The sequence below is a fragment of the Homo sapiens genome, chromosome 5 (assembly GCF_000001405.40).
Source record: "Homo sapiens chromosome 5, GRCh38.p14 Primary Assembly".
Taxonomy (NCBI): Eukaryota; Metazoa; Chordata; class Mammalia; order Primates; family Hominidae; genus Homo; species Homo sapiens.
The window spans coordinates 100,029,950-100,102,038 of record NC_000005.10 but is presented as its reverse complement, the minus strand read 5'-3'; the positions used below and the strand labels follow the sequence as shown (position 1 = coordinate 100,102,038).

At 37.6% G+C, this 72,089-nt stretch overlaps 12 pseudogenes; 11 read left to right on the top strand and 1 right to left on the bottom strand.

Moving 5' to 3' along the window:
* Nucleotides 35,622-35,800, top strand: GUSBP7 (GUSB pseudogene 7; annotated as a pseudogene).
* Nucleotides 46,994-48,353, top strand: MTCO1P22 (MT-CO1 pseudogene 22; annotated as a pseudogene).
* On the top strand, nt 48,500-49,182 carry MTCO2P22 (MT-CO2 pseudogene 22; annotated as a pseudogene).
* On the top strand, nt 49,282-49,487 carry MTATP8P3 (MT-ATP8 pseudogene 3; annotated as a pseudogene).
* On the top strand, nt 49,442-50,122 carry MTATP6P2 (MT-ATP6 pseudogene 2; annotated as a pseudogene).
* MTCO3P22 (MT-CO3 pseudogene 22) lies at nt 50,122-50,905 on the top strand (annotated as a pseudogene).
* On the top strand, nt 50,976-51,320 carry MTND3P19 (MT-ND3 pseudogene 19; annotated as a pseudogene).
* On the top strand, nt 51,389-51,680 carry MTND4LP5 (MT-ND4L pseudogene 5; annotated as a pseudogene).
* On the top strand, nt 51,677-53,051 carry MTND4P35 (MT-ND4 pseudogene 35; annotated as a pseudogene).
* MTND5P10 (MT-ND5 pseudogene 10) lies at nt 53,254-55,065 on the top strand (annotated as a pseudogene).
* Nucleotides 55,069-55,589, bottom strand: MTND6P22 (MT-ND6 pseudogene 22; annotated as a pseudogene).
* On the top strand, nt 55,665-56,111 carry MTCYBP22 (MT-CYB pseudogene 22; annotated as a pseudogene).

Genomic DNA, 72,089 nt, shown 5'->3' with positions numbered 1-72,089 from the left:
CACACAGACACACACACAAAGTGACATGATGGGAATTTGTATTAATGTTTAATTCGCTCTGCAAGTCCTGGAATTCTTTCACACAACTGCTCATTGCAGGCTGAATAAAATGCTCATTGATTCCTCTGAGATTTGGGGACATAGATTTTTCAGTCTACTAAGAACATTTTTTATTTCCCACAGTGTAAGTAATCTTCAGTAAAATGACTGTATCTTTAGGTAAAACATATTAAAACTGTCAACCGTTTTAAACATTTACTGCAGAATGAATTTCTGCCATTACCACTGAATACTGCTTCCTGAACACATGTCCACATAGTATTTCCTTAGAGACATCTTGTTGAAAGATGTCTGAATCTGATCTGTATTTAGGCTGACATTCCCATTATTCCAAATGGGAAAGTGTCAGCAATTACAGTTCATTCACTGAATGACAGGCACTGTTGATATTCATAGATTTTCCCTCTTAGTGTCTTTCTTGGTTCATCATTTAAAGTCTCTTTTTATTTTTTTTAACAGAATTTCGTCTCAAATCCAAGAAATTTCATTGTGTAATAAATTCCTGAGACCAACAAGAAACAGTATGATCTGAAAGGAAGGAGAGACTTACAAGGAAAGAAGAGCAGTAATTATTACTAGTTAGCAGGCCTGGCCCACAATGAAATCAGAAATAGCTGAAATTTATCTTTAGTCCATCTCTTCTCTTATATCAGCTTTCTGTCAATATACCTTTCCAGCCTCTTCAGCTCCTTATTTCCAGAGATGCAGAGACATTGGGCCACAGTTGCTGTTTACCTTTCCTGGGAGAGATTCACTTTTTATTCATCTGTTTCCTCACTTCTTAGAAAAATAATTATTGTTATATAATTTTACTGTATTCTGCCTTATTGGCTAATGTGAATTATCTCATGTAGGTTTATTAATTTGAAGAAATACATTTTACCATAGTGTGCTAATCTATCATGCTTTCTTGTCTGGCATGAGGAAGGTTCATCCATACCTTATCAGAAATTGAGGCCAGTGCATTCTTTCTTCATGCCATATCTTAATTCCTTTTTAGTGTTACTTGCTGTTTTGAACGAAACATCTAAACTTAGCTGGCAGCTACCATCTCCAGCAGCCACCAGACACCTGGACAAAGGAGCACCAGCAAGAGATTCACCTTCGTGGATCCACAGGTGGTCTCCCTCTCAGAGGCTGGATTGTGGGCATGGCTTCAATGATATAATGTGAAAGTATTAAAGTTTTAATACTTATAGACCCTGGACAGTCCAAGGCAGGCCTTGAAGCCACATATTCAGAAGTCAGGAAGAAAAAGAAAGGAACTCATGGGTCAACAATGTAGTGTGGTCCATAGCATTTTTCAAACAGGTTTCCTGCAAAGAGTTTTAATTAGTGGATTTAAAGCAAGGAGGTACAAGTTCCAGGAGGTGATGCAGTGACTGCTGCACAGTTCATGCAGGGTGTGAGGTCAACAGGTCGTCAAGTAAGCTGACTCTAGCTGTTCTGTAGTGACTGGTCATGAAGGAGATATTTTATAAGGCAGATATTTAGATGAACCACATTGAGGAGCTGGGGGTGGGTAATGTAGAACTGGAAATTGTGTCAAGGATAGTTGAGCCCTGCTTCTAGTATGAGAAAGTCCAACATATATTCAAAATGGCTGCTGAGGCAACATAAAATTATAAACATTCAATAAAGTGTCTTAATTCAGATCTATAACTATTCATTGTTTGTAGTGGTTTTGAAACATGTCTTCTTATTTATGGTATTTACATTTTCCAGGCTTTCAAGGACTTCCTGATTGACTTAAACATTCTATATGTTGCTTGCAACTTCTCAGTCCACCTTTGTAAAATTTGGTTGTGATTTTTAAGAAATATGGCTGGCTGTGTAGTCAACAGAATTACTTCCAGTGTAGTTACTAAACATACTAAAGTATTTTTCAAATCAACTTCATTGAGCCATGATTTACGTACAATAAAATGTATTTAAGTAAATTTAAGTGTACAGTTCAGTGAGTTTTGACAAATATATATATATGCCCCTGAAACCATATTACAATCAAGATATAGAACATTTTCATCACCCTGAAAAGTTATGTCCTCTATAATCATCCACTAACACCCTTGGCTCTAGTCAATCCCTGATGGATGAAATGTTGTCAAAATTATTTTTAATGTATGGCTGAAAAAAAATTTCACAGTCCAGAAACAATCAGAAATTGAAAAATCAGAGGAATAAACAAACACTGGAGCTTGTGTTGTCCTGATAAGTTGGTGAATCTTGGAGGCCCACAGCCCCAGTTTAATTGGGATATTTGCAAAAATTGAGCACATACTAGGTCATAAAGCAAGCCTCAACAAATTCCAAAAAGGAAAGATTATACAGACTGTATCCCCTGTATAGTAAGGTAATTAAGATGGAGATAAGTGACTTTACTTCTTAATAGCTCAAGGATGAAAGAAGAAATTATAACAACAATAAGGAACATACAATTAAACTATTTAAGAAACCCATATTTAAATAAATAAGATATAGCTAAATAATTTTAGAGAGGGAAAACTGTATATTTAAATGCTCATTTTTAAAAGGAAGAAAGCCTGAAAATGTGATCTGGGTTTTGAACTAAAAAATTCAAAAAAGGAACAATGTATTACATTGCGTGTACTCTGGCCCCAGGAAAGCAGGGGTGACCTTGAGACAGTTAATACTTTCATTCCTGAAGGGATAGCATGGCGTCCACCCCATCCCCAGGACTACCCTAAATTCCTCCATTATTTTTCATCTATTTTGTCTAAGCTTGGGGAAATCTTTTACAATGGCTTTCAAATCTAATAGAGATCATGGCTTAATATTAACCACAAGAGACTTCCTTTGAAGGAGCCTCATTTTAAAGGGACGGCTGAGCTTTGAGAATGTCTATTTGACCACAGTGGAAGAAAGAGAGCCAAAGAAAGAGTAGAAGCAGGGAGCAATAAAGATTTGTAAGATATCAGAAAGGAAATATAGGATAAAGATAGGTTCAAGTTGTAGTTTAGGGTAATCCAATTTCAACATAATACTAAGTTTTCTATATATTTTTATTTGACTTGTTAAAGGAATTCTTAAGCAAGCAATTTTTGAATTTGAATGCTTTTCTGCAGTCTTCCTCATACCAGTGAAAAGCATATGTAGATGATATGGTTTGCTGTGTCCCATTCAATTCTCATCTTGAATTGTAACTCTCGCAATTCCCACGTGTCATGGGAGGAACTCAGTGAGTGGGAGGTGATTGAATTTTGGGGGCGGGTCTTTCCTTTGCTGTTCTTATGATAGTGAATAAGTCTCATGAGATCTGATGGTTTAAAAAAAATGGGAATTTGACTGCACAAGCTCTCTCTTTGCCTGCCACCATCCACGTAAGATGTGACTTGCTCCTCCTTGATTTCTGCCATGATTGTGAGGCTTCCTCAGTTACCTGGAACTTTGAGTTCTCCATTAAACCTCTTTCCTTTGTAAATTGCCCAGTCTCGGGTATGTCTTTATCAGCAATGTGAAAATGGATTAATACAGTTAACCACTGAATGTTTGGGAATTTGTCCCCTTTATTGTTCTATGAATAACTTTTGTATTAAAAAATATTGTGCAAGGCGTTTGAGTACCATGGTGTGTGGCTTGGTATTTCTCCTACTGGGGTTGCCTCCACCTGACCTATTTTTTTCCAGCACCCAAGTTTGGATCTCTAGACCATGTAGAAGTTCTGTGAGAAACTTGATATTCGTTAAATGCCTTTGTGCTTAAACTCAGTAAAGTAGATTCTTATGTCTATAGGTAACATTCATAAATTGATATAGCACTATTCCAGTAACATAGAACTGGAAAAGTCAACCTAGAGTGCTGTGCAAGTTGTCTATTGGGTATGTCCCATATCTTGAACCGGTATATATCTTCCCTGAGAAATAATCACATACCATACAATTTACCCATTTAAAATATATAGTTCAATGGTTTTTATTATATTCACAGAGTTGTTCAGCCATCACCACAATATCATTTTGGAAAATTTTCGTTACTTTTAAAATAAGCCCCATACCAATTAGTAGTCCTTCTCTGTTCCTCCCTATTCTTCCCAGGCAATAATTAATCTACTTTCTATCTATAGATTTTCCTACTGTGAACATTTCATGTAAATGGAGTCATACAATATATGGTGTTTTTGTCACTTGTTTCTTTCACTTAGCATGATGTTCTCAAGGTTTATTCATATTGTAGCTTGTATGACTTCTTTGCTCCATTTTTCTTTTTTCCCCACTTCTTCCTTTCAAATATACTGTATTTATATCCATCACTCAGTAACAACTCCAATGCAAGAACAGGTGTGTAACCCCTGGGTCCAGGGCCCACTGGTGTGGCTGGAAGCTGTTGCTCCAGTGGAGCCATTGATGATGCCTGCTTGCTCATTCCATACATACGTCCCTCCCTAGACACTGGGAAGCTGGCTGCCTTGCACTGCCATTGGGTAAGCTCGACTGGAATGCTCTGGCCAGATGTACTGAAAAGGGGGCCATTGTGTCTCATTTATTCTTCTGGTAGAGGCTCTGATTTTGGCTAAATACAGATGTCATGAGAGCTAGAGAGGGCTTGGAAGGATGAGTGCGTGTTCTTGGAAGGTAGGTGAAGTGGGGTGTCTCTGGGACCAATACTGTGCCCCACCATATGCTCCAGGCCTGCTCTGGGATGGCTGAATCACACATGATGCTGGACTCTGTTTGTCATCACAGCTACCTTGTCACACAGAGGTAGGCAAATGAAGGATGGTAAAGCAGAAGTTCCACACATGTTCACATTCACCTGGTCGAGCTTGGATCATAATCTCTAAAGAAACAACCTTGAACACCATAATCCTAAGTGTTGACATAACAAAAGATCAAAATTCCTAAAGTTAAAATCCCTAAAGTCTAAAATCCCTAATGTCAAAAATCTGAATATCGCAATCACAGAATAGTGCATCATATTAGTCCAGCTCTTCTGTACTATCTCCATGCAATTGCTCCTAATCGACCCCTAATATAAAAGTGTATCCTGTAATATACTTTTTCATATATGACATTTTCTTTTCAGCTTTTTAAAATTTTTTTCCCACTATTTCAATTTGTCAGAATTATTTTTTAAAATTCACTATGCCATGTATTTTATCTTCATGTCATTTCCAGTACTGGAGATATAAATTGTGCAGAAATTTATTAATTCATTTTATGCAATTTTTTTTGCAAATTTGACTCCATAAAAGTGTATTGTCACAACACTGACTTTGTGTATAAGCATTGTACATGTATGTAGAAATATTGAAACTTCCTCAATAAATGAAGAGATATATTTTTATTTTTTGTACATCTGTATTTGTGAAAGATAAAATTTATTGACATCTCAGCTCTCTGGGTGACTGCATATGTGGTGGTGACCTGTCTCAGTTTTTGATCTATTTCCTCAAAAGGTTTTGATGGTTCATCATGATACTTCAGATGACCACAGTTAGAAGGCTGGTGCACACAATGACCAATAATGGTAGTAGGTTTTTATACATTTCCCTTTTTGACCTATTTATTTATGAATATGGCTTATCTGTTTATTGCTGTTTTACTCTTGAAACTGTCATTAGTATACCCATTTATGTTTACAGAAATATGTATGTTATTATTGCCTAATTTATGGTGTAAAGTGGCCTATGAAGTGTTCTATTGTTGCTTGATGTTTCTTAAATAACCCACCTTACAAAAAGGTAAATACATATATCATAATTTTTGAAATTATTTTTTCCAGAACTATGTTTTTTGGATTTGATCTTTTGAGATTTCAACATTCAAGATTATGGTGTCTGGGATTGTGTCTTTTCAAATTATGATCCACTCCCAGCCTGGATTATGAGGCAAATAATTTTTTTATTTGATTTTTCTTGTCCAAAGGCTTTTTTTCCATTTTGATAAAACTGCACAGAATATAAAGTTTACCATTTTTAAATGTGCAGTTCGGTGGTATTAAATATATTTATTATGCTGCACAGCTATCATCAACATCTATCCTGATAATTCTTTGACTTTGTAAAGCTGAAAATTCATACCCATTAAACAATAAATCTACATTTCCTTCTGCCCCAATACCTAGCAGCCACCATTCTACTTTATGTTTCTACAATTTTGACTGCTCTAAGTACCTCCTATAAGTAGAATCATGTGGTATTTGACTTTTTTGACTGACTTATTTCACTTTGCATAATGTCTTCAAGCTTCATCTATGTTGTAGCACATGTCAGAATTTTCTGTCCTCTTTAAGGCTGCAAAATATTCCATTATGTGAATATAACTTATTTTTCTAAGAATCAGTTAGTCAACGTTTGGGTTCATCCCACATTTTGGCTATCATGAATAATGCTGTCATGAACATTTATATACAATTGTTTGTGTGAGCATAAGTTTTCATTTGTTTTCATATATACTTAAGATCACACAGTAATATGTTTAACATTTTGGGGAACTACCAAACTGTTTCCAAAATAGATGCACCATTTTATTTTATATTACTACCAGCAATGTATAAAAGTTCCAATTTCTTCTCAACCTTGACAACGTGTATTATTCTCCTATTATCCATTTTATAATCATTCTATTGGGTATGAAGTGGTATCTCACTGGAGTTTTGAATTGAACTTCACAAATGATTAATGATGTTGAACATCTTTTCATGTTCTTATTGGATATTTTTATATCGATTTTGATAAATATGGCCTTTGCTCATTTTGAATTAGATGACTTTCCTTTTTGTTGTTGAGTTGCAAGAGTCACCATAAATTCTAGATACAAGTCCTTCATCAGATATAGGATTTATGAATATTTCCTATATTTTTACTTTCTTGATGATGCCCTTTGAATAAAAATGTTTTAATATTAATGAAGTCCAATTTATCTATATTTTCTTTTTGTTGTTTGTGCTTTTTAAAATTTTATTTATTTATTATTTCAATAGCTTTTGTAGAACAGGTGGTGTTTGGTTACATGGATAAGTTCTTTAGATGTGATTTCTGAGATTTTGGTGCACACATCACCTGAGCAGTGTATGCTGTACCCAATATGCAGTCTTTAATCCCTCACCCTCCTCCCACCCTTCCCCTCAATTCCCCAGAGTCCATTATATCATTTTTAATGCCTTTGCTTGCTCATATCTTAGCTCCCACTTATAAGTGAGAACATACTATGTTTGGTTTTCCATTCGCGCATTGCTTCACTTAGAATAATGGTCTCCACCTCTATCCGGGTTGCTGCAATGCCATTATTTCATTCCTTTGCATGACTGAGTAATATCCCAGCTGAATTCTATCAGACGTTCAAAGAAGAATTGGTACAAATCCTATGGAAACTATTCAAAAAAAAAAAAAAAACAGAGAAAGAAGGAATCCTCCCTAAATCATTCTATGAACCCAGTATTATCCTAATACCAAAGCCAGGAAAAGACATAATAATGCCACTGCCAACAAAGCTATAGACCAATATCCCTGATGAACACAGATGCAAAAATCCTCAACAAAATCCTAGCTAACTGAATCCAACAGCATATCACAAAGATAATACAACGTGATCAAGTGGGTTTTATACTAGGGATGCAGGATCGGTTTAACATATGCAAATAAACAAATGTGATACACCACATAATAAGAAGTAAAAAGAAAAATCATATGATCATCTCAATAGATGCAGAAAAAGCATTTGACAAATCCAGTATTCCTTTATGATTAAAACTCTCTGCAAAATTGGCATAGTAGGGACATACCTTAAGGTAATAAAAACCATCTATGACAAATGCACTGCTAACATTATACCGAACGGGGAAAAGTTAAAAGCATTTCCCCTGAGAACTGGAACAAAACAAGAATGCCCACTTTCACCACTTTCATTCAACCCTAGCACTGAAAGTTCTAGCCAGACCAATCAGAGAAATAAATATATTGATCAAGAGAAAGAAATAAAGGGCATCCAAATTGGTAAAGAGGAAGTCAAATTGTCTCTGTTCACTGATGACATGATTGTATACCTAGAAGACTCTAAAGGCTCATCCAAAAAGCAACTAGCTCTGATAAATGAATTCAGTAAAGTCCAGGATACAAAATCGATGTAGACAAATAAATAGCACCTATACACCAACAGTGACCAAGCTGAAAATCAAATCAAAGGCTCAATCCCTTTTACAACAGCTGCCAAAAATAACATAAAAAATACTTAGGATTAAACCTAACCAAGGATGTGAAAGAGCCCTCCAAGGGAAACTACAAAACACTGCTGAAATGAATCTAGATGACATAAACAAATAGAAACACATCCCATGCTCATGGATGGGTAGAATCAATATTGTGAAAATGACCGTAATGCCAAAAGCAATGTACAAATTTAATGCAATTCCCATCAAAATACCACCATAATTCTTCACAGAACTAGAGAAAATATTCTAAAATTCATATGGAACAATAAAAGACCCTGCATAGCCAAAGCTAAGGCTAAGCAAAACAAAATCAGCAATAATAATAATAATAATAATCCCATCAAAAAGTGAGTTAAGGACACGAATAGAGAATTCTCAAAAGAAGACATACAAATGGCCAACAAACATATGAAAAAATGCTCAACATCGCTAATAATCAGGGAAATACAAATCAAAACCACAATGCGACACCACCTTACTCCTGCAAGAATAGCCATAATTAAAAATAAAAAATAATAGATGTTGGGATGGATGTGGTAAAAAGGGAACACTTTTACACTGCTGATGGGAATATAATCTAGTACAACCACTCTGAAGAACAGTATGGAGATTCCTTAAAGAACTAAAAGTAGACCTACCATTTGATCCAGCAATCCCACTACTGGTTATCTACCCAGAGGAAAAGAAGTCATTCTATGATAAAGACACTTGCACATGCATGTTTATAGCAGCACAATTCGCAATTGCAAAAATATGGAACCAGCATAAATGCCCATCAACTGAGTGGATAGACAACTAAATGCAACTTGAGATCCTGGATGACATTCTGCATTGAGGGTGGGGAAAGGCCTAAGGAGAGCCAGACTTTAGGCAATTGGGACAACTAGTTGTTTGAATAATTAATTAGACATGGCTGAAAGAATAATCTCGGAGGTGGTGCTGAGCATAGAATTTAATAACTCCCTTGTAGAACATTGTATTTCTCCAGTGTAACATTTCTCAAATGATAGTGACATGTCTGTATCTTTTACTAGAATGTAAGCTCCGTGAACACAGTGAGTTGTCACATCTATCTGGTTCACCACTCTGTCAAAGTGCTCAATGCATTGCCAATAAATGTGGTTTAAAACATAAAAAAAAAGAAAATATTGCTTGTGCTTTTGATGTCATAGTTAAGAAACCACTGCCAAACCAAGGTTACAAAAGTTTATTTCTATGCTTTTTACTAAGAGTTTTATAGGCTTAGCTCTTCCATTTTGTGTTAATTTTTGTGAATAGTATGAGATAGGAGTCTGAATTTATTTTTTTTTAATGTCCGTATATAGTTGTTCCAGCTTCATTGGCTGAAAACTCACCACTGAATTGTTTTGCCACACACATAAAAAGCCATTTGACCACAAATGTATGACTTTATTTCTGAACTCTTAATACGGTTAATTAATTGATATGTCTACCCTTCATCCAGTACCACTCTGTCTTTATTACAAGAGATTTTTAGTAAGTTTTTAATGAAGGAAATGTTAGCTGTTTCACTTTGTCCTTTCAAAATGTTATCTTTGTCTTTGGGTTTTAACGTTCTGATCATGATATATCTGTGCGTAGATTATTTGTATTTATCCTACTTGGAGTTCATTAAATTTTAGGATATACAGATCGTTTTCCATCACATTTGGAAAGTTTTCTGCCATTAATTTTTCCAATATGTGGCCGGGTGCAGTGGCTCATGCCTGTAATCCCAGCACTTTGAGAGGCCGAGTTGGGTGGATCATGAAGTCAAGAGTTTGAGACCAGCCTGACCAACATGGTGAAACCCTGTCTCTACTAAAAATAGAAAAATTAGCTGGGCTTGGTGGCGTGCACCTGTAATCCCAGCTACTCAGGAGGGTAAGGAAGGAGAATTGCTTGAATCCCAGAGGCGGAGGTTGCAGTGAGCCGAGATTTCGCCACGGCACTCCAGCCTGGGCGACAGAGCGAGACTGTCTCAAAAAAAAAAAAAATTCCAATATGTTTCCTATTCCAATATGTCTTTCTCTCCTCTTCTGGTGCTTCTAGAATGTTGTTGCATTAACTGATACTCTTATTTCTCTGAGATTTTGTTTACTTTTCTTTATTTTTTTTCCTTGTCCTGAGATTGTCATTCTCTATCCACCTGTCTTCAAGGGTGTTGATTTCATTTTCTTCTACAAGGCTATATCTACTATGGATTCCCTTTAGAAATTTTCCATATTGAGCATTTTAATTTTCACCTCCAGAACTTCTATTTGGTTTTTAAAAATGTTTTATCTCTTTATTGATATCTCTAATTTAATGAGACATTGCTGTTATACTATCCCTTACTTAATCATGATTTTCTTTAATTTTTTAATATTAGCATTTCTATTTATATTAGATGCTTTGAAGTTTTGTTTTTATTTTGGTCTGTATCTCGGCCCTGTCAAAATGTTTCTATTGGCCACTTTTCTTTTTAGTTTTCTGTGTATGGGACATATTTTCCCACTTCTTTGCATGGTGTTTTAGTTTGCTCTTCTGTAACAGAATACCATGGATTGGGTGGGTAAAACAATAAATAATAATTTACCACAGTTCTGGAGGCTGGAATGACCAAAATCAAGGTGCCAGCAGATTCAGTAGTTGGTGAGCACATTCTCTTCGTATACTCACATGGCTGAGGGCAAAGAGAAAAAGGATGAGCTCTTACAGTGTTCTGATAAGAGGAAATGAATGTGCTTCATCTTCATAACCTAACTACCTCTCAAAGGCCCCACCTCCTAATACCATCATATTGGAAGGGCACAAACATTCTGTCCATAACACATATTTCATAATTGTGTGCTGGAAACTGGATACTTTAGACAATATATTGTATCAACTCTGGATACTTATCCCTTCAAAAGCATGTTATTGTTTGGTTGTTTACTTGTTTGTTTACTGATTTGAATGGAGGATTTGGGTGAAGTTTATTTACCCCACAGTATGCAGCTTCTGATGTCATACCTTATATTGTGCAGCGTGGGTTTGTATTAAGTCCCTGACTACCAGTGAGAGGACTGGTAATTTAGCCAGGATGTCTCTTTGACCTTTGCTTTCTCAGTTGATTAACTGGCTCATCTGCCTCTTATTATCTTATATGGTTTGGCTGTGTTCCCAACGCAATCTCATCTTGAATTGTAGCTCCCACATTTCCCACCTGTTGTGGGAGGGACCCAGTGGGAGGTAATTGAATCATGGGGGCAGGTCTTTCCTGTGCTGTTCTCATGATAGTGAATAAGTCTCATGAGATCTGATGGTTTTATAAAGGGGAGTTTCCCTGCACAAGTTGTCTTCTCTTGTCTGCTGACACGTAAGGTGTGCATTTCGCCTTCAGCCATGATTGTGAGGCCTCCCAGCCACGTGGAACTGTGAGTCCATTAAACTTTTTTTAATTTATAAATTACCCAGCCTCTGGTATGTTTTTATCAGCAGCGTGAAAACAGACTAACACATGATCGGACACTCAGCCTCCATTGTTGACCTCCACCAAATTCTAGCTGATTGTTGTATTGTTTTTGACCAACGGGGCATGTATTATAAAACAGTCTGATCCAATTAATGTTGGGCCGCTTTGCACGAGTAGATATTTTAGGCTTAGTCTGACCTTATACTTTAGGAGGGCCCTTCTTAGCTGTTTCTTTCCCTGTTTCTCTCTTATAAACATAATCTTGTAGCTGGTCTCCTACTTTTGTCTCCTTTTAGTTGTTCACAATCAAAATCTCCAGTGTTTTTGACAATACCCTTAGACATAAAATTCTACACTGCCTTCCAAATATAGTTGGTCTCCTTAGGAAAAGCTGAGGTGACTCTATTCTGGTGGCCTGCTTCTTAGCTAGGAAGACTCTAAATAAGAACCTAAACTAAGGACTCTGATTCAGAGGTGATGATCTTGAGCCCTTTTGGCAAGGTGGTTTCTGCTGGATCTTGGTGGAGTCTCCGGAATTTTCAAAGATCTTCACTCCACACCAAGATCACTGGGAAAATTTGTTAATCAACAAAAATTAAGCTTATTAAACTTACCACAGCAAGAGAGAACATGAACTACTTAGCAGAGCCTTATTTGTGTTTCAAATCATTGAAAGGAGAAAGGGTTATTAAAAGAAATAAGACTTTTATTTTGGTATTTTAGGTGGATTTTACAAGATAAGAAACTTGAAATTAAACAGAATTATGATATAGCTTTGGATTGGTGGGTTCCTCAAATCGATGGTCTTAAAATGAGTCTTGATAGTGTTCTTAGTTTTGACATGTAGAATCATTTATTTGGGTTGCAAACTCATTTTCTGTGAGGAAATAATTTCCTAGGGCCAACTGCTAGGTTATTTTTTGTTTGGTGTCAGAATTGTTTAACTAGGAATAGAAAAATGTGCATGGTTTCATTTTTTATGTAGGGACAGGTAATTATATTGTCTTCATTTCTCACCATCTATATACATCCTATTTTTGAGAAGGAATGTGGAGGAAATAATATTAAGGAAAAAAAACAGGACAAATAAGCTACTTATTGAACATTTATAACTCAATTACATTTGGTGTTTGAACTTTCTATGCATAATAAAAATATTTAAATTAACATTGGTAAAACAAGGCTAAACTTTTAACCTTTTCTGCTGAAATTACTTATATAAAAATTTAAGGCCAAAATATTTTAAGTTTTATCTGTCCTCAGGTTTATTTGAAATGTGGTTCTTTATTTAAAATTCTTTCATATATTTGTCTAAGTTTCTTCTTTGGTCCTAATAATTTGGTTTAACTGTGATATTTTTATCTCTGTCTTCATTTTTCAATATTATTCTTGTTAATGGGCTGCAAACAAAATGCACATAGAGCCAATTAGGGTCAGATACATTTAAACTAATTAATAAGACTTGCATTTTCTCCCATTTTGTAGGTTGCCTGTTCACTCTGATGGTAGTTTCTTTTGCTGTGCAGAAGCTCTTGAGTTTAATTAGAACCCATTTGTCAATTTTGGCTTTTGTTGCCATTGCTTTTGGTGCTTTAGACATGAAGTCCTTGCCCATGCCTATGTCCTGAATGGTATTGCCTAGGTTTTCTTCTAGGGTTTCTATGGTTTTAGGTCTAACGTTTAAGTCTTTAAGCCATCTTGAATTGATTTTTGTATAAGGTGTAAGGAAGGGATCCAGTTTCAGCTTTCTACATATGGCTAGCCAGTTTTCCCGGCACCATTTATTAAATAGGGAATCCTTTCCCCATTGCTTGTTTTTCTCAGATTTGTCAAGATCAGATAGTTGTAACCTACTCATCTGACAAGGGGCTAATATCTAGAATCTACAATGAACTCAAACAAATTTACAAGAAAAAAACAACCGCATCAAAAAGTGGGTGAAGGACATGAACAGACACTTCTCAAAAGAAGACATTTATGCAGCCAAAAAACACATGAAAAAATGCTCACCATCACTGGCCATCAGAGAAATGCAAATTAAAACCACAATGAGATACCATCTCACACCAGTTAGAATGGCGATCATTCAAAAGTCAGGAAACCACAGGTGCTGGAGAGGATGTGGAGAAATTGGAACACTTTTACACTGTTGATGGGACTGTAAACTAGTTCAACCATTGTGGAAGTCAGGGTGGCAATTCCTCAGGGATCTAGAACTAGAAATACCATTTGACCCAGCCATCCCATTACTGGGTATATACCCAAAGGACTATAAATCATGCTGCTATAAAGACACATGCACACTTATGTTTATTGCGGCATTATTCACAATAGCAAAGACTTGGAACCAACCCAAATGTCCAACAATGATAGACTGGATTAAGAAAATGTGGCACATATACACCATGGAATACTATGCAGCCATAAAAAATGATGAGTTCATGTCCTTTGTAGGGACATGGATGAAATTGGAAATCATCATTCTCAGTAAACTATCACAAGAACAAAAAACCAAACACCGCATATTCTCACTCATAGGTGGGAATTGAACAATGAGATCACATGGACACAGGAAGGGGAACATCACACTCTGGGGCCTGTTGTGGGGTGGGGGGAGGGGGGAGGGATAGCATTGGGAGATATACCTAATGCTAGGTGACGAGTTAATGGGTGCAGCGCACCAGCATGGCACATGTATACATATGTAACTAACCTGCACATTGTGCACATGTACCCTAAAACTTTAAGTATAATAATAACAATAAAAAAGACTTGCATTATAATGACTAAGTAAATATTGTTCAATTCAGAGCCAAAGGATGTGCTACTACATATATAGACACATATATATATAGATAGATAGATAGATGGATGGATGGATAGATAGATAGATAGATAGATAGATAGATAGATAGATAGATAGATAGATATAGATGTATTTTGTCACAGTTGCCATCATCCCATCACCAGGAGGTACTTATTGCTTATATTTTTCTTATCTGCCTTTTTATGACATGCCTAAACTGTGTCAATGTCTCAAGCTTATCTATTGATCTACGGAATCCAAGAGATGCAAAAGCATTTATATCCACCTGGCCCTCTTACCCTGTTACCCTCTTCATCTGTTCTCATCATTGAGTCTAATGATTTCTTTAGGCCTTCTGCATAGATGTTGTTCTCTAATTGTACTTTCCTTACTTTTCTGAGTCCAAATTTTGTTTGCTTCAGTCTTCTTGGAATAATCTCATATTTTGCAAAGCAATCCTCAGGTTACTTCTTAGCATATGGTATTCAAGGGGTAAAATTTCTGGATGTTTTTATATCCAAAGTTGCCTTTATTCTGCACTTCACTTGACAATTTTGTTGGGCAAAATTTGTAGTTGAAATCTTTTATTTGTAGTTGAAAACCTCAGTATATTTTCTTCCAGCAATCAGTTTGATGTTAACCTGATTCACATTACTTTTTTTTTTACAGAAATTTCAGAATCCTTGACTTTATCCACAGTGTTCTGAAATTTCATGACAAGTGTGTTCACATATATTATCTTCTTCAGCATGAACGGCAGTTTAAAGAAGCTTGTCACTCTTAAATCCAGCATATTGGTGTAAATGATTGTATAATCAAGCTTTCTGCCTTTGAAACTGTTGGACATTTGGAATCAATTAGGTACTTTATATTTTCGACTTATCTTTTATTCTACATTTTTGGGTATTTTCTTCATTTTAGTTTCTAATCTTTCTATTGCATTTTATTTTTTTCAGTTATATTTTTAATTTCCAAGAGATATTTCTCCCTCTCTGAACATTGCTATTTCATGGTATCTCTTATTCTTATATTATCATTTATCTGAGGCTACTAAATTAAATTTAGTTCTAAATATTTGGATTACCTCTACTCTAACATCAAATTGTGTATTTTATTATCTAGAATTTTTCTCTTTCCTCCTGCAATTTCTGAAACAATTTGGATAACCCTTGGTTTCCCTCTCATATTTAAGAATAAAACAAAATAAATTCTTAGGAGCTCTGAGGGTATGGGTCAAGCACACCTAGTTTTAAGTTCTACTTTAAGAAATAGTCAAGGATCTTTTAGAATTATGTTCTCCAAACTTTAATTTAAAATACCAGACCTCTTATTAGATTGGACCAAAGATTTCTTCTCTTCACACTGTACACCACACCAGGTAAATTGTCCCTGATTTTTAAACATTGTATTTAGTTGTGATTATCTAATTTCTGTGTAGTGATCATTTTGTAGAAAGGGCAGGGAAGATATGTAGAGAAGTTCGACTTTTTCAATGTAACCTTTTAATTAATACCTGCCCTTCTCCTTCCTGCCCTCCATTGAATGTACATTAATTGTATTCCTGTGTCTTGGGGTATAAGCTAAGCTAAATAACTGAACCCATTGCTTTAGCTCCATTTTGTGGGGCATATCCATCACAATTAACACTATTTCCTTAGTTTTTCATCTTTGAGAAATGTGTTGACTCTCTTGCCTGGTGATAGCATGGCAAGAATTTTCTTCCCATTTTCCTTGTGCTTCTGGCTTATCCTTTTTCCCCTCAAGTTTCTTTAATGTCATTCTGTTGGGTTTTTAGTAGAACAGGAAATAAACTCAGAAGTTGAGCTAGACATTCTAATCTTATTATGCTTTAACAATAGTGTAGGCACCCCACTATTTAATCACATTCAAAAACTCTTTTCACCTACTATGTAAGCAATAGTTAGAGAGTATATTGCTATTGTTGAGAGCAATTAGATGGATGACCGTGTGCTGTCCGTGGCAGTGTACATTGATATTATTATTATGAAAACAAATTTGGCTATATGGATCAAGACACTTAAAGATTTAATGTCTGGTAATTGTAACAATCTGTCCTAAGCAACTATCTAGAGACTTGTATGAAGAACTCTGAACAGAGCTGTTCATAGCAGTTTAAAATAATAAGTTTTAATTAACCAAACTGTCAAAAAGTTAGGAAGTTATTATACAAAAATATAGTAACAACTGTGGAAAGAAATTTTAGGCAACGAACAAAAATCAAGACATGTTTAAATGATGACAATATAATATTAGAGGAGAAAGCAGGATAAAACTGTGTATTCAATAAAATTGAATTGTAAGTCATTACCCTTTTTTTTAGTCAAAACAGTCAAATATTGCCATTTTAAATAAAAATATAAATGTATTTTAAATAAGTATAATTATATGACTTTAAAATTTCATAAGTCAAAATGGATTATATAAATATAAATTAAATTGGATAGAATGATTACAGGGAGAAAATACTAACAGGTGTTATCTTGAGGTGATATAATTTCGGTTGATTTTTATTTTTCAAATTATCTATAGAGAATGCACTGTATTTGTAATCAGAGTAAAAACTACTAGTTTCTATCCATGTTTTGGAGTTCACACTGTGAACAACTTGTAAACTTCAAAATATCTTGGCTATTAAATACTTATCCAGAATGAGTGACACAGATGTAGGAAAACATATTCTAGTGTTATTCATTGCAGTGTTTCTTTAATATGCATGAACTGTATCATTCTACTCTCAGGGTATTTATACCATTAGAACAGTGTATATAGAACAAGTGCACTGCTTTAAGATAGGATTTGATATTATGGATTCACGAAGAGCTGTGTTCCTGCTCTACTCCATCCCATTGAGGCACTTTGTTGGCTTCATATCTATTTGGCTTACTTTTTGCTGCTGTAGGCATTTTTCATCTTCTGCATAGAAAGCACCTTTTCTCTGTTAAAGTTCAGTGCCTTTCAGAAAGATAGTGGCTTAGAAGGGAGGTTGCAAAAGCAAGATAAGAGACTTTTAAAATTAATACAGTAACAGACAAGTCTGAACTGAATCATTTTCTGATATGCTTGCTGAGGAAAAAGTTCAATTGATGGAATTTTAAAAATTCATTCATTGTGCAAAAAGCTGCACTCATCATTTTCAGTTGAAATTGGCCTAAATGTTTATAGTTCTGTTTTTTATTTGATTGGGAGATGTATATAAACCCATTATATTTTCTTCATTGAAGTGTATTTTTAAACATGGTTAAGATATTTTAGCACTCTGAGAAAACTTATTTTGTAATAAATTCCTATTAAATTTTCAGGCCTTCCTGAGTGTAACAGTTTAATGACACTACACATGTTGTAGATTGTATAGCACACATCTTGTCAGTCAGTTGTAAAAAATAATTTTATGCACTAATATGATAGATTATGTAATTTTAATATAAAATTAATAATTGTTTAATGACTGCACCGTTTTTTCTGGCCTTTAAAATTAACTTTTACTTTGTACAACTAAATACATTTGTGTATATTCATATATCTGCTAATTTTAAACTTAAATTATGTCAAGTTTTCCTGTATATAGCCTGAAGACTGTGGTAGATCTTTTGAGTTAGCATAAAATTTTTCAAAAATCTCTTTAAAAAAATGCCTTACAATGTCACACTTCTCTGAATTCAGGATGATAAGATTCAAACTGATACAAAGAAAGTAAGCCCTGTTTGGATATAAAATAATTGCCTAATGTGAAATACACATGATTCAAACCAAAAAAGACTGAAGGCAAGAATTCTTATTTTTTTTAAAAAAAAAAAAGCTTACTTTGCTTTGAAAGTCTCAATTTCTAGTCATATAGGTTTAGAATACTTGAGCAATAACTTTAAACATAGTATGAAAAATGAAAATATGTACAGAGGGTTTCATATGCTATGGGCAACTCACCACTCTCCTTAACTAGTCACTGCAAGTATTACCCCTAAGATATGTTGGGCAAGATGTCATTATTTGTCAAGTGTGTCTCCAGGAACTGCTTCTCTAGATAAAATGTTTTATTTACAGTATTAAATCTTTATCTTTCATAATTCTCTCCAGTATCTAGACAATATTAAAAATGATTGTATGTCAAATAGTATGTATGAAAAGCAGAATAAAAAGTTAACTCATTAGATTAAGGTGGCATAATTATGGATATCTTTAAACTTAAATATTATAGTAATATATTTTAAGACATAAAAATAAACAGTCTAGCTGATTATATTATTAAACACAACTTGATCAATGAGTTGTTTAAAATGCCTAATTATGGGAATTTCTATCCTGGAAAAGAAATTATAGTAACCAGATATATTAATCATGTTCATACTTAGATTGAAGTTAAAAATAGCTTTCTCATAGGAGAAAAAATTGAATGTCTGTGTAATATCACTAAACAAAGCATCCTTTCCATGCCAGCTGTGGGAGGTGTTACTTTTTACTTCTTTTTGGAGCCAGTATATGTAGTCTGCACAAAGGCCCATCACCTAGAGGAAAAATTTTTTTTTTCTCAATAAGCTACCAATTTTCTTGCTAATGCTTATTATTTTTACTTTTTTGTCAGAGTTATTGATAACTACATTTTGCTGGTAATAAGTTAATGGTCTAAATAACTATGCTAACTACAATTATATTTGAGGTGATTATATTAACTATTATTTATTATTTTTTTACGTTGTGACCCAATTGGTGATACTATAAAACTGGAAGATACTCAAGAAATTTTAAGTGCAATTACTATATCGTATAAGTGGAGAAACTTTCTATTCAGAAATGTATAAAAAAATGTCAAGTTATCAGGCAAAATAGCATCAGAATTGAGAGAGATATGATGAATTATGAATTATTGTTTGATTTTTTTCATTGCACTCTAACATCATTTTTCTTTGACTTGTAGTGGAACAAAGTAATTTTTTTCTAATCCTTTGGTTTAGCTGTTGAGAAAATTAAACTACATTTTTATTTATTTATTTATTTTTTGGTGACAGGGGTCTTGCCCTGTCGCACAGGCCGGAGTGCAGTGGAGTGATCAGATTTCACTGCATCCTCCACCTCCTTGGCCAAGGGATCATCCTGTCTCAGCCTCCAGAGGAGCTGGGACTAGAGGTGCATGCAATCATGCAAGGCTAATTTTTAAAAATTTTGGGGGAGAGAGAGAGTCTCACTATGTTGCCCAGGTCGGTCTTGAACTCCTGGGCTCAAGTCATACTCCCACCTCAGTCTCCCAAGGTGCTGGGATTATACCGAGAGTCACTGCACCAGCTAAAGTACAGTTTGAATCAACTTTGTAATGATATAAAACTGTAGAATCTGTGCATCTGCATTCGAACTTTCTTTTTTATTTATTCCAAGTCTACCTATATTTACATTTGAAATGATCTTATATTTATTTTTTATGTTTCTGTACTACCTTATTTAAAATTCTTGGGACCAGATGAGTTTCAGAATTTAAATTACTTTTATGTTTATTTTAGGAAGGAAATTGGAACATATTTTAAATATTCACAACAACTCATAGTCAACTACATTCATATTTCTGCTGCAAAATGTATAAATACTCTAAGTGGAATAAATAAATACCAACATTAAATTTACATGAGTTCTAGTCAGGTTTTGTAGTCAGATCAATGACAGACTGTTTATCTTCAGAAATTTTTGATTTTAAAATTTTTATAGGGATTGTGTAGATGTGGTTGTTTTTCTGAAAAGTTTATATTTAAAGTGAGTAACTAATTTAAAAAAAGGAGAAGTAAATGTACTAGAAGATCAGAATTTTCAAAATAATATAATGGCCAATCCTTGTGCTAAAAAAATTGCCGGGGTAAAGCAAATATTTCTTTTTAATTTCCCTTTCCTAATAGACCATTATTAGTTCCAAGTAGTTAGAAGAAAAGGCTTCAAATTCAAATGCTTGCTTTCTGGGGTAAGTCAGGTAACATAAAGATGTGAAGTGGTCAGATGATTTGTTGAATTAGAGAATGGTAGAGAATTGAAACTGAAAAGAGGATGCTTGTCTAAAGACATTCAGTCTCTCCCTCTCTTTCCTCTCTTCCTTCTCTCTGTCTCCATCTCATAGTACACACACACACACACACACACACACACACACACACACACACACACACAGAGTGAGAGAGAGTGCCGGATGTGATATCTAAGTCAGAAATACATATACATTGTAAGGAAAGATGGAACAGAATTTATTATGAAAAGCTTTATTTCACCTTAAGTGATTTTTCATGTTTAGCTTCTTTGTTGTTGTCATTTACTTTTACTTCCCTAAACAATTTACCTAACCTATCACTGAATTATTCATTTTCTTAGTCAATCAGTCTTTCAACAAATAGTATTACATTTCCACTCTATTGAACAAATGTAAAACTCTGGAAAAATACAAATGAATGAGGCAGTTCATACCTTAAAGATGAGCTAGCCAAGATACAATTAATAATCAGAGGTGAGAGCAAGGTGCTGCAGGAATGCAAAAGATGTGTACTCAACTTAGTCTAAGGATGTCAGAGAAGCACTTGCAGAAGTGATGAAACTATGGTTGGAAGGAGAAAAAAAGTTAATCAAGCAATGAATAGGGCGAGTGTTTTCCAAGCAGAGAGAACACGAGGAAAAAATGCACTGAGTATGAAGGAAGAGGTGTATTTGAGTAACTGAGGGGAATTCCTTATAAAAACAGCCTGAGGGTAAGAAAAAATTATCTCTAGTTTCAAACAATCAGGGCAAAATACAGCTACCTCAATTGTTCAGAATGTTTGAATCTTTGTCACTTCCACATTTTATCCGTCCCCCAGCAGTGACAAAATTCAATACAATTTGAATGTAAATGATACTATTTATGTGTCTGCTCTAGTTATTTTCATTTGTTAGAACATTCTTTGAAATCCCTACACTCTGAGACCACAAACAAACAAACAAAACCTCCTCTGATTATATTTGATAAATGCATGCCAAGGAGAAACAAAAGAAATGCAATAATATATAAAAAGGGAAAACTATAGCAAGAAAAAAAGTGGCTTTAGTTCTTTCTTAAACATAATTTCAGAGTAACTTTACTTCATATTTAAAAGAGAAAATGCAATTTTTATTACAATTGGGATCCAGTGTTATTTTATCATATCAGTGTTTTAATTTTAATATAAACCTCATTGCACTTTAAAACACCAAAATAAAAGTCTAAGATATGCCTTAAAATGTTCATTTTATTGCTATTTGAAGCTGCTGCACAGTAGCAAAATGAAAGAAATTGAATTAAACGAAATTATATATTGCCCTCATTTATTAAAAAATCCCTACAAATGGGGGAAAAATATCTGTTTCAATTGCACCCAAAGTTATGATATGAAAACTATAACAGAGCAACAATATCTTGGAAAATTCATCAGGAGAAACTTCACACTGACCTGGGTAAGACTGCTAATTTAATTTTATCGTTTCAAGTGAAAGTGACTTGAAACCAAGGGAGACTAATTTGAACAGTAAGCTTGATAGCAAATGCCTCAGTACATTATGCAGATAATAACAGCTCCCATGTGGATAATAGAAGTTAGCAAGAGTACTGAAAATTACACTTTTTTTCTTGCCATAGTGAAAATGAACAGATATTGAATCTTATCTCCTTATCCACATACTAAAATAGAAATTGCTTTCCAGGTTTTACTAATTTTACTGACAGGATATTATGTGAAGGATTTTTTCTCTTATGCATTTATTTTGATTTAATTTAAAAGTACACCCAGAAGCAATATTTGAAAGTTATAAAAAATCAGAAAAGGAAAATTCTAGTCATGTACACATCTATGATTTCATATGGCTTTATCAGCAGCATTCATTATGATATCCAAAAATAAAGTCTGAAGATTTCTCTTCCAAATGAGTCTATATTAAGCAAAAGATATTCTGCTGCCTCTTTGAGAAACCGAATGTATCTGAAACTAATGTGAACGGCTAAACCACACACACAAACCTTACACTGTCAAATACCATAAATGCCATTATGAATAAGTTTGAGATGTTTAATATTTGCATGAGTTTAAATTAGTTGAGTAAATTATACTTCAAATAAAAGTAAGACTTTCATGTCTACAATATAGAGTTTTAAAAGAAATCAGCCACTGGGAGAGATTATATAGCTACATACTGTGGGAGCCTGAAAGACAGTTCAATAGCACAAACCTTCTAAGAGCACTTCAGTAAAATGAACACGAGACTCACTCAAGTCTTGTGACTCTGAGTCAGTTTGTTCAAATCAGTCTCTTAATGATGTCTGATGTACTCTTAGGAGAGTTATCATTATGTTTATTTTTTATATCTCTAAGTTTATAAGATTTTGTGCTCTTTTTCTCCTTTTAGTGAATATTTAGTGAATATACTTACTATGGCATAATAGTCAACTGAACCCTTCCCACTGAATGTGATGATAAAGTCTAAAGCTTTTTGAAAGGAGAGAGGGTGATACACATTAGTTCTTTTAATATAAATGTTAAAACTGAAAATTTGTGCTCATTCCCAAGTTGGAACAAGACAGTTTTCTTTTTGAGACAAAGTCTTGCTCTGTCACTCAGGCTGGAGTGCAGTGGTGCCATCTCGGCTCACTGCAGCCTCCACCTCCCAGGGGTAAGTGATTCTCCTGCCTCAGCCTCCCGAGTAGCTGGGATTACTGGCACTCGCCACAACACCGGGTAATTTTTGTATTTTTAGTAGAGATGGGTTTTTGCCATGTTGGCCAGGCTGGTCTTGAACTCCTGACCTCAGGTGATCCGCCTACCTCAGCCTCCCAAAGTGTTGGGATTATAGGCGTGAGCCACTGCGCCCAGCCTCTGAGCTCTGTTTTCTATCTTTCTAATTACCTCCTTCATATCCTTTTGGTAAATGACGAATCATATATACAGTCAGCAGCAGAGATCCTGATACTTCAGTGAATGGTAGCACTGAAAGCCTCATTTTGTAATTTTGCTTTTTAATTTGTCATCTTTCTTCTTAGTTAGGAGAACAGTCAAGTTTGCAATTTATTCTGTTCTTCCTTGATAGAAAGGAATTTATCTCATATTTGTCAGACTGCATGTTTGTTTTACATAAGATTTTACAATTTTTAGTTCTCCTTTCTTTTAAACACATATTTAGTAGAGTTTGTATTTTGTGCCAGGTTCAGTGCTGGGCACAGACAAGGTCTCTGTCCATATGGTGCTAATACTCTTGAGGGAAGGATAGGTACAGAATAGAGGAACCACAGATGAAGTTGTAATTTTATATTGTGTTGTAGTGAGATGAACACTGGTGGGGTTAGCCTTATTAGGAGGAGAAATAACTTTTAAATTGTAACAGGAGGGAAGAAGGATAGCGTAATGAATGTAGAGGCAAGTGAGTTTGTAGGTGGTGGTAGCAGAAGCCACTTCCAGATTTTTAAAACTACTGTTCATTTATTTTTGTTTTTGATTGTTTTTTAAGACATTATTGTTCGGGCATAAAAAATGACTTTGTTTTCACTTGTATATTTTCCTTGACATCTTTAGAGTTCACGTCTAATTTTAATATAAGTATTATTATTTATGTATGATTCCCTTATATTATGAAATCGGTATTTGCAAGTGCTAATTGAAATGAATACGTTATTTTGTCAGTATCTGACTTATTTAATTATATTAATTACATTTCAAGTCTATTTATTAGGAGAATTGATTTATAGAAACTTCCTTTATGTAAAACGTTGACTCTGGCCAGGCGCCGTGGCTCACACTTCTAATCCCAGCTTTGCGAGTCTGAGGCAGGCAAATCACCCGAGATGAGGAGTTTGAGACCAGCCTGGTCAACAAGTGAAACCCCTTCTCTACTAAAAAATACAAAAATTAGCTGGGCGTGGTGCTACGTGCCTGTCATCCCAGCTACTTAGGAGGCTGAGGCAGGAGAATCGCTTGATCCCAGCAGGCAGAAGTTGCAGTGAGCCGAGATTGCACCACTGCACTCCAGCCTGGATGACAGAGTGAGACTCTGTCTCAAAGAAAACAAAACAAAAAAAACCTTTGATTCTTTTACTGTGTCCAATGTATGGTAATTGCATTAAATATTCCTACTGCAGTTCTTTTCTTCTTAGAGGGCAGTAGATCTAGGCACTTTCTGCTTCGAGAGAAAGCTACATATATCTTAGGAACAAGGAGTTACACATTGGATATTGACGTGTGAATTGGACCTAGGAAAGTTCACAGGGAAAGCAATTGTTTTTTTTTTTTTTTTTTTTTTGAGACAGGGTTTCGCCTTGTTGCCCAGTTGGAGTGCAGAGCCGCCATCTCAGCTCATTGCAACCTCTGCCTCCCGAGTTCAAGCAATTCTCCTGCCTCAGCCTCTCAAATAGCTGGGATTACAGGCATGCGCCACCATGCCTGGCTAATTTTGTATTTTTAGTAGAGATGGGGTTTCTCCATGTTGGTCAGGCTGATCTCGAACTCCCAACCTCAGGTGATCCGCCCGCCTTAGCCTCCCAAAGCGCTGGGATTACAGGCATGAGCTAGGGTGCCTGGCCTGCAAATTTTTTTTTTTTTAAGACAGAGTCTCGCTCTGTCACCCAGGGTGGAATGCAGTGGCACGATCTTGGCTCACTGCAACCTCCGCCTCCCAAGTTCAAGCGATTTTTGTGCCTCAGCACTACAGGTGCATGCCTCCACGCTCAGTTAATTTTTGTATTTTTAGTAAAGATGGGGTTTCTCCATGTTGGCCGGGCTGGTCTCAAACTCCTGACCTCAAGTGATCTCCCTGCCTTGGCCTCCCAAAGTGCTGGGATTACAGGCATAAGCCACCGTGCCCAGCCGAAAGCAAATATTTTATGGAGCCAATATAAGTACTATTATTATGTGATTAGTCACTTAAAAATTCAGCTTTAAAAATAATTGTTTAAGGTGAATATAGCGAGCCATTTGACCATAAGGGACAGATAATTCTGCTTTGTTCTACTTTGTTAAATAGATTTCTTAAAGCTCCCTTGGTGTTACTCATTTTGGTAATTTCAGATTCATATGGTTTTCATTCAGTTATGATTAAACTATCTTAAAAGTTTTCCTTAGATTGTATATTGAAAATGCTGAATTATTGTAATTATTTGTAAGATTTTTACTTGTACACTAAAGCAACTTAGTTTATCTTACGGAATTGCAGTGATAGCTATTCTGAGTACATAGTTGATGATTTGGGACAAAATTGTCAAATAGATTTAAAGTATTTTTCTTTATTGCAAAAGAATTAATATAGTAACAAAGTCTAAGAATATAGAAGGCACCATCCATTCCCGCTTTTCAGAAGTAACAATAGTTGGTGGTTTGTGCTTCCAAGGCCTATAACATAGGGGGTGGGATTAAAGAACAGAAATGGGGGTTATAATTGACCATATGTCATTTTGCTCCAGTCATTTTATTTTATTTTTTTAAAACCAGGTGTCTGCTTTGGGTCTGGATCCCTCAGGTGCCCGTTTGGTGACAGGAGGATATGACTCTGATGTTAAGTTTTGGGATTTTGCTGGAATGGATGCTTCTTTTAAGGCATTTCAATCCCTTCAGCCCTGTGAGTGGTATGCATTCACTTACTTAATATCTTCATATTTGACTTAGTATCTTCACATTGGAAGACAGTGCTATTGGCTTTGGAATCCCATCTACAAGGATTTGTATCAAAATACATTATGTTTATATGACTGTATACTGCCTTCATAATTTAAATGAAGTAAAATGAGCCTTACATTTCTTTTGTTTCATAAACTTATATTTTAGGCTGGGCGCGGTGGCTCACACTTGTAATTCCAGAACTTTAGAAAGCCGAGGCAGGCGGATCACCTGAGGCCTGGAGTTTGAGACCAGAATGGACAACATGGCAAAAGCCCGTCTCTACTAAAATTACAAAAATTAGCTGGGCGTGGTGGCGCATGACTGTAATCCAGCTACTCGGGAGGCTGAGGCAGGAGAATTGCTTTAGCCTGAGAGGTGGAGGTTGCAGTGAGCTGAGATTGTGCCACTGCACTCCAGCCCAGCAACAGAGAGAGACTCCGTCTCAAAAAACATTGCAAAAGGCTGGGCACAGTGGCTCATGCCTGTAATCCTAGCACTTTGGGAGGCCAAGGTGGGCGGATCACCTGAGGTCAGGAGTTCAAGACCAGCCTGTCTAACATGGTGAAACTCCATCTCTACTAAAAATATAAAAACAAGCCAGGCATGGTGGCTCATGCCTGTAATCCCAGCTACTTCGGAGGCTGAGGCAGGAGAATCGCTTGAACCCGGGAGGCGGAGGCTGCAGTGAGCCAAGATTGCGCCACTGCACTCCATCCTGGGCGACAGAGCAAGACTCCATCTCAAAACAAAAAAATTAAAAAAACAAAAAAATAGTTTGTTTTAAAACATTCCAATTAATCCCGAGAAATGAGAAATTAACATATGGTAAGCCATTAACCAGGTACCAGTCCATTTTGTACTGTTTAGGTATGGTCGGCTAGCATTATGTTAGAAAGGGCCTTCCATGTTGCTACAATGAGCCAGCCTTTCTCTTTTTTTTTTTTTTTTTTTTTTTTTTTTTGAGACAGGCTCTGGCTCTGTTGCCCAGGCTGGAGTGCAGTGGCGAGATCTTGGCTCACTGCAACCTCTGCTTCCTGGGCTCAAGACATCCTCCCACCTCAGCCTCTCAAATAGCTGGGACTATATGGGTGTGCACCACCATGCCTGGATAATTTTTGTATTTTTTTGGTAGAGATGGGGTTTCACCATGTAGTCCAGGGTGGTCTCAAACTCCTGATCTCAAGTAATCCACCTGCCTCGTCTTCCCAAAGTGCTGGGATTACAGGCATGAGCCACCGCGCCTGGCCCATAAGCCACTCTCTTTTCTGTTTTTGACCATATCTGATCTTTTGGCATATTGCTTTCTTATGGTATCGTTTAACTCAGCGGTCCCCAATCTTTTTTGAACCAGTGCCTGGTTTTGTGGAAGACAATTTTTCCATGGACTAGGGGTAGCGTGGAGGTCGGGGTGGTGGGATGGTTTCCGGATGAAACTGTTCTATCTCAGATCATCAGGCATTAGATTCTAATATGGATTGTGCAACCTAGAGATCCCTCGCATGTGCATTTCACAGTAGGGTTCGTACTCCTACGAGAATTGAATGCCATTGTTGATCTGACAGGAGCCGGAGCTCAGGTGATAATGCTTGCTCACTCTCCCAACATCTGCTGTGCACCTGGTTCCTAACAGGCCATAGACTGATACCAGTCCATGGCCTGGGCTTTGGGGACTCCTGACTTAACTTGTTTCTTTATCTCCTCTCCAATATTTCCTGTGGAATATCAAAGGCTTTATCAGAATTATATTGTATTACTTCAGATGGCAAGTATTGTCTAGTTGTTTCACTGTTAGTGACTAGAAATTAAGGTAAATCCCTGGATTAAGGTAGTGACGTCTGATTCCTTCATTGTAAAGTTAATATTTTATACTTGAGATAGGCAAGAACTTCGTAGAGAGATAGTTTGGTACTATGTAACTATCCAGATACTCATCATTCTTTCACTTAATGAGCTTAGTGTCCATTGATGATTTCTTCCTGAATCGGTTATGTCACCGAGGGCTACAAATTGGTGATTTTCCTATTCTGTTATTTCATCTGCCTTTATTTCCTGGCATCTTCTTAAAGAAAAACTTTTCCATCGATGTTCATTAGGGATATTGGTCTAAAATTCTCTTTTTTTGTGTGTCTCTGCCAAAATCCTCAATAAAATACTGGCAAACCAAATGCAGCAGCACATCAAAAAGTTTATCCACCATGATCAAGTGGGGTTCATCCCTGGGATGCAAGGCTGGCTCAACATACGCAAATCAGTAAATGTAATCCAGCATATAAACAGAACCAAAGACAAAAACCACTTGATTATCTCAGTAGATGCAGAAAAGGCCTTTGACAAAATTCAACAGCCCTTCATGCTAAAAACTCTCAATAAATTAGGTATTGATGGGACGTATCTCAAAATAATAAGAGCTATTTATGAGAAACCCACAGCCAATATCATACTGAATGGGCAATAACTGGAAGCATTCCCTTTGAAAACTGGCACAAGACAGGGATGCCCTCTCTCACCACTCCTATTCAACATAGTGTTGGAAGTTCTGGCCAGGCAATCAGGCAGAAGAAAGAAATAGAGGATATTCAATTAGAAAAAGAGGAATTCAAATTGTCCCTGTTTGCAGATGACATGATTGTATATTTAGAAGACCCCATTGTCTCAGCCCCAAAACTCTTTAAGCTGATAAGCAACTTCAGCAAAGTCTCAGGATACAAAATCATTGTGCAAAAATCACAAGCATTCTTATACACCAATAACAGACAAACAGAGAGCCAAATCATGAGTGAACTCCCATTCACAGTTGCTACAAAGAGAATAAAATACCTAGGAATGCAACTTACAAGGTATGTGAAGGACCTCTTCAAGGAGAACTACAAACCACTGCTCAACGAAATGAAAAAGGACACAAAGAAATGGAAGAACATTCCATGCTCATGGATAGGAAGAATCAATATCATGAAAATGGCCATACTGCCCAAGGTAGTTTATAGATTCAATGCCATCCCCATCAAACTACCAATGACTTTCTTCACAGAATTGGAAAAAACTACTTTAAAGTTCATATGGAACCAAAAAAGAGCCCACATCACCAAGACGATCCTAAGCCAAAAGAACAAAGCTGGAGGCATCACGCTACCTGACTTCAAACTATACTACAAGGCTACGGTAACCAAAACAGCGTGGTACTGGTACCAAAACAGAGATATAGACCAATGGAACAGAATAGAGGCCTCAGAAATAATACCACACATCTACAACCATCTGATCTTTGACAAACCTGACAAAAACAAGAAATGGGGAAAGGATTCCCTATTTAATAAATGATGCTGGGAAAACTGGCTAGCCATATGTAGAAAGCTGAAACCGGATCCTTTTCTTATACCTTATACAAAAATTAATTCAAGAGGGATCAAAGATTTAAATGTTAGACCTAAAACCATAAAAACCCTAGAAGAAAACCTAAGCAATACCATTCAGGACATAGGCACGGGCGAGGACTTCATGTCTAAAACACCAAAAGCAATGGCAACAAAAGCCAAAATTGACAAATGGGATCTAATTAAACTCAAGAGCTTCAGCACAGCAAAAGAAACTATCATCAGAGTGAACAGGCAACCTACAGAATGGGAGGAAATTTTTGCAACCTACCCATCTGACAAAGGGCTAATATCCAAAACCTACAAAGAACTCAAACAAATTTACAAGAAAAAAAACCCCATGAAAAAGTGGGTGAAGGATATGAACAGACGCTCCTCAAAAGAAGACATTTATGCAGCCAACAGACACATGAAAAAATGCTCATCATCACTGGCCATCAGAGAAATGCAAATCAAAACCACAATGAGATACCATCTCACACCAGTTAGAATGAAGATCATTAAAAAGTCAGGAAACAACAAGTGCTGGAGAGGATGTGGAGAAATAGGAACACTTTTACACTGTTGGTGGGACTGTAAACTAGTTCAACCATTGTGGAAGTCAGTGTGGCGATTCTTCAAGGATCTAGAACTAGAAATACCATTTGATCCAGCCATCCCATTACTGGTTATATACCCAAAGGATTATAAATCATGCTGCTATAAAGACACATGCACACATATGTTTATTGTGGCACTATTTGCAATAACAAGGACTTGGAACCAACCAAAATGTCCATCAATGATAGACTGGATTAAGAAAATGTGGCACATATACACCATGGAATACTATGCAGCCATAAAAAACGATGAGTTCATGTCGTTTGTAGGGACATGGATGAAGCTGAAAACCATCATTATCAGCAAACTATCGCAACAACAGAAAACCAAACACCGCATGTTCTCACTCATAGGTGGGAATTGAACAATGAGATCACATGGTCACAGGAAGTGGAACATGACACACCGGGGCCTGTCGTGGGGTGGGGGGAGGGGGGAGGGATAGCATTAGGAGATATACCTAATGTAAATGACGAGTTAATGGGTGCAGCACACCAACATGGCACAGGTATACACATATGTAACAAACCTGCACGTTGTGCACATGTACCCTAGAACTTAAAGTATAATTAAAAAAGAAAAAAAGAAAAACTTTTCCTCATTAACTGATGTTATTTGGTTACCCTGAAATATAGTTACTACTGAAGAGGCAGGATAAAAGCTTAGTTATCTTTCTTTAATTGCCCATTTTTAGCTTAAGGGCTGGTGGTGATAAATGAGTTGTTTCTGTTATTGGTGATGATTTCTTTTTCTTTTTTGAGTATCAGTCTTTACGATTTTTAAATTTTCATGTTTCAGTCAATTGCAGTCATTATTCTTTTTGATGTTTAAATTGTCCTAGATTTGTCTAGTAGGAGTCCTTGATTGCTGTATAATTTTGACATGACCTTATTAGTCTTTAAAACTTTCTTGGTTTCTGGCACAATATGATGTAGGCTTCCTGTTACATTCCTTTCCAAGTCCTGGAATCAGTACTTCGCCGAGTAGCCCGTCTTTCTTTTTGTGGGAATGGTATTTAGAGACCAAATCTGGTTGCTAGGCATGCTCATTGATATTGGGATGTCATTGCTTTTGACCTTTTGATGGAAAGAGGTAGAAAATATAGATGCGTATGTATTCATGCATATATGTGTCTATGTTTAAATTACAAGGTCACTTTGATATTTCTATTTCAATTTCAAAATATTTAGTAAACTTTTAAATTTCAGAATATTTTTAAATTTATAGATAAGCTACAAAGATAGTACAGAGTTTATGCATACACTTCACCCAGTTTTTCTTTTTTTTTTTTTTTTTTTTTTTTTTGAGACGGAGTCTCGCTCTGTCGCCCAGGCCGGACTGCGGACTGCAATGGCGCAATCTCGGCTCACTGCAAGCTCCGCTTCCCGGGTTCACGCCATTCTCCTGCCTCAGCCTCCCGAGTAGCTGGGACTACAGGCGCCCGCCACCGCGCCCAGCTAATTTTTTGTATTTTTAGTAGAGACGGGGTTTCACCTTGTTAGCCAGAATGGTCTCGATCTCCTGACCTCAAGATCCACCCGCCTCGGCCTCCCAAAGTGCTGGGATTACCGTCGTGAGCCACCGCGCCCGGCCAGTTTTTCTTATGATTAACATCTTATGGTCCATTTGTCACAATTAAGAAACTAACATTAGTCAGTTACTATTAATTAATCTCCAAACTTTATTTGGATTTCACGCCTGGCTAATTTTTTGTATTTTTAGTAGAGACAGGGTTTCACCACGTTGGCCAGGCTGGTCTCGAACTCCAGACCTCAAATGATCTGCCCGCCTTGGCTTCCCAAAGTGCTGGGATTACAGGCGTTAGCCACTGTGCCTGGCCAACAATATATATTAAATAAGCACACATACAACAAAAGTAGGTGTTGGTAAGCTTACAAAAATATGACCAGTAGCTTGCTGAAACCTAACTTTTTATTTGTTCATGGAACTTTCTAGACCGTAACTACACTGAATAATGAGAATCTGCTGTAATCTTTTTAGGTGCTGTAGATGAGCCATTGGATTAAATTATTACAGTATGTTTCAGACTGCTCTATGTTGAACCCTAGTGAAATGCCTCTCAAACCCTCATAAGGATCACAATCTCATGTCCTTTTTTTTGTTATTAAATGCCCAGTATGTGTTAGCGATTTAAACAAAATTCAAATATAATTTTTTTTTTTTTGAGACAGAGTCTCGCTCTGTCACCTAAGCTGGAGAGTGCAGTGGCATGATCTCGGCTCACTACAACCTCTGCCTCCCGGGTTCAAGCAATTCTCCTGCCTCAGCATCCTGAGTAGCTGGGATTACAGGTGCCCGCCACCACGCTGGGCTAATTTTTGTATTTTTAGTAGAGACGGGGTTTCGCCAGGTTGTCCAGGCTGGTCTGGAACTCCTGACCTCATGTGACCTGCCTGCCTTGGCCTCCTAAAGTGCTGGGATTATAGGCGTGAGCCACCATGCCCGGTGTTGACTTTTTAATAATAACCATTCTGACTGGTGTGAGATGGTATACCATTGTGGTTTTGATTTGCATTTCTCTAATGATCAGTGATATTGAGCTTTTTTTCATATGCTGGTTGGCCGCATGTGTGTCTTCTTTTGAAGTGTCTGTTTATGTCCTTTGCCCACTTTCTAATGAGATTTGTCTTTTCTTGTAAATTTGTTTAAGTTCCTTATCAGTGTTGGACATTAGATCTTTGTCACGTGCATTGTTGCAAAAATTTTCTCCCATTCTGTAGGTTGTCTGTTCACTCTGTTGATAGTTTCTTTTGCTGTGCAGAAGCTTCAAGAAGAAAGGAATCCGATTGGTTCTGTGTCTGTCTCTTTTGGTATTCTCAGACTTATGTAGTCATCCATATAGAAAGATGATTAGGAAAATAGGACAAGAATAGCAGAAATCTACATAAAAATGTAGGAAATTAAAATTAGTTACCAGCACACAAAAAACTACTATATGTTATAATTACATACTATAACTCACCCCTCCTTGCCAAATATTCTCTCTCTTTTGACTTCAAAATCATGGCTTATATGTACTTTCTGTATTTCCCAGATGCAAATATAATTAATTGACTTTATGTAGGAAATGTTACTGATATCTTAATTGTAGTCATTGGCTTGAGTGACGAGTTTTGGTAATTCAACTACTATTACTTGAAAGTAGTAGATTTCATAGGATACTGTTATAAAATCTTTTTAACCTCTTTTCTGATTTCAGGAGTAATTAGTAATTGTGGTTTACTGGAAAATTCAATGAATAGGGTGTTAAAGGAAGCAATTCATTAATAATATATCTAATCTATTGGGAGACTGAGGCGGTTGGATCACCTGAGTTCAGGAGTTCGAGACCAGCCTGGCCAACATGGCAAAACTCCGTCTCTACTAAAAATACAAAAATTCGCCGGTCATGGTGGTGCATTCCTGTATTCCCAGGTACTCGGAAGGCTGAGGCAGGAGAATCACCTGAACTCCAGAGGTGGAGGTTGCAGTGAGTCAGGATCGCAGCACTACACTCCAGCCTGGGTGACAGAGTGAGACTCCATCTCAAAAAAAAAAAATAATAATTAAATTAAAAAAAAGCGGGCCGGGCGCATTGGTTCAGGGCCGGGCACGGTGGCTCAAGCCTGTAATCCCAGCACTTTGGGAGGCTGAGGCAGGCGGATCACAAGGTCAGGAGATCAAGACCATCCTGGCTAATGTGGAGAAACCCCGTCTCTACTAAAAATACAAAAATTAGCTGGATGTGGTGGCAGGTGCCTGTAATCCCAGCTATTACAGAGGCTGAGGCAGGAGAATCACTTGAACCTGGGAGGCAGAGGTTTCAGTGAGTCCAGATCATGCCACTGCACTCCAGCCTGGGCGACAGAGCGAGATTCTATCTCAAAAAAAAAAAAAAAAAAAGCAACAGAAGCAAATGAGAGTGCCTGGAAGTGGTCATTGTGGGGCATTCCCATTTGTGTGACCCAGGTCATGTCCCTCCCTAAGCCCTGGTCTCTCTTGCCTCCTGCAGGGCTGGTGAATTACCAGATCTCCGTCAAGTGCAGTAACCAGTTCAAGTTGGAAGTGTGTCTTTTGAATGCAGAAAACAAGGTCGTGGACAACCAGGCTGGGACCCAGGGCCAGCTGAAGGTGCTGGGTGCCAACCTCTGGTGGCCATACCTGATGCACGAACACCCCGCCTACCTGTACTCGTGGGAGGTAATGGTGGTTTGGGACTTGCTTAAGGGAGGTCTTTTGCCCCCATCTGGTAGCCCTGGCTTCAGCAGGATCCCAGGACAGGTGAATGGGCAGGTGTGGTCCTCTGAGCTTTCTGATGTTTCCCACCCTTGGTGGGAGGCCCAGATTTTTTATTTATTTATTTACTTATATTTATTTATTTATTTATTTATTTTTTGTGATGGTCTCACTCTGTCACCCAGGCTGGAATGCAATGGCCTGATCACAGCTCACTGCAGCTTTGAGCTGCAATCCTCCTACCTTGGCCTCCTGAGTAGCTGGGACTACAGGCACATGCCACCATGCCTGGCTAATTAAAAAAATTTTTTTTGTAGGCCGGGCATGGTGGCTCACGCCTGTAATCCCAGCACTTCGGGAGGCCGATGCGGGCGGATCACTTTAGGCCAGGAGTTGGAGACCAGCCTGGCCAACATGGTGAAACCCCGTCTCTACTAAAATAGGAAAATTTGCAGGGCATGATGGTGCACGTCTGTAATCCCAGCTACTCGGGAGGCTGAGGCAGGGTAATTGCTTGAACCTAGGAGGCAGGGGCTGTGGTGAATTGAGATCATGCCACTGCACTCTATCCTGGGTGACAGAGTGAGACTGTCTCCAAAAACAATCCTTTTTATAGAGTTGGGGTCTTACTCTGTTGTCCAGGCTGGTCTTGAACTCCTGAACTCAAGTGATCCTCCTGCCTTAGCCTCCCAAAGTGTAGGGATTCCAGGCATGAGCCATCTCGTCTGGTCAAGGAGAAGGCCCGATTTTGAAGGGCAGGTCCCAGGGTCAGCCAGTGAAGGGCAGAGCCTCTGATTGCTGCTTCTCTGCAGGCCCAGAGGTGACTGCTGGGGTACATGCACGAGGGGTCTTCCTGCTGTAGGGCAGGCCAGATGGGGCTCAGGCTGTCGGGGCGCTCACACCTGGCACTTTGGCTGTCGTAGGTGTGGCTGACTGCACAGAAGTCACTGGGGCCTTTGACTTCTACACACTCCCTGTGGGGCTCCGCACTGTGGCCGTCACCGAGAGCCAGTTCCTCATCAGCGGGAAACCTTTCTATTTCCACGGCGTCAAGCATGAGGATGCGGACGTGCGTTGGGGCTCCTGGGTCGTCGTGGGGGCTGCTTCTGGTCACCTTCCACTTTAGCCTTCCCTGTGTCCTGCAGTTGAGGGCAGCTCAAGGCAATGAGGCAAATGGCTCCAAACCACCCCATGGTGGAGCCGGTGCTTGGGCTGGAGAGGGGACCTCATGGGGTGGTTCTCCAGGGTCCTGGCTCTCAGAGGAAGTGCCGCTTCGACAGGGACAGGGGTCACTCGGCTCTGCTGTCCCCTAGATCCAAGGGAAGGGCTTCGACTGTCCGCTGCTGGTGAAGGACTTCAACCTGCTTTGCTGGCTTGGCGCCAACACCTTCTGCACCAGCCACTATCCCTACACGGAGGAGATGCTGCAGATATGTTACCGGTATGGGATTGTGGTCATCGATGAGTGTCCTGCTGTGGGCCTGATGCTGCCATGAGTCCCTGCTGCGCACCCGCTCTGCCTGGCCAGCCCTCGGGCCACACTGTGACCCTCTGTCCCTTCCCTTCTGGCCCGCTGGCAACTCTTCAACAACGTGTCTATGCATCACCATATGTGGGTGGTGGAGGAACCGGTGCTCAGAGACAAGAACCACCCCGCCATGGTGATGTGGTCCGTGGCCAACGAGCCTGCGTCCTTCCTGGAATCTGCCGGCTACTCCTTCAAGTGAGTGCCCGCTGCCTGCCCTGGGCTGGATCAGGCAGGAGACCCTGGCAGATGGCAGACTGTGGTGGACGTGTGCTATTGGAGATCAGCATCCTGTCCCAGCCCAATGGGAGGGCCGTCCATACCCAGACGGTTCAGGGAACTAAATATCTACCCACCCAAATTGTGGTTTTCTTTTTCTATTTTTTTGAGATGGAGTTTCGCTCTGTCGCTCAGGCTGGAGTGCAGTGGCACGATCTCGGCTCATTACAACCTCAGCCTCCTGGGTTCAAGTGATTCTTCTGCCTCAGCCTCCTGAGTAGCTGGGATTACAGGCACAAATGAGCCACTGCGCTTGGCCTGTTTTTTTTTTGAAACAGGGTCTCACTCTGGTTGCCCAGGCTGGAGTACAGTGGCATGATCTCAGTTCACTGCAGCCTCGACTTCCCAGGCTCAGGTCATCTTTCTGCCTCAGCCTCCCAAGTAGCTGGGATTATAGATGTGTGCCACCACGCCCAGCTAACTTTTGCTTTTTTTTTTTTTTTTTTTTTGACGAAGTCTTGCTCTGTTGCCCACACTGGAGTGCAGTGGTGCGATCTCGGCTCACTGCAACCTTCACTTCCCAGGTTCAAGCGATTCTCCTGCCTCAGCCTCCTAAGTAGGTGGGACTACAGGTGCGTGCCACCATGCCTGGCTAATTTTTGTATTTCTAGTAGAGACAGGGTTTCACCATGTTGGCCAGGATGGTCTCCATCTCTTGACCTTGTGAGCCACCCACCTCGATCTCCCAAAGTTCTGGGATTACAGGCGTGAGCCACCGTGCCCGGCCAACTTTTGCATTTTTTGTAGAGACAGGGTTTCACCATGTTGGCCAGGCTGGTCTTAGATTCCTGACCTCAGGTGATCCGCCTGTCTCGGCTTCCCAGAGTGCTGAGATGATAGGCGTGAGCCACTCTGCCCGGCTCATTTTTGTATTTTTTAGTAGAGACGGGGTTTTACCATGCTGGCCAGGCTGGCCTTGAACTCCTGGCCTCCGGTGATCTGCCTGCCTCATCCTCCCAAAGTGCTGGGATTACAGTTGTGAGCCACCAGTCCTGCCCAACTTTTCTTCCTTACAATTGTGCAGTTCTAACTCGGCATTCAGAGGTGGAGTTTTCATTTGCGGTAGAGGCAGCAGAGGTTGTAGAAATGCTCCTTGAGGCAGATGCCACACCCCAATTTCATGGAGTGCTTTGGGCTGAGCCGAGTCTGCAGCAGGCAGAAGGCTCTGAGATGTTGTCCCAGCCTGGGCAAAGGACAATTCAGAGCTCGGGGGAATAGGGGTGTGCTCAGCACGACTGGGTGGACAGGCCCTTTGTTGTGAATAGTACAGGCTTCCAGGAACAGGTGCCTGAGGCTTCCAGACAGGCTTCTTTGGGAGGTGGCCAGAGGAGATGCCTGTTTCCGGGGCAGGAAATGGAGGGAGTGCCCAGGCTGGAGAGGTTCAGCCAGGCTGTCACAAGGCTCTGAAGCTTCCCATCTGAGAGCCTGGCTGTTGGAGAGTGTGGGTTTGGAACTTGAGGCTAGGAGGTTCTGTTCTGTCCTGTGCCAGCCACAGCCTTCGGATGGGCAGAGCAATGATGGGGGGAAGATGTAAAAGAAAGGAACTGAGGAAAGAAGAAGAAAACCAGATTCAACAACAGTCTAGGCCGGATGCAGTGGCTCACGCCTGTAATCCCAGCAGTTTGGGAGGCTGAGGTGGGTGGATCACCTGAGGTTAGGAGTTTGAGACCAGCCTGGTCAACAGGTAGTGAATCCGTCTCTACTAAAAATACAAAAATTAGCTGGGCATGGTGGTGGACGTCTGTAATCCCAGCTACTAGGTAGGCTGAGGCAGGAGAATCGCCTCAGGTGAACCGGGAGGCAGAGATTGCAGTGAGCTGAGATAATGCCACTGCATTCCAGCCTGGGCTACAGAATGAGACTCTGTATCTCAAAAAAACAACAACAAAAAACAAAACAAAACAGTCTGTTCTGTGGAGGCCTTGGGCAGATGCTGGGAGCTCTGAGCATGGACTGGTCCCTCTGTTGGGAGCCTCTTCCCTTCATCCTGCCTGGTTAACTTGACTCAGCGTAAAGGCCATTTCTTCTAAGAGCCTGTCCCTGACTCTCCAATCCGGGATGTGTCTGTTGTCTCATAGAGTGCCCAATTCCTGCCACCACTTGTCATTTCCATTTGCAACATTTCTTTCATTGTTTGTATTTCAGAGTCAGGGTCTCACTCTGTTGCCCAGGCTGGAGTGCAGTGGTGCAATCACAGCTCGTTGCCATCTCGACCTCCTGGGCTTAAGCGATCCTCCACTCAGCCTCCCAAATAGCTGGGACCACAGACGTGTGCTGCCTTGCCAGGGTAAATTTTAATATTTTTTTTCCCCACGAGTCAGAGTCTTGCTCTGTTGCCCAGGCTGGAGAGCAGTGTTGCGATCTTGGCTCACTGCATCCTCTAACTCCTGGGTTCAAACAGTTCTCCTGCCTCACCCTCCCGAGTAGCTGGGATTACAGGCTCACACCACCATGCCCAGCTAGTTTTCTTCTTTATTTTTTGTTGAGATGGGGTTTCACCATGTTGGCCAGGCTGGTCTCGAACTCTTGACGTCGTGATCCACCTGCCTCGGCCTCGCAAAGTGCTCACAGGCTTGAGCCACCATGCCCAGCCCTAATTTTTAAATTTGTTGTAGAAACAAGGTCTTGCTATGTTGCCCAGGCTGGTCTGAAGCGCCTGGTCTCAAGTAAGCCTCCCAAAGTGCTGGGGTTCTAGGCGTGAGCCACCTCGCCTGGCACTTGCACTGTTTTCCTGTGCATGCATCTCCACTCCCACTGCCCAGGACCTGTGGACTTAGATTTGAGTCATTACTGAGCACCTAGCACCCAGCCCCGTGCCTACTTCCCACCTCGCACTACCTGTTTGCTTGATGCATTAATAAATATTCCACCTGAATCCACAGCCCATTCACTCCTGTGTTCAAGAGCTATTTCAGGAAGTGAACCTCATTTTCGGCAGTGTTCAGTCCAGTGACCTCAGCTGTGTGTACCCGGCAGGGTGGCTACGCCTCTGGGGGAGTTGGATTCAGGGGTGGGGGAGAAAGAGTGTTGTTAGAGAGCTCGGTCTAGGACTAGAGGAACGTGCCCTTATGTAAAACACATCTCAAGTTAGGGAAGAAAGCAGCGGCTCTGTGCTTTGTGTTTTTTTTTTTTTCTTTTCTTTCTTTCTTTTTTTTTTTTTTTTTTTGTTTGTTTGTTTGTTTTGGGGCAGGGTCTTGCTCTGTGGCCCAGGCTGGAGTGCAGTAGCCTGATTTCGGCTCACTGCAACCTTCACCTCCCGGATTCAAGCAATTCTTGTGCCTCAGCCTCCCGAGTAGCTGGAGTTACAGATGCGTGCCACTATGCCTGGCTAATTTTTGTATATTTAGTAGAAATGGGGTTTTGCCATGTTGGCCAGGCTGTTCTTGAACTCCTGACCTCAGTGATCTACCTGCCTCAGCCTCCTGAAGTGCTGGGATTACAGATGTGAGCCATCGTGCCTGGCCCCCAGTTGTGTTCTGACAGGGGAAGATGGGACAGAGAGGATGGGAGGGTGTCTGAGCCTTTCCCAGACTGACGGAACCTGTGTCTTCTCTCTTTTGTGGACAGGATGGTGATTGCTCACACCAAAGCCTTGGACCCCTCCCAGCCTGTGACCTTTGTGACCAACTCCACCTACGCAGCAGACAAGGGGGTGAGCCTGGGGGTCCCCACCCCATTTCTCCCTGCCTTTGCCTGGGCTTGTCCTGAAGCCTGCTCATGGGAACAGCTGGAAAGAGCCATGTGCTGCCAGTCTGAGCTTTTTATTTTGTTTTACTTAGAAAGATAGAGACAGGGTCTTGCCATGTTGCCCAGGCTGGTCTCGAACTCCTGGGCTCAAGTGATCCTCCTGCCTCGGCCTTCCAAAGGGCTGGGGTTACAGGCATGTGCCACCGCACTCAGCCGCAGCCAGTCTGTTTTCAAAGATGGTCTTTGGGTTAATGACAATTCTCTCTCTGCTTACTCTCCAGGCAGTGTGGCTTTCTGAATCCAAGGAGGCTGGGCATAGGGAGATGGGATTTGTTTTGCTCAGTTTGGACTCAGCATTTTTTGTACTCGATTTAATAGACTCATAAAATGTCAAAGGTTTAAGTGAGCTTAGAGTTCGTCTGGCCCAAACCTGGCTGATCAGAATCTCCAGGGGAAGTTTTTTTTGAAATGCCAGATCTCTGCATTCTGAGATCCTGATTTAGTAACTCCAGGGTTGGAACCTGAGGTTTTTTTTTTTTTTTTTTTTTTTTTTTTTTGCGAAGGCAGGGTCTTACTCTGTTGCTCTGGCTGGAGTGCAGTGGTGTGATCACAGCTCACTGCAGCCTTGAATTCCTGGGCCTAAGCAACCCTCTTGCCTCAGTCTTCCAAGTAGCTGGGACTCCAGGTGTACACCACTGTGCCCGGCTAATTTTAAATGTTTTTGTAGAGATTGGATCTCACTATGTTGCCCAGGCCAGTCTCAAACTCTTGAGCTCAAGTGATCCTCCTGCCTTAGCCTCCTAAAGTGCTGGGATTACAGGCATGAGCCACCGTGCCTGGCTGATACTAGCATTCTTTTTTTTTTTTTTTTTAAAGATAGAGCCTTGCTCTGTTGCCCAGGCTGGAGTGCAGTGGCACAGTCTCAGCTCACTGCAACCTCCGCCTCCCAGGTTCAAGCAATTCTCCTGCCTCAGCCTCCCAAGTAGCTGGGATAACAGGCACATGCCACCATGCCTGCGCTTGGTCGTGGGAGGCAGAGGTTGCACTATTGTGCCACTCCATTCTAGCCTGGGCAACAGAGCGAGACTCTGTCTTCCAAACAAAGCGAAAAAAGATTATCTGCGAGAATGACTGCATTGGCTCCTTGGGTGGGAGCGCTTCTCCAGGGCAAGGTGAGGGGATGCCCAGTGCTGGAAGTGCTGCCTGGAGAGGAGTCAGTTCCAGTGGTGGGGGCCCTGGGTTTTGGCTGAGGACTACGTGTTGGCAGCTGCTCTGCCTCTCACAGCCCTTCCCAGCTGCACAGGTCGTGAGCGTCAGTGTGCAATCACAGGCCTGCCTCCTTTGGGCCACTTTGTGACCATGATTTTTGCTTGTGGGGCAGGGTAATTTCAGGATCTAAATTGGTGCAGTTGGATGTTCTCAGCCCCGAGAGGCAGCTCTTCCCGTTCTAGGCTTTTTGTTTTGTTTTGTAGAAATGGAGTCCTATGATGTTGCCCAGGCTGGTCTCAAACTCCTGGGCTCAAGTGATCTTATTTGTGCATTATAAGATTTTCTAAAATGCTCAAAAAAATGCAGTGCTCATCACAAAATCAGAAATAAGTTCAGGGACAACATATAATCTTCAGATCAAACAGGACTTTCCTCAACTAAGAAAATTGGAGTGTAATACTAAACGCTAAATGATTTTGATGTTTTAAATATTATTTCTTAAAAACTAACATTTCTTTTTCCGATTAACGTAAAAAGAAGTTTAAACTATCAAAGCACAAGTACCCAGATGTCTATTTAATGCACATAAAGACTTTTTGTACATAAAAAGAACGCATGGGATGATTTATACTGGCTTTTAAACTTTATATATAATAATAATTGAGAAAAACTGTTTATTTGGCATCATGATGTCAGAGACAGTGAAAACAAACAAACAAAAAAAATCAGATCTCTGAACAATTTAACTTGTGGAAATTTCTTCTTCCTTAAATATAGTTATAACGAGTCTTTTCAGAGTCATTCAGTAATGATCATTCAATATGATCATTATTACTGTATTTTAATGTTGTGTTAGTTTTCGTCATGATCAAACAGACTGATGGTCAGTTAATACCCAGGATGATAGTAACGTTGAGAACCTTCTTATTTCACCGTGAACTCACCCAAAATGCAAATAAAATGGGTCACAGAGAAATACCTAACCTGAGAAATGTTTGCACTTTAAAGACATATGTAGCTTATGAAGGTGATGATTTTACTCGCACATTTTTTCCTAACAGGCACTGCTTTCACAGCTTTGAGCATCTTAAAGGACTTTCTTTACATTCTGAACTTCTGGGAATCCTTAGTTATTTGTATTGCAAATAACTCCATTTTTAACAAGTCACAAAAGAGCCATTAATATGCAATATTATAGTATCCCCTGACAGGTTTAAACCCCCAAACAGACCTCAACTGTAAATAATTTTATATACATTATTTTGGTTTTCTTCCCCTCATCTTCACATTTCATCTTTTTTACTGACACTTTTATCTTAGATTTGGAGTCCAGCCTTCCAGACCTGATCTTATACACCAGCCTCGCTTTACATCATGCTGCAAAATCCTCAGGTAATTAACATCATTTTTTCAATGATTTGACCCTCTCTGATATTTCTCAGACATACTTCCAATGATCCTGAAATAATGTCTCCTCTCTGACCAGTTATACAAGATTAAAATACTAAAATTATTTTCTGTGGAAATCTCAGAAGCCTATTTCATTTTTTAAATAAACTGCCTATTTCTTTAAGAAAACATGTTTAGAAAACTTCTATCTGAGACGTTAAGACAGCCTGCTTTAGGTGTATCAGGTTTTGAAAGTTAGAAAATTTGATGTGTCCTCTGTGTAAGAAAACAAAAAGGCAAAATTGCAATTGTCACATTAAGTCCAAACATTACTATATAAATCAAAATGAATAGCCAATTTTATAAAATTACAAATTTTGAACACCAGAAATATTTTTAAAATCATATTTTCACCATTTAACTTTCTCACCAACCTCTATAATACATTTTCTTACATTTTGTTTGTATTTTTTCTGATTACCATGTCATATGATGACAATTGTATAATAGCATTGTCTCTACAAAAATACAAAATGTAATTCAGTCTTTCTTCTAGCATGGTTGATGAAGACCTTTATTATTAGTTAATGTTTAGAAAGGTTTCTTTCAGCTTCAATCTTGTTATTGGAAATGCTATGCAAATTCTAGGATTGTTTCTAAATTTGTCAAAATCTCTTTTTAGTTTCTTTTAGTATAAACTTTAAGATTTCAAAACTTATTTACTTTGTACTTCCTTTTGCAGTGTGTTGTCTTAAATAATTTTTGGTGTGACCACCATTTGTTGATTAAATTCTTGTTAATGTTTTTGTTTGTTTCATCAGCAGCAGCAGCATTTTGTGGTATTCAACCAGAAAATAAGGCTCTGTAAAAATGTAACTGGACAATTCATTATAAGATGAAGGAGACATGTAGGTGCTCAGGCATAGCTAAGTAGAGAAAAATAGTGAGGTTAAAAAGTATGGGTGAGATAGAAGTGGGCAATCAGAATGAAAATATATGTAGAGCCAGACAAAAAGATGGCTCATAGTGACAAATTCTGGACATAAGTAAGAATCAAATAGAATATATATATATATATATATATATATATATATATATATATATATATATATATTAAACAAAGTCTCACTCTGTCTCTGCTCCAGGCTGGAATGAAGTGACATGATCATAGCTTACTGCATTCTGGAATTCCTAGGCCCAATACATCCTTCTGCATCAGCTTCCTGAGTAGCTGGGACTACAGGCAATGCCACTGTGCCTGGCTTATTTATTTATTTATTTACTTTGTTTGTAGAGATGTGGTGTGGGGGGCGGTGTCCCATCTTCTTACCCAGGCTGGTCTTGAACTCCCGCCTTCAAGTTTTCCTCCCACCTGCTGGGATTCAAGTGATCCTCCCACCTGCCTCCCAAAATGCTGGGATTACAGCCCTGAGCCTCTGTGCCTGGCCCAGCTAGAATGGTTTTAAATTAAAAGTCCTGTTGATGGATCACTAAACATGAGACAGATAATTTTGTATATTGTTAAGATCATTAGCATTAATTTCAAACAAATTGATGCTTGAATATTAGTGCTGCCCTTATTAGCCTGTGAAACCTTATTAGCAATTACTGAACACAGAAGTAACAGCAGTATGACACACATGTGCACTACATCTAAACTAATTCTAGCGCTAACTTTTTTTCCCGTCAGTTGGGTTCCCAAAACACCTGTGCCTACACCAAATCCCCCCCCTACTAAATAAAACTAGGCAAAGTTAAACAGGTAAGGAAGGCTTATTCATGGATCTTGCAATTGGGGGAAAGACTAGAATGTAGTCTGAACTCAATTCCCTTGAAACAAAAGGGCAGGAGAGTTTTTAAGAGCTGAGGTGGGAAAGAACATACGCCATCTGTGTTTGCTAATTGTCCTGACCTAAAAGAAAAGGAAACTTTCTAATTTCTTCATGACAGAAAGTAGTTTCACAACCTGAAGCAAAGTGTCCACCAAAGTTAGTTTCCCTGCCACAGAGAATGAGAGATAGGCATGTCTATCTTCCTTGATGATGACATTTCAAAGAGATGGCTCCCAGGCCCTTAAGAAAAAAATCATTCCTGGGTTGTAAAACTGGCAGTCTTTTAAAAAGATTTACATCTCAAATGGGTTGGGAAAAAATTTACAACGACAATTTTTTTTAAGTCATTGCTACAAGAAAAGTGAGATTGGAAGGTTAGTGAGGAAGCCTGTCTAAAGTTTATTTAAACTCAGGGGAATTAAAACTGTCTTGGCCACAACTAACATAAGGAGAACTGGAAAGAAAGAGGAGTCTGAGAGGAAAGACAGTGAACTTTTACACCTTTTACAGAAGTTTGTGCCCATGACAACACCCTAATCATTTGTAGGGACCTGATTAAATGAAGAATACTGGCTTAAATTTCTTTCACTTCCCAATATATCTACCACTGTGAAAGTACATGGGACATTAAATTAGACAGAGCCAAGCAGAAATCCCAGCTCTGTCATTTATAAAACATTTTCTTGGCATATGCTTGTTCTTTCTTCACCCCTCATTCTTTATATCAACCGAGCAGCCAGATCTGAAAATTAGGCCTCCCAAAGGTTTTTCTATTCTTCTCTTCCATATTCACAGATATCATATGGTACAGAACGTCATGATCTTTCACATAGAATAACGTTGACACCACCTAATGAGCTGCCACACTTCTGTTGCTCTCATATAGTCCTCACACAATAGCCACAATCATCTTTCAAAAATTTAAACAAAGTCTATCATTTACCTGCATACAACTTTAAGAATATCCCTATTTCACTTCGAAATAAATCTACCTCTTTCCTGCAGTCTACAATGGCTTAAGTTTTCTCTTTCATTTATTGTATTCCAGAAACACTGGCTGTCTTTCATGCCTTGAGCATGTTAAACTTTATCTTATCAGGGCTTTTTCACAGGCTAATTCCTCTCTTAAAACTGAGCATTGTCTGTATTTTCAATCACTCTCAATATAATACAGAGAACCATGTAAACTTACTCTGGTTACTAGTGAGGTTAAATAACTTTTCATGTGTGTATTGATCATCTTGAATTCTTTTTCATATGCATTTTTCACTCAAATTTCTTGCTTAGTGTTGCTATTGTGCAAAATCACTTTTAAAGGCTTTTGTATAAGGTTATAGAAATGGTTTTACATATATTGCAGACATGTAAAAAGTTTTTATTATGTTTTATTCATTGTTTAAAATGGAGTTTTGTGCTTATTTCATTTTTAAAAATTTAAATATTAATTCCATCTTCCTGTATAGTTGGTAGTATATTATTTTTAACTGTCAGTTCATTTCTGAACTAAAAAGGAAGATATGACTTAGTCTACTCAGGAATTTCTCAAATTTCAGTACTGAATTTTTTTGACATATCAATTATTAACAACAATCTATCAACTTAATACCCAGCATTTCATACTTGTGAATTTTTAGAGTAGTCTAAAACATCCCTATCTCTTATCATATTAGTAAACTTTCAGACTCTTTCTTAGGTTTTAAGTTTTCACATAATGAATCTTGCAGGAAAATAAAACTAATCTCTTGGTTCACTATTTCACTGAAAAGACTGAACACTTTTGGTGCATCACATACCCTTTTAGTTGCTGGGAATAACGCAGTGAAAATAGACAAAACAGAAAAATAATTTATGTCTTTGTAAGCCTTCTAACAAGTGAGTAAACAGAAAAAAATACGTGAATTTTTTTAAAGATATATATATATTTTAAAATATATGTATTTTAAAGATATATATATATATAGACAGATAATATGTACACATAGGCTTAAAAGAAGGCTACTGCAACAATAAAAGTAAGAGTAGTTCACTATAATGAGATCAATGAGGATGGAGAGGAGTTTTCAGAATGTGGAGTCAACAGGATTTGCTGAAAGATTTGACTGGATTGCATGTGGAAGAATCTAGAATGACACAAACGTTTTAAACTAAGAACTTGAAAATACAGAGATGCCACTTATTGAAATGGGGAAGATTTTAAGTGAAACAGGTTTGGTTAAGGGAAAGATCAGGACTTTGATTCAGACCTTTGAAGTTTGAGATACTGCTCTATGGTTATGTGGAAATGCTGATCAGGCAGCTGGATATAGAAGCTCATGGGGAATATTTAGGCTGAATATATAATTCCAAAAGCTATCACCATATAGATGATATGTATGCCACATGCTGGTGTGAAATCACCAAGGTAATTATGCAGACTGATACTCTGGGATTTCTATGTCTACTTGAAAGGGAGAAAGAATTAGTGGTGGAATTGTGAAGATAACCAGTGACAGAAAAGAAAAACCAGAGAGTATAGTGTCCTAGAAGTCAAGTAAATAAAGTATATCAGTGATAAAACAGTAATCAACGCTATCAAATTCTGCCGATATATAGCAAATTTTGAGAATTTATCAAGCATTTAGCAAATGGAGGTTATTGGGTACATCGCCGACAGCAGTTGCAGTAAAATAGCAGGGAAAAATTTTGTTTGTGCAATATTCAAGAGAGAATGGAAGAATAGAAATTGGAGACTAAAAGTCTCTTTCAAAGGAGTGTGATTTAAAAGCCCATCATAATCGGAGGCTTTGGCAACTGGCTAGTTCCCCTAATAATTGGTGCCCCCGACATGGCGTTCCCCGTATAAATAACATAAGCTTCTGACTCCTCCCTCCTTCCTTCTGCTCGCATCTGCCATAGTGGAAGCCGGTGCCGGAACAGGTTGGACAGTTTACCCTCCCTTAGCAGGAAATTACTCCCACCCTGGAGCTTCCGTAGATCTGACCATTTTTTCCTTGCATCTAGCAGGCATCTCCTCTATTCTAGGAGCTATCAACTTCATTACAACAATTACAACATTACAACATTACAACTTTACAACTTCATTACAACAATTATCAATATAAAACCCCCTGCCATAACTCAATACCAAACACCCCTTTTCGTCTGATCCGTCTTAATCACAGCAGTCCTGCTTCTCCTATCCCTCCCACTCCTAGCTGCTGGCATTACCATGTTATTAACAGACCGCAACCTCAATACCACCTTCTTTGACCCGGCCGGAGGAGGAGACCCTATCCTGTACCAACACCTATTCTGATTTTTTTGGCCACCCCGAAGTTTATATTCTTATCCTACCAGGCTTTGGAATAATTTCCCACATTGTAACTTACTACCCCGGAAAAAAGGAACCATTCGGGTATATAGGCATGGTCTGGGCTATGATATCAATTGGTTTCTTAGGATTTATTGTATGAGCCCACCATATATTTACAGTAGGAATAGACGTAGACACACAAGCCTACTTCACCTCTGCTACCATAATTATCACTATTCCCACTGGCGTCAAAGTATTTAGTTGGCTCGCTACACTCCACGGAAGCAATACCAAATGATCTGCTGCAGTACTCTGAGCCCTAGGGTTCATTTTTCTCTTCACTGTAGGTGGCCTAACCGGCATTGTATTAGCAAACTCATCATTAGATATCATACTACACGATACATACTACGTCGTAGCTCACTTCCATTACGTTCTATCAATAGGAGCTGTATTCGCCATCATAGGGGGTTTTATCCACTGATTCCCTCTGTTCTCAGGTTACACTCTAGACCAAACCTATGCCAAAATTCATTTTGCTATCATGTTCATTGGTGTAAATCTAACTTTCTTCCCACAACACTTTCTTGGCCTATCTGGAATACCCCAACGTTACTCGGACTACCCCGATGCATACACCACATGAAATATTCTATCATCTGTAGGCTCATTTATTTCCCTAACAGCAGTAATACTAATAATTTTTATAATTTGAGAAGGCTTCGCTTCAAAACGAAAAGCCCTAATAATCGAACAACCCTCCACCAACCTGGAGTGGCTATATGGATGCCTTCCACCCTATCATACGTTCGAAGAACCCATATACATAAAACCTAGACGAAAAAGGAAGGAATGAAACCTCCTAAAGCTGGTTTCAAGCCAACCCCACAGCCTCTATGACTTTTTCAAAAAGATATTAGAAAAACCATTTCATAACTTTGTCAAAGTTAAGTTACAGGTTAAACCCCGTATATCTTAATGGCACATGCAGCACAAGTAGGTCTACAAGACGCTACTTCTCCTATCATAGAAGAACTAATCATCTTTCATGATCATGCCCTCATAATCATTTTTCTCATCTGCTTTCTAGTCCTGTACGCCCTTTTCCTAACACTCACAACAAAACTAACTAATACTAGTATCTCAGACGTCCAAGAGATAGAAACCGTCTGAACGATCCTACCCACTATTATCCTAGTCCTAATCGCCCTCCCATCCCTACGTATCCTCTACATAACAGATGAGATCAACGACCCCTCCTTTACTATCAAATCAATTGGACATCAATGGTATTGAACCTATGAATACACTGACTATGGTGGACTAATCTTCAACTCCTATATACTCCCCCCATTATTCCTAGAACCAGGTGACCTACGACTCCTTGACGTTGATAACCGGGTGGTCCTCCCAGTTGAGGCCCCCGTCCGTATAATAATTACATCACAGGATGTCTTACACTCATGAGCTGTCCCCACACTGGGCCTAAAAACAGATGCAATTCCCGGACGCCTGAACCAAACCACATTCACCGCTACACGACCAGGGGTATACTACGGCCAATGCTCAGAAATCTGTGGAGCAAACCACAGTTTTATGCCCATCGTCCTAGAATTAATTCCCCTAAAAATCTTTGAAATAGGACCCATATTCACCCTATAACACACCTTTCACCCCTCTCCAGAGCCCACTGTAAAGTTAACCTAGCATTAACCTTTTAAGTTAAAGATTGAGAGAATCACTACCTCTTTACAGTGAAAATGCCACAGCTAAACACCACTGTATGACCCACCATCATTACCCCAATACTCCTCACACTATTTCTCATCACCCAACTAAAAATATTAAATACAAATTACCATTCACCCCTTCACCAAAACCCATTAAAATAAAAAACTACGATAAACCCTGAGAACCAAAATGAACGAAAATCTATTCGCTTCATTCATTGGCCCTACAGTTCTAGGCCTACCCGCCGCAGTACTGATCATTCTATTTCCCCCTTTACTAATCCCCACCTCCAAACACCTCATCAACAACCGACTGATTACTACTCAACAGTGGCTAATTCAACTGACCTCAAAACAAATAATAGCTATACATAACGCCAAAGGACGAACCTGATCTCTCATACTAATATCCTTAATTACTTTTATTGACACAACTAATCTCCTCGGACTCCTGCCCCACTCATATACACCAACCACCCAACTATCTATAAACCTAGCCATGGCCATCCCCCTGTGAACAGGTACAGTAATTACAGGCCTTCGCTCTAAAACCAAAAATGCCCTAGCCCATCTCCTACCACAGGGCACACCTGCACCCCTTATTCCCATATTAATCATTATTGAAACCATCAGCCTACTTATTCAACCAGTAGCCCTAGCCGTACGCCTAACTGCTAACATCACTGCAGGCCACCTACTTATGCACTTAATTGGAAGTGCCACACTAGCAATATCAACTGTTAACCTCCCCTCAACGCTCATCATCTTCATAATCCTAATTCTATTAACTATTCTAGAAATCGCTGTTGCCCTAATCCAAGCCTACGTTTTTACACTTCTAGTGAGCCCCTACCTACACGACAACACATAATGGCCCACCAATCACATGCCTACCATATAGTAAAACCCAGCCCATGACCCCTAACGGGGGCCCTCTCAGCCCTCCTGATAACCTCTGGCTTAGCCATATGATTCCACTTCTATTCCACAACCCTACTCACACTAGGCCTACTAACCAACGCGCTAACCATATACCAATGGTGACGTGATGTAATGCGAGAAAGCACGTACCAAGGCCACCACACACCACCCATCCAAAAAGGTCTCCGATATGGAATAGTCCAATTTATCGCCTCAGAAATCTTCTTCTTCGCCAGATTTTTCTGAGCTTTCTACCATTCCAGCCTAGCCCCTACCCCCCAACTAGGAGGACACTGACCTCCAACAGGCATCACCCCACTGAACCCCCAGAAGTCCCACTTCTGAACACATCCGTACTACTCGCATCAGGAGTCTCAATCACTTGAGCCCACCACAGCCTAATAGAAAATAATCGAAACCAAATAATTCAAGCGTTACTTATTACAATTTTACTAGGTGTTTACTTTACCCTCCTACAAGCCTCAGAGTATTTCGAAACGCCCTTTACCATCTCTGACGACGGCATCTATGGCTCAACATTTTTTGTAGCCACAGGCTTTCACGGACTCCACGTCATCATTGGATCAACTTTCCTCACTATTTGCCTCATCCGCCAACTAACATTTCACTTTACATCTAAACATCACTTCGGCTTTGAAGCCGCCGCCTGGTACTGACACTTCATAGATGTAGTCTGACTATTTCTATACGTCTCAATCTACTGATGAGGATCCTACTCTTTTAGTATAAACAGTACCGTTAACTTCCAATTAACTAGTTTTGATGATATTCAAAAAAGAGTAATAAACTTCGCCCTAATTCTAATAGTCAATACCCTCCTAGCCCTACTATTAATAGTTATTACATTCTGATTACCACAACTCAACAGTTACATAGAAAAATCCAACCCTTACGAATGTGGCTTCGACCCCCTATTCCCCACCCGCATTCCTTTCTCCATGAAATTCTTCTTAGTAGCCATCACCTTTCTATTATTTGACCTAGAAATTGCTCTCCTACTGCCCTTACCATGAGCCCTACAAACAACCAACTTACCACTAACAGTCATATCATCCCTCTTATTAATCATTATCCTAACCCTAAGCCTAGCCTACGAATGATCACAAAAGGGATTAGACTGAGCCGAATTGGTACATAGTTTAAATAAAACGAATGATTTCGACTGATTAAATTATGATAGTCATATTTACCAAATGCCCCTTATTTATATAAATATTATACTAGCATTTACTATCTCACTTCTAGGAATATTAGTATACCGCTTACACCTGATATCCTCCCTACTATGTCTAGAAGGAATAATATTGTCATTATTTATTATGGCTACTCTCATAACCCTTAACACCCACTCCCTCTTAGCCAACATCGTGCCTATCACCATATTAGTCTTTGCTGCCTGCGAGGCAGCAGTAGGCCTAGCCCTACTAGTTTCAATCTCCAACACATACGGCTTGGACTACGCCCATAACCTAAACCTACTCCAATGCTAAAACTAATTATTCCAACAATCATATTACTACCACTAACATGATTCTCCAAAAAACATATAATTTGAATCAACACAACCACCCACAGCCTAATTATCAGCATTATCCCCCTACTATTTTTCAACCAGATCAACAACAACCTATATAGCTATTCTCTATCCTTCTCCTCCGACCCCCTAACGACCCCCCTTCTAATACGGACAACCTGACTCCTACCCCTCATAATCATAGCAAGCCAACGCCACCTATTCAACGAACCCCTATCACGAAAAAAACTCTACGTCTCTATACTAATCTTCCTCCAAAACTCCTTAATTATAACATTCACAGCCACAGAACTAATTATATTCTACATCTTCTTCGAAGCCACACTTATCCCCACCCTAGCTATTATCACCCGATGAGGCAACCAAACGGAACGTCTAAACGCAGGCACATATTTCCTATTTTATACCCTAGTGGGCTCCCTCCCCCTACTCATCGCATTAATCCACACACACAACACCCTGGGCTCACTAAATATTTTATTACTCACCCTTACTGCCCAAGAGCTATCAAACTCCTGAGCTAGTAACTTAATATGACTAGCATACACAATAGCTTTCATAGTAAAAATGCCCCTCTACAGACTCCACCTATGACTCCCTAAAGCCCATGTTGAAGCCCCCATTGCTGGCTCAATAGTACTCGCTGCAGTGCTCTTAAAATTAGGTGGCTATGGCATAATGCGCCTCACCCTCATTCTCAACCCCCTGACAAAACACATAGCTTATCCCTTCCTCATACTATCTCTATGAGGCATAATCATAACAAGCTCCATCTGCCTACGACAAACAGACTTAGAATCACTCATTGCATGCTCTTCAATTAGCCACATAGCCCTCATAGTAACAGCTATTCTCATCCAAACCCCCTGAAGCTTCACCGGCGCAGTCATTCTCATAATTGCCCACGGACTTACATCCTCCTTATTTTTCTGCCTAGCAAACTCAAACTACGAGCGAACCCACAGCCGCATCATAATTCTCTCTCAAGGACTTCAAACCCTACTCCCACTAATAGCCTTTTGATGACTTCTGGCAAGCCTCGCCAACCTCGCTTTGCCCCCCACCATTAACCTACTAGGAGAACTCTTCGTACTAGTGACCTCATTCTCCTGATCAAACATCACCCTCCTACTCACAGGACTTAACATACTAATCACAGCCCTATACTCCCTCTATATATTTACCACAACACAATGAGGCTCGCTCACACACCACATTAACAACATAAAACCCTCACTTACACGAGAAAACACTCTCATATTCATACACCTATCCCCCATCCTCCTCCTATCCCTTAACCCTGATATCATTACCGGTTTTACCTCCTGTAAATATAGTTTAACCAAAACATCAGATTGTGAATCTGATAACAGAGGCTCACAGCCCCTTATTTACCGAGAAAGCTCATAAGAACTGCTAACTCATACTCCCATGTCTAACAACATGGCTTTCTCGACTTTTAAAGGATAACAGCCATCCGTTGGTCTTAGGCCCCAAAAATTTTGGTGCAACTCCAAATAAAAGTAATAACCATGTATGCCACCATAACCATCCTAGCCCTAACTTCCTTAATTCCCCCGATCATTGCCACCTTCATCAACCCTAACAAAAAGAGTTCATACCCCCACTATGTAAAATCAATTATTGCATCCGCCTTTATTATTAGCCTCCTCCCCACAACAATATTCATATGCCTAGACCAAGAAGTTATTATCTCAAACTGACACTGAGCAACAACCCAAACAATACAACTCTCGCTAAGCTTTAAACTAGACTATTTCTCCATAATATTAATCCCTGTAGCACTATTCGTCACATGATCCATCATAGAATTCTCACTATGGTATATAAGCTCAGACCCAAACATTAATCAATTTTTCAAGTATCTGCTTATTTTCCTAATCACCATACTAATCCTAGTTACAGCTAACAACCTATTCCAACTCTTCATCGGCTGAGAGGGCGTAGGGATTATATCCTTCTTACTCATTAGCTGGTGGTATGCTCGAACAGATGCCAACACAGCAGCCGTCCAAGCAATCCTATACAACCATATTGGTGACATCAGCTTCATCCTAGCCCTAGCATGATTTTTCCTACACTCCAACTCATGAGAACCACAACAAATATTCCTCTTAAGTGCTAACCCCAACCTTATCCCACTACTAGGTTTCCTCCTAGCAGCAGCAGGAAAATCAGCTCAACTAGGCCTTCACCCCTGACTCCCCTCAGCCATGGAAGGCCCTACCCCTGTCTCAGCCCTACTCCACTCAAGCACCATAGTTGTAGCTGGGGTCTTTCTACTCATCCGCTTCCACCCCCTAGCAGAAAATAGCCCGCCAACCCAAACCCTCACACTATGTTTAGGCGCTATAACTACCCTACTCGCAGCAGTCTGCGCCCTCACACAAAATGATATCAAAAAAATCGTGGCCTTCTCTACTTCAAGCCAATTGGGACTCATAATAGTCACAATCGGCATCAACCAGCCATACCTAGCATTCCTACACATCTGTACCCACGCCTTCTTCAAAGCCATGCTATTTGTATGCTCCGGATCCATTATCCATAACCTCAACAATGAACAAGACATTCGAAAAATAGGAGGACTACTCAAAACTATACCCCTCACTTCAACCTCCCTCACCATTGGCAGCCTAGCACTTGCAGGAATACCCTTTCTCACAGGTTTCTACTCCAAAGACCTCATCATCGAAACCACAAACATATCATACACCAACGCCTGAGCCCTATCTATTACTCTCATCACCACCTCCCTGACAAGTGCCTACAGCACTCGAATAATTCTTCTCACCCTAACAGGCCAACCTCGTTTCCCAACCCTTAACAATATCAACGAAAACTGCCCCACCCTATTAAACCCCATTAAATGCCTAACAATCGGAAGTCTTTTCGCAGGATTTCTCATCACCAACAGCATTTTCCCCGCATCCACTCCCCAAATAACAATCCCACTTTACGTAAAACTCACAGCCCTAGGCATCACCTCCCTAGGACTCCTTACAGCCCTAGACCTCAACTACCTAACCAACAAACTCAAAATAAAAACCCCACTATATACATTTTACTTTTCTAATATACTCGGATTCTACCCCAGTATTACTCATCACACAATCCCTTACCTAAGCCTTCTTGCAAGCCAAAATTTACCCCTACTTCTTCTAGACCTAACTTGACTAGAGAAACTGTTACCTAAAACAATTTCACAATACCAAATCTCGGCCTCCATCACCACCTCAACTCAAAAAGGCATAATCAAACTTTATTTCCTCTCTTTTTTCTTCCCACTCCTCCTAACCCTTCTTCTAATCACATAATCTATTACCCCGAGCAATCTCAATTACAATATACACACCAACAAATAACGTTCAACCAGTAACTACCACCAATCAACGCCCATAATCATACAAAGCCCCAGCACCAATAGGATCTTCCCGGATCAACCCTGGCCCCTCTCCTTCATAAATCATTCAACTTCCCACACTATTAAAATTTACCACAATCACCACCCCATCATACTCTTTCACCCATAACACTAACCCTACCTCCATCGCTAACCCCACTAATACACTTACCAAGACCTCAATCCCTGACCCCCATGCCTCAGGGTACTCCTCAATAGCTATCGCCATAGTATACCCAAAAACGACCATTATACCCCCTAAATAAATTTTAAAAAACCATTAAACCTATATAACCTCCCCCATAATTTAAAATAATAACACACCCAACCACACCACTAACAATCAACACTAAACCCCCATAAATAGGAGAAGGCTTAGAAGAAAACCCCACAAACCCCATTACTAAACCCACACTCCATAAAAATAAAGCATATGTCATTATTCTCGCACGGACTACAACCGTGACCAATGATATGAAAAAACATCATTGCATTTCAACTACAAGAACACTAATGACCCCAACACGCAAAATCAACCCGTTAATAAAATTAATCAACCACTCATTTATTGACCTTCCCACTCCATCCAATATCTCCACATGATGGAACTTCGGCTCATTTCTTGGCGCCTGCCTAATCCTCCAAATCATCACAGGACTATTCCTAGCCATACACTACTCACCAGACGCTTCAACTGCCTTCTCATTGATCGCCCACATCACCCGGGACGTGAACTATGGCTGAATTATCCGCTACCTCCACGCTAACGGAGTCGCAATATTCTTCATCTGCCTCTTCCTACACATCGGCCGAGGCCTATATTATGGCTCATTTCTCTACCTAGAAACCTGAAACACTGGCATTATCCTTCTACTCACAACCATAGCAACAGCCTTCATAGGTTATGTTCTCCCATGAGGCCAAATATCCTTCTGAGGAGCCACAGTAATCAGCAGCATTCATTATGATATCCAAAAATAAAATCTGAAGATTTCTCTTCCAAATGAGTCTATATTAAGCAAAAGATATTCTGCTGCCTCTTTGAGAAACTGGATGTATCTGAAATTAATGTGAACGGCTAAACCACACACACAAAGCTTACACTGTCAAATATCGTAAATGCCATTATGAATAATTTTGAGATGTTTAATATTTGCATATGAGTTTAAATTAGTTGAGTAAATTATACTTCAAATAAAAGTAAGACTTTCATGTCTCCAATATAGAGTTTTAAAAGAAATCAGCCACTGGGAGAGATTATATAGCTATACACTGTGGGAGCCTGAAAGACAGTTCTATAGCACAGACCTTCTAAGAGCACTTCAGTAAAATGAACACGAGACTCAGAGTCAGAAGACTTGAGTTCCTGTCCTGACTACAGGCTAGGACCACTTGTGATTTATAAGGGCAGTGTTAAATAATTGCTCTGCTACTTTCGCCTTTGTTGATGTGTACAATGCACTCAATGATATAATGTGTTCATTGGCACACATATGCACATAGGGGTGGAGATGTTTAAGAAAATATCCGTCTTAACAAACAGCAAATTCCTTCCAAATTTCAGTTAAAATTCAAGTCATGTTGACTGTGCTTAAGCATTTTGTTCTACAGCATAATAATACTTGGTGCAATTTCTTTTTTTGTTGACTCCACCAAGTTTTTTTAATGCTTGTTTAATTCAAACAAGTTAATGCAGCATAAAATACTTCAGCTTAGTTAATAAAGTAAAATACTATGGTCTGTTTGAAAATTCAGCTACTCCCCAAAATGGTTAACTAAAGCAATCTCATGAATCCTGGGCAGTTTCAAAGGTTGTACACTGAATTGGTCTATATGACTCCATTCTGGGAATCCATTCTCTGTCCCACATCTAACAGTAGGCATCAAAGATCCAAAAGGAACTTAAACTAGAGATGTAACAAAGGGCTTGACAGTTGCCTGAGGGAAAAAGTTTTCTCACCCAAACTACGTGGGCTTTATTTAAGGGATCCATTAAATTAATTTATGATATTTCACATGTATTTTAATAATGGCAATATAATCTCAGAGTAAGTTACATTAATATATTTACATTAATCTAGTTAGAGTATTTGGTTCATTTTCCAAATGGCATCTTAAGGCAACAAAATGCTGGAAGCGTTGTTATACTTTAAAAATCATCTAGTCTAGTTATTAAAAATATTCCTAAGAAAGAGTCTCCTAGCTGCCGCAAAGGTCAGGGTATGTGAGAGATTGAGTTTATCCCCTTTTCCATTATTCATTACAATTAGTCCCATTATGTTGTATGAATAAATGATGTGGAGTGCTTTGCCATAATTACATAATAACATTACACAATTGGAAAAATATCTTTGAAGCACAATTAAGCCAAATATCCCATTCCAATTAAAATGTCTTAATGTATTAATATTTTCATACTTAATCTGGGAAAGCTAATGTACCAAGCATTGGGAATGGAGTGGAAAACAGATACTGTCTCCAATCCAGTCTAGGATACAGTCTGTTACTGAAGAGAAATAATTAAACAATTTTGCAAATAAGTATAAATGTACAGCTTGCTAATTACTATGAGAGTGGCATGATGCTACAAAACCGTATTGTACAGGATTTGACATAGACTGGGAGATGACAGATGACTTCTCATATGAACGATTGGTGAAGTGTGATTATATACAAATGTTTAGAAGAATCTGTATCTAATTGTAGACTTATCTGCAATTGAAATGGGAGAGCCACTCTTTATGTAACTATAACTTTCAATTACATATACCAGTATGACCATTCTTCACAACAATGTGATCAGAGTAGACCTCAACTTATAGGCACTTTTCTCATCATCACTGTTTCCTGGCCTGAGCAAATTATTGATTAAACATTACATCCATAAGGAAAATTGGTCTTAAACTGTAAATGTATACTCACAGTAAGATTCCACCTTTCTATAAGCTTTCTTATATTCTTTCCTTGTTGTTGAGCATGTAAATATTCAACAAGTTTCTTCAATATAACTATTCAGTTTATATGTTAGAAAATCTTAAGGTAATATTTAGAAGTAAAATTTTTTCCTGTTTACTGAAGAAATATTTGCATTAGTTCTACTATCATTTAGAAAAATATATTCTGAAAAAGTCATACTTCGAAAAAGCTGTTTGGGATTAAAAATAGCAACTTTATAGTAGAAACCTAGACATTCAAACCACAACTCTCATTTTCAGTCAGAATTGACTTTTGATATGACTTTGAATTCATCTCAGTGTCTTGATTTATCCATCGATAAAGGAGAAATTAAAATTATTACCTAGCTACAGGAGTCTTGTAAGGAATTAATGTATTTAAATTTTGTTAGCATCTAAGATAAAAGGTTCTAGATGAGTACAAAATATTACTCAAAATGAATGTTATAGTTCATCTTGCATTCAGGTTAATAAACATCACTTTAGATCAAAGGTTTATTTTTTGCATTTCTGCAGAAATATAAAGAAAATTATTTATCTTCAATATTCTGCTGACAGTAATTTTTTTAAGTGTCATGAACTGTTACCAGGGACTGAAGGAAATAGTTCTTGGCACTTTCCAATTCCCTATTTTGTGGCATTATCTACAGCATCTATATTGTGCAAGTAACCTTCAAAATTAAAAATAGCATCTCTGGATCAAAAAAAAAGAAGAAGAAAAGTACTTAGCAAGCCAATAACAATAACAATTTAAGCAATGAGAGATTAAAATTATGTAATAAAGATCAAGGAGAACAAAAAAGGAAATGGCAAGATTGTAATGACAAGTTTTGAAATTGCTGCATGTCTATTACAATTTATTTTAAATAACATAAACTAAATAAAAGTTCTTTTAACTTTCATTAACATTAGTTAAAATATCAATGAGAAACTCTCTTGTTGGGCAAAGACTTATTTTACTTATGTTTGCTTATAGGACAAATGACGTGACCTTGCTTTTTCTTTATATTGATTTTAAACATGTGGCATAGCACACAGGGACATAATGCAACTAAAAACACTGCAGAAGATTAACAGAAATAATCTAATGTGTTCTGGGTGGGAAATTTCTGTGCCAAGTTTCTTAAAATATTTTGCTCACTTCATTAATACTTATTTGGATTTTCATTGACTTTTGGAAAGAATGAGATTTAGTAGTTAGATATAAAAGTGAAAAAACCTCCAGAATCCCTTTGGGTTCCCTATTGACTTGAATAAATGTAGCCAAACAACCTTCGGCCCATGTATTTACGTATGTGTACATATTGCTCCTGGATCAAAATAAAAATCTGTGCATTATCCCAAATCTACATGAGAATCTCAGACATTAAAAAATTATAAAATTATAATGTTAGGGATGAGTAATTTTTCCTATTAGTAATTTTTTTTCACTTTTAGACACCATAAGAGATATAAATAAGCAGCTCATAATGTTTTTTGAGATTCTCAGAACTTGGTTCTGGGAAATATTACCTTGAGGTAATTTGCAAAAAAAGTAACTAGTAGAAATGAGGAAATAATCATAGTTAATTTAATTTAAATACCTTTTTTAAATTTAGTGACAAATTTACAAATTTAATTAGTTTCAAAGGTTTTTCTTTATTTTTGGAAGGGTTAAAGCACTGTAAGTAGAGCCTAGGAATGAATGGACAGTAAGTAACTATTCAATTTGATAATATATTAGGCAGTTTCTAGAAAGCTTTATTACCTTATAAAACCAAAGGCATGAACAGAGCTTTAAGATCATCTAGTCTAGTTATTAGAACATTTTTCTAAGAAATAATCTCTTGGCTGCCACTAAGGTCAGGGTATGTAATAGATTGAGTTTAGCCCCTTTACCATTATTCAAACAGATCTGTTCTGAGTTTACCTTTTATATATAGCAGTTCCATAAAAGTTTCATTGCAAAAAATGGTTAAGTTGCTTAAAACAGTTTGAAATGCACTGCTTTACACTATACTTTAGAGGTGAGAAATTTCTTCTCACCTGAGAGCCAGAGTGGAAATGGTTTTTATATCATGAAGTTAGTGCTTTGAACTTTGAAATCATTAAAGCACTATTTTTTCTCATATGTTAAGCCCTCAGTGATACCTGTCCTAAGACCCTCAACTCCCTGCTCTCTCTGTAACAGGTGCACTCACCTCCCCTTTTATTTTATTTTATTTTTTTAATAATTCAAGAATGCTTCTGCCCTAAAGACTTCACCCTGGATGTTCTCCGTGGCTGAAATGGCCTTTCCCAAGATAACTGCATATGTCTTTCCTACAACTTGAAACTAGAAGAACAAGGCAAATTTGAGACAACCAGTTTTTCTGTGATTTGCTTACTAATGTTTCTCCAGAACCCAGAACAGTGCTTAGAACATAGTGGATTCTCAATAAATATGTGATTATTGGAAGAAAAGAAGCAGTTAGAAGTGAACTGATTAGCTAAATGTTCAAGTAATATTGAACTATTTGCATGTCTATTTCTTAATTTTTAAAGCCATCTTTTTCATGTCAATTATGCAATAGTAACCACATTTGCATTACGGGTTTATTGATAATAATTTGTTTTAAGGAAAATCTGCCCCTTTTTCATTAATATATGTATATGTAATTTGAGATAAAATTTCAATGATTATTTTTAGATACATGAAAATTTGGGCATTGCCTCTTAACAAGATTACATTTTTTATTATTATGTAATCAGCTATCACTTAGCTCACAAATTTAGGCAAAAATCTTGATTAAAATTACCACTGTTATTTTAAAATAATGTAATTCTGCTTCTTACTCTGAATCAGACACCCACTCTGCCATACACATCCGGAGGATTTTCTTGATTAAAACACTGAGTTATCTAATTACTTCTGTGCCCTATAAATATATAGCATATGTTGAAAAAGTAGAAGCATGAGACTTTTTAAAATAGATTTTCTATTTATCTTTCTTACTTAAAATTTTAACCCATGTTAGTTAATTATCTTTAAGCATTAAAGTTTCCCAATAAAATGTGCAATTTGTGCTCTCTGTTATGCTCATTTCCATTTTTGGAAATATTGTTAAGCTTGTTTGAATATACTTGAAGCACTAATAACAAGGAAAAGCTTATTTTCTCCATAGAAAAATTGGTTGTCTTAATTTTGCCTCGTTCTTCTAATTTCAAGTGTTTTTTTTCCAGTTATATGGTGACTTTTATGTATTCTAGAGAAATTACCACTAATCCAAGTGCATATAAAAATTACTCATCAAATAATTAATAGTAATCATCACCACTTTGTATATTTGTATTTTCTCTGCATGTATTTCTCAACAATTGTGCTTCTTTCTTTTCCAGAATATAAAACTTATATTTCCTAAAACATTCCTTTTAAATTTTAACTCTTGTGTGTATGTGTGTGTGTGTGTGAGAGAGAGAGAGAGAGAGACAGATTTCAGCTTGAGAGTAAGCTATGTTAAACTTTATCACCAATAAATCTCATAAATGTCTGGATGTGTCTAGACTCAAAGAATGGTGCCTTGATTAAGTGAAAGTCTGTTTTATTGGGAAGCCGAATAAATTTTGGGGAAAGCACTAATTCTAAGGAAAGAGGGTGTCAGACCCAAGGCAGGCACAATAATAATACTTTTCTAATTCCCAGGAACAGGACCTGGCACATCACTGCAGCACAATTAATATTTTAAGTGTCTGGTTAAAAGAACAGCTGAGAGTAAAGTATAGTCACTTCCATCTACATTTTTAAATTCAGCCTAAATGCCATAAACTTGTATGTGAATCCAACAGAGAAGGATATTAAAAACAAACAAATTAAAAAACCCCAAAACCTAAAGATGTAGGTCAAGATGTTATTTTTACCCACACAGACACACTCACACATGCCTGGACACACACAGTCTCTACAATATAGTGAAAAAGAAAGCAGCATTGCTCAGAGACAAATACAGAAATGTAGACGTGTGTGTATGTGTGTGTGTGTGTCTGTGTGTGTTGTGTGTAACAATAGAGCTCAATTATCTAGGCTTTTCACACAAAAAAAAACATAGGGCAGCTTTGGCTCAGAAGGATAATTCATTCTGCCTTTGGCCATAATAACCTCCTAATTATGGCCACTGTTTATTCTGCCTTCCTCATTGCTTTTGCTTATTTCTTCTTCCTGAAACAGTAATTATTCACTACCCCTCTCTCTGTTTCTCTCTTTTTCACACACCCCCACAGACACACACACCTACACACACAGAGTTCTCATCTGGCTAGCTCCTAGTCAATTTTACAAAACCTCTAGGCCTAAATTTAATTCCTTTGAAAGAAATCAGTGAAATTAGGCTCCATTTTTAATTTTCCCTCAGACTACCCTACATTTTGTTTTACAATATTATGATTCATAATTCCATATTAATTATTCATCGTCTGGCTCACCCAGTAGGGTGTGAAGCTCATCAGGCTAGATTATTTGACTGTATTATTCCACAATATAACTCAGCATATAACACACAGTGAAGATGTGCTAAGAATTTGGTGAGTGACTTGATGATTGGAGACTGGCCTTTGGGCCCATGTTCCAGCAGCTCCCCTGGCAGCATGTTGTGCATCTGTGGCTGAAGGAGCCATAATATAAAAAAAGAACTGACAATGGGAAATGTTGTCTTGGCATCTTTTAGGGCAATAGCAGCTGGGACTCTTTGCAGAAATATTAGCCTTCTTGAATATGGGATTCCAGCAGTGGTAGCAAGTGCTATTATTACTTGATTATAGCTCAGAAACATGTTTATTCTTATCAGTTCTCATCCCTTACATTATAACTGCTGTCAAAGCCTCTATTCCACCTTCAAATTGAAGGTAATTTTAATGAGTCGTTTTATTAAACTCATTGGAATTTTATTAAAATTCAACTTTTATTAAACACTGAGAATGACCAATTTTGTGTATGTACAGATATCAAACAACATAGAACTGTCCTCACTCAAGAACGAATAATAAAGAAATAATACCTCCAACATGGGACCTAGTGATTTCATGCAACAAATACTTATGAAATATTATCAATATACGGAGGAGAAAGCAAACCTTTGAAAGAGAGAAAAACATTTTTGAAACCACTACTGTTATTGGGGTCTAGTATTTTGGTACCCTAGAGAAAACTGTAGGATCTACTCTCCGTTTTTGAAGGTAGCTTAGAAGGTAACCTTTGGCATGTTAATTTACACAGAGTTAACAAAATTTCCCATGTTTTGTAGGCAAATATTTATGGTGACTCTGTTAAGCTAGAGATGGATCTTCTATTTATCCTTGATTGAATTATTCAGAGGTAATCATTCTTATATGTTTTGAAGTAGTTCTTCCAAATGAATTTAGGGAATACTGCATCCCATATTGTATTCCTATGTCCCAGGACTTAACCACTTTCATTCCATTTATCTATCTATCCATATACATTCTTCCATGTGCTATCTACTATTTATTAAATTTTAATTATGCCATTAATGTGTTATATACATTTAAAATGTTAACATATTTATCGCTTACAGCAACCATTTGGAACGAATATGGGTGCTGAAAAGCCTATTTCCCTGACAAGTAGATTCATTAATGTGACTTTCAATTACTTGTTCAAGATGAGACATCTAGTAGATAGTGAAACTGAACCGTGAACTCATGCCCTTATGCAGGGGTTTGTGATACTCACAAATACACATCTCCAAAATTAGGGTTACTGTATCAGGTTGTAAAATACCAACTTCTTCCCTTTTGCATAATACTAGATTAGAATCATGAAATGTAAGATAAAACGTAGAGCAGAGTGATGAAATGAACTGAAGCAGAAAGCAGAAGACAAAATGGCTTTGCTTGCCTCGGAAAAAATTTCGAAATAATTGGAAAAATAGTTGTAGAAGTTCACGCCTCTGATAGACTGTAGGTGTGTGAACATCTTCAATTTTATCATAACAAACCTGGGTATGTAATTTCCTAGTCCTATCTATATTTTATTGATTAATCCATTTATTTATGGATTAATTTATTGATTGATTCCTGGGTTACCCCATCTTTGCTTTCTTTTAAGTAATTTTATGAGAATTTTGATGGCACTGCTAAGCTAGCAAATATTTTACTTTGAAAGTTTCTAAATATTCTCTAATTCAAAGGAATTATTCACCAATTTTGAGATTACATTTTCTTAAAAAATAATCTACCTATTTAAGGAATAACTTTAGGTTGAAGATATTAGATTTTCATTGTCCAGATGTATTTTTATTATTTTATTACATATTTTCTTTATGATAAGTTTATCTTATTTAATATATAGTCGAATGGAAACTAGTTATGGGCTTAATCCACTGTATTTTGTTGTTGTTTTCAGTGTCATAAACTATACCTGGTCCCTGGACATCTGACTCATACATAAAAGCCACTGGTTACAATGGAAATTGATTAGGAAAATGATGTTATAATTCTCAGCATTACTGTAAGGTAATTTAAAATATATCTGCTCTCATGATGGGATACATGCATTACTGATTTAGAAAGGTGATATTTTATCAAAGCATGTGGAAGTCTGTATACGGGAAACATTCTTGATTCTCATTCTTTGTCTCTGTCTCAATATGTTTCCCTTTTTGTTTCTATGTATATGTATCATACATATATATACAGTCATGCACCACATAACAATGTTTAGGTCAATGATGGACCGCATATACAATGATGGTCCTATAAGATTATAGTACAGTAATTGTACTGTATCTTTACTATGTTCAGATATGTTTAGATACCCAAACAGTTACTATTGTTTTACAATTCTCTATAGTATTAAGTACAGGAGCATGCATTTCTTGGAATGTATCCTTCTCATTAACGAATGCATGTCTGTATCTATGTCTATCTATATCTATTTTGCTATCCTCTCTCTCTCTTCTTTCTCTGTTCTGTAACTTTCTGTATTATTTTCTGCCTCTTGGTTCAGTCTGTCTCTCTCTCCCTGTCTCTGTTTCTCTTTCTCAAATTGTTTATTCAGGTGGAAAATAGAAAAAGATAAATAGTTCACTGGAACTTGTAACATGTATGTCAAGTTGAAATTGGTGAATATGACCCCTAGTGTGAAATATCATACTTAAGAAGTTAAAGTACAGCTGTAAAATTTAGAAGATTGTCTTTCCTAAAAAAGCAAGAATTAAGCTAGATAATTTTAATGAAAATCTCACTACAAAAGATGTGTAAATATAAACATTGTTCATAAATGTGCTAATTTATCTTTCCTGCTAAGAAAATCATTCTGATTATCTTATAGTCAATATCCAACAGTATAAATACACAGGAAAATTTATTTGAAAAGGAAATGTATTGTTTCAGTTTGTAGAAAGGTTAGAAAGAATACTTTTTAAAAACATACATAATGCTAAAAATTACACTGAGAAAAAAGGAGCAAACATAAAAATTCCCAGATCAATTAGCATCTTTAAAATTTTTAATCCTTTTTAGTTTCCTGGGAAGTTGATATACATAGAGGTTATAGTAACTATTGTTTGTTAACATTTGTAAATTACTTGAAAAAAAGGAATAGCAAATTGCCTTGACAATTATTTTTCAGTGAAATATTATAATGGTGATTTTGTTTTAAAAATGTACTCATGGTAAAAGCGATTTTATTTTCAAAGTAAATTTTATGATAATGATCATTATATATTTTCACTTACTTAGCATTCTCAATTTACAGTGGTTTTCCCAAAGTAAACAATGATGAGATTTTTAGACTATTTTGAGTTACCTCTTTTGGGCAGTTCAGTTCTAGGTTGAGACATATTTGAAAGCATAATTGAAATTAATCACTCTCTTAATTAATATAGCCTTATATTAAGACATAATACATGATAGAATGTCTCCATGCTTCTACTCTTTTTTCTTCAAAAGAGCTGGTTAGCCTTAACCATTTTGTATAATTATTAGAATCACCTTGTCAAGTTCTGTAAGTAAACTTTTTGGAGTTTTGATTGGAATTCTATTGAATCTAGATAGTTTGAAGATAAGATAATAACCGCATATGTTTCCAATTTTAACAAAAATAATGATTCATCTTTTGAATTACATATTCCTTAATGTATATTAGTAAAATTATATAATATCCCTGTAGAAATCTGATGTTTCCTGTTTGATTTATACCTATATATTTTATATATAAGAATGGATGTGATAACTTAGATTTGGATTTTTCCTGTTTACAACTGGTATAAAAAATTACAATTCACTAATGTACATTAATTTTGTATCCAGCCAGCTTATTAAACTCAACTATTATTTTAAAATTTTGTTTGTAGATCGTTTTAAATATTCTGGGTAAATGATCATATCACTTGAAAACAAGCTGTATTCTGTCCTTTCTCATGCTTACACCACTAAATTATATTTCTGGTCTTATACTATTGACTAGAGGCTATAATATTAAATTGGTGTAGTTGACATTTTCTTCTTACTCCTGATTTAAAAGGGAATGTTCATAAAGTTGTTATATTTATTATATAGTTAGCTCAGGTTTTTCTTGTTTATTTATTTAAGTATTCTGTGCAAAGCTAAATAATTTCTTTTAAGTGCTCAAGTTCTTTTTTAAAAATAGTGACTTGGTAATGAACTTTATAAAGTGCTTTGAGATGATCATATGGTTTCCACTTTAATTTTTTAAAGGCCTGAAATTTATTCATTTACTCACTTGGTTTTTTCACACAGATTTTATTGGATGTATAATTTAAAAATCAAATATTTTACCCATTTTAAATGTAAAATTCAGTGTTTAGTAAATTTACGGAGTTGTATATCTATCACTACAATCTAATTTTAGAATGTTTCCATCAGTCCGAAAATATCCATCGTGTCGAGCCCATTTGCAGTCATTTCCTGATTTTGCCTCCAATCCTAGACAACCACTAATCTATTTTCCATCTCTGTAGATTTTCCTTTTCTGGGCTTTTCACATAAATGGAATCATGCAATATATGGTCTTTCATGTCTGGCTATTTTCATTTAGCATAACATTCTTGAAGTTCATCCATATTATCAGTATTTCATTCCTTCTTATGGCTGAAGTGCGTTCAATTCTGTGGCTATAACTCTTTTTTATGAGTATGGACTAGATGTATATATTAATGGAGTACATGAGATATTTTGATAGAGGCATACAATGTGTAATAATCATATCAGGGTAAATAGGATATCCATCATCTCAAGTATTTATCATTTCTGTGTCACAAACATTCCTATTATACACCTTCAGTTATTTTTAAATGTACAATAAATTATTGGGTTTTGTTTTGTTTTGTTTTTTCAAGATGAAGTCTCGCTCTGTCTTCCAGGCTGGAGTGCAGTGGTGCGATCTCGGCTCACTGCAACCTCTGCCTCCCGGGTTCAAGCAATTCTTCTGCCTCAGCCTCCCGAGTAGCTGGGACCACAGGAGCGTGCCTCCATGCCTGGTAAGTTTTTTTGGTATTTTTTAGTAGAAATGGGGTTTCACCATGTTGGCCAGGATGGTCTCGAACTCCTGACCTCAGGTGATCTGCCCCCTTTGGCCTCCCAAAATGCTGGGATTACAGGCGTGAACCACCGTGCCCAGGCAATAAATTATTGTTGACTGTAGTGATCTTGTTGTGCTATCAAATATTAGGCCTTATTCATTCTATCTAACTATAGTTTTGTGCCCATTAACCATCCCTAATTCCCCCTACAACCCCTAATATGCTTTTCAGCATCTAGTAATGATCCTTCTACTCTCTATCTCCATGAGTTCAATTGTTTTAATTTTTAGCTCACACAAACGAGTGAGAACATGCAAAGTTTGTCTTCCTGTGCCTGGCTTATTTCACTTAACATAATGTCCTCCAGTTCCATCCATGTTGTTGCAAATGGCAGGATCTTATTCTTTTTTATGACTGAATACAGTACTTCATTGTGTATATGTACCACATTTTCTTTATCCATTTTTCTGTTGATGGGCACATAGGTTGCTTCCAAATCTTGGCTATTGTGAATAGCACATCAATAAGCATGAGACTGCAGATATCTCTCCAATATATTGATTTCCTTTCTTATGAATATATACCTAGCTAGATGATTGCTAGATAATATAGTAGTTCTAGTTTTAGTTTTTCGAGGGACCTCCATACTGTTTTCCACAGTGGCTGTACTAATTTATTTGATACATTCCCACTAAAAGTGTAGAAGGGTTCCCTTTTCCCCACAGCCTCACCAGCATTTGTCATTGCCTGTCTTTTGGATAAAAGCCACTTTAACTGGAGTGAGATGATATCTCATTGTAGTTTTGATTTGCACTTCTTTCATATTCAGTGTTGTTGAGCACCTTTTTATATACCTGTTTGCCATTTATATGTCTTCTTTTGAAAAATGTGTATTCAGATGTTTTGCCCATTTTTAAATCAGATTATTAGATTTTTTCTTATTGAGTTGTTTGAGCTCCTTATATATTCTGGTTATTAATCACACATGTCAGATGGAGAGTTTGCAAATATTTTGTCCAATTTTGTAGGTCATCTCTTCACTTTGTTGATTCTTTCTTAGCTGTGCAGAAGCTTTTTAACTTAATGTAATCCCACTTGTCCACTTTTTGCTTTGGTTCCTGTGCTTGTGGGGGATTGTTCAAGAAAACTTTGCCCAGCAAATGTCTTGGATGTCCTGGAAAATACAGTTTCAGGTCCTTGATTTCAGTCTTTAATTCTTTTTTTATATAATTAGAGGGGGGAGTTTAGTTTCACTCTTCTGTATATGGATATCCAGCTTCCCCAGCATCATTTATTGAAGAGATTGTCCTTTCCCCAATGAATTTTCTTGACACCTTTGTCAAAATGAGTTCACCATAAATGTGTGATTTATTTCCAGGTTCTCTATACTATTCCATTGGTCTGTGTGTCTGTTTTTATGCCAGTAGCATGCTACTTTGATTACTATAGTTTTGTGATATAATTTGAATTCAGGTAATGTGATTCCTCCAGTCTTGTTCTTTTGGCTCAAAATGGTTTTGACTATTCTGATTATTTCGTAGTTCCATATGCATTTTAGGATTATTTTGTCTATTTCTGTAAAGAATGTTATTGATATTTTAACTGGATTGCATTGAGTGTATAGATTATTTTGGGTAGTATGGACATTTAGAAAATATTGATTCTTCCATTCCAGAAACATGGGGTATATTTACATTTTATTGTGTCCTCTTCAATGTATTGCATAAATATTTAACAATTTTCATTTTAGAGATCTTTCACTTCTTTGGTTTATTCCTAGGTATCTAATTTTTTTGTAGTTATTGTAAATAGGATTACTTTATTGCTTTCTTTTTCAGAATATTTGCTGTTGGCATATAGAAACAATACTAATTTTTGTATGTTGATTTTGTATACTGGAACTTTACTAAATAGTTTTATTTGTTTATTGATGTGATCTTTAGATTTTTCCAATTATAAGATCATATCATCTAGAAACCGGGATAATTTTATTTCTTCCTTTGCAATTTAGATTCCCTTTATTTCTTTCTTTTGTCCAACTGCTCCAGCTAGAACTTTCAGTACCAAGTTGAATAATAGTCATTAAAGTGGGCATCCTTGTTGTGTTCCAGATTTTAGAAGAAAGGCTTTCAGTTTTTCCTTATTCAGTATGATACTAGCTGTAGGTCTGTTTTACATGGCTTTTATTGTGCTGAGGTATGATCCTTCTATTCCCAATTTTTTAAGGGTTTTTATCATGAAGAGATGTCGAATTTTATGAAATCCTTTTTCAGCATCAATTAAAATGTGGTGTAAGCATGAGAAAGGACAGAATACAGCTTGTTTTCAAGTGATATGATCATTTACCCAGAATATTTAAAACAATCTACAAACAAAATTTTAAAATAATGATTCATCTTTTGAGTTACATATCTTTAATGTATATTAGTAAAATTATATAATATTTTTAAAATAATAGTTGAGTTTAGTTAGCTGGCTGGATACAAAATTAATATGCATTAGTGAATTGTAATTTTTTATACCAGTTGCAAACAGGGAAAATCTAAATCTAAGTTATCACATCCATTCTTATATATAAAATATACAGGTATAAATCAAACAGGAAACATCAGATTTCTACAGGGATATTATGTAATTTTATCCTTCATTCTGTTGATAGGATGTATCATATTGTTTGATTTCCCTGTGTTGAAACCTTTTTACATACCTAGGATAAAACTCACTTGGTCATGATGAATAATCTTTTTAATGTGTTGTTGAATTCAGTTTGCTAAATTTTGTGGAAGATATTTGCACCAATGTTAATCAGGGATATTGGCTTGTATTTTTTTCTTTTTTGATGTGTCTTTTAATGGTTTTGGTATCAGGGTAATACAGGCCAAATAGAATGAGTTTGGAAGTATTCCCTCCTAATCTTTTTTCAGAATAGTTTGACTAGAATTTATATTAATTCTTCTTCAAATGTTTGGTGGAACTCAGCAGCGAAGCCATCATGTCTGGGGCCATTTTTTGCTGGGAGACTATTATGGCTTCAATCTCGTTACTTGTTATTGGTGTACTGAGGTTTTAGATTTATTCATGCTTCACTCTTGTAGGGCTATGTATGTTTAAGAACTTGAACATTTCTTCTGGGTTTTCCAATTTATTAGTTTGTAGTTGCTTATTGTAGTTTCTAGTGATCCTCTGAATTTATGTGGTGTCAGTTGATAGTATCCTTTTTCGTCTCTGATTTTATTTGGGTATTCTGTCTTTTTTTCTTCATCTTGTTGACCCTTTGTATTGTTTTTTGTTTTGTTTTGTTTTGTTTTAATATCATTCATTTCTGCTAATATCTTTATCTCTTTTCTTTTACTAATATTGGGTTTGGTTTGTCCTTGCTTTTTTTTAATTCTTTAAGATGCATCGTTAGATTGTTTATCTGAAGCTTTTCCACATTTTTGGTATAGGCACTTTGCTATAAACCTTCCTCATAGTACAGCTTTTGCTCTATGTTATAGACTTTGGAATGCTGAGTTTCCATTATTATTTGTTTCAATAAGTTTTTCAATTCCCGTGTTAATTTCTTCATTGATGAACTGGTCATTCAGGAACATATTGTTTAATTCCTACATGGTCATAAATTTTCAAAGTTCCTATCCTTATTGCTTTATAGTTTTGTTCCTCTGTGGTCAGAGAAGATACTTGATATGATTTAAATTTGTAAATTTTTAATTTTTATTCAGATTTGTTGTGTGGTATAATATAAGGTCTATACTAGATAATGATTCATGTGCTGAGAAGAAAAATGTGTAATCTGCAGCCACTGGATGACTGTTCTGTAAATATCTAGTAGGTCAATTTGGTCTAGAGTATAGATGAAGTTAAAGGTTTCTTTGTCTAGTTTTTATCTTTATTGTCTGTCCATTGATGAAAGTGCGGTGTTAAAGTCTCCAACTGTTACCGCATTAGGGTCTATCTCTTTATCTGTAATAATAGTTGATTTATATATCTGGGTGTTCCAGTGTTGTGTGCATATATATTTACAATCACCATGTCCTCTTGCTGAATTAACCCTTTTATTATTATATAATGATCTTTGTTTCTTCTTATAGTTTTATCTTTAAGTCTATTTTGTCTAATATAAGTATAGCTACTCCTACTTTTTCTTTTGTGGTTTCCATTGGCATGGAATATCTTCTGTTCCTTTATTTTCAGTCCATATGTGTCTTTGGGGGTTCAGCATGTTTAATGAAAGCAACAGATCATTGGGTTTTGTTTGCTTATCCATTCAGCCACTCAATTTCTTTTGATTGAAGAGTTTAGTCCATTTATATTCAATGTTATGAATAAGTAGGAATTTACTAGTGCCATTTTGTAATTTGTTTTTTGGTGGTTTTGTGATCTTCTTTTCCATTTTGTGAAGTTGATTTTCTCTGGCAGTATGTTTTAATCTCTTGATTTTAATTATTTGTATATCTATTGTAAGTTTT